At 30.0% G+C, this 72,089-nt stretch overlaps 4 protein-coding genes across 4 annotated transcripts; all 4 read right to left on the minus strand.

The window, feature by feature from the left end:
• Positions 1–9,600: 9,600 nt before the first annotated feature.
• Positions 9,601–12,259, minus strand: LOC130452295 (uncharacterized). The gene is made up of 3 exons (XM_056791530.1): positions 12,204–12,259; positions 10,426–10,647; positions 9,601–10,263 (listed from the first exon to the last, which is right to left on the minus strand). The coding sequence occupies exons 1-3, from the start codon at positions 12,226–12,228 to the stop codon at positions 10,115–10,117; spliced, it is 396 nt and encodes a 131-aa protein (XP_056647508.1). The 5' UTR covers positions 12,229–12,259; the 3' UTR covers positions 9,601–10,114.
• Positions 12,260–22,196: 9,937 nt separating this feature from the next.
• LOC130452294 (uncharacterized) lies at positions 22,197–23,920 on the minus strand. The gene is made up of 4 exons (XM_056791529.1): positions 23,022–23,920; positions 22,761–22,859; positions 22,497–22,607; positions 22,197–22,353 (listed from the first exon to the last, which is right to left on the minus strand). Exons 1-4 carry the CDS (start codon positions 23,125–23,127, stop codon positions 22,322–22,324), a joined length of 348 nt encoding a protein of 115 aa, XP_056647507.1. The 5' UTR covers positions 23,128–23,920; the 3' UTR covers positions 22,197–22,321.
• A 12,145-nt stretch (positions 23,921–36,065) lies between these two features.
• On the minus strand, positions 36,066–38,236 carry LOC130452296 (uncharacterized). Its single transcript, XM_056791531.1, has 3 exons — positions 38,181–38,236; positions 36,403–36,624; positions 36,066–36,240 (listed from the first exon to the last, which is right to left on the minus strand). The coding sequence occupies exons 1-3, from the start codon at positions 38,203–38,205 to the stop codon at positions 36,092–36,094; spliced, it is 396 nt and encodes a 131-aa protein (XP_056647509.1). The 5' UTR covers positions 38,206–38,236; the 3' UTR covers positions 36,066–36,091.
• Positions 38,237–48,169: 9,933 nt separating this feature from the next.
• On the minus strand, positions 48,170–51,196 carry LOC130452297 (uncharacterized). Its single transcript, XM_056791534.1, has 4 exons — positions 48,995–51,196; positions 48,734–48,832; positions 48,470–48,580; positions 48,170–48,326 (listed from the first exon to the last, which is right to left on the minus strand). The coding sequence occupies exons 1-4, from the start codon at positions 49,098–49,100 to the stop codon at positions 48,295–48,297; spliced, it is 348 nt and encodes a 115-aa protein (XP_056647512.1). The 5' UTR covers positions 49,101–51,196; the 3' UTR covers positions 48,170–48,294.
• Between the last annotated feature and the right edge of the window lie 20,893 nt (positions 51,197–72,089).

Here is a 72,089-nt window from a genome sequence, read left to right on the forward strand (position 1 = left end):
AATATATAATAATTTTAAATAAGTAACTGAATAATCTAGTTTACGTTTAGAATTAGGTTATTGTTTGTCGGCTGGATTTTGGACGGGTCACTAGTCACTCCCGTTTCACATAACAGCTGTGCACAAGGAAGGCAACTCAATACAATAATTTTTGTTTTGGTTTCATAATATTGTTGTTGTATACATGGACAAAAATTGTTACAATCAACAAATTCTTTTGATCCTTATTTACCATGCAAATCAAAGAAACATTTTTATTTAGAATTTCATGAAAACTGTTCAAATATTTTCAATTGTATGTATTTCTGTGATGTTATAGAATATACAGTGTTAGGAATATTTCTTGGTAACTTAGGATTTAACACACGGTCCATAAGCGACAATATGTTAGAAAGAAACAAATGTACATTCGGTGTATAGTCTAGTATCCTTATTTTAACTGTAATAATCTACGCTGACTTTAGATTGTCTATCTCACTATATCTCACATTGGTAATGCTGTGTAACCTTTGCATTTTCCGTTGAGAGTGGGACGATTATTGTTTTACGTTAAAATCAAATGACGAACGATTTTTGTTATCATAAAAAGGAATATTGTATGGGAACATACACTTTCAACATGTAGATTGAAAATGAAGAGGAAGGATAGATAAAAATAGAACAATTACGGCTCTAGACTAAATCGTTTTATTATATATTATAACATTTCACTTTCGGTACTTGAGATGGTCTTTGTGAGCCTTTAAGGGATATAGATAAAATTTGTACAATGATAGCACAATTAAAACCGAAATCATTTCATCAGTTACCTATAATGATAAAACCTATTCGAAAAATAAATATTTCCAATATACTAATTACCATCATTTTTAGAACACACCAAAGACCAGTATCACTATTTTACTCGTTTAAAGTATTTCTTTAGTTCTTAAATAAAGTAGTGTAATGATTATAGATTCCTTTCATGCATGATCGTGCAACGCCGCCTAATCGCCTAAAGGAACTGGCGTATATTTAACATACATATATATTGTTTTTTGTATAGACAGACCTTTTGATGTATGAAGACCGATAGAAAGATCATTTTATTTCGTAAAAGAATTTTTTTAATTGTCCTTTGCTTTTAAAAACGACAATGTATTGTGTTGATGATATTTTTAATAAATACCTACATTTTTATTTTTAATACCTACATTTTTGGTTGAAGTTCTCTTTTGTTGAGAAATGGTTAATACAAGTGTTACTCTCCACTTATCATAGTTGAATGATTAAACTACTTTTAAACCAAATGTATACTGGAATTGCCTGTTTTTCATCGTTCCAACCTAATGAAAACTATGCCCTTTTCCATACAAATGATAACAAATACATTATTCTGCTAAAATGTATCACAAAGATATTTTGGTGATATATTTCTAGAACATAAAGATATTTGTATTTTCAAATCGAACATGTTCTTGTACTTGTATGTTAATTCATACATCATACTTGAAGGTGTCAATTTAAAACACTTCAACTGATGTTTTGATAAATTAAAACTTCAATTATTCATGTGTAAGCAATTTTGTCAACTGTTAAACCTTACAAAAGTAGTCGACGAATTTGCAATAATTTACAGATTTAATTTCACATTTCGTTGTATTGTCTCTTCCGTTTCAATAATACCTATGCATAGGTCCTCTCGGTTTCGATGTGTCTATTAGCTTAATTATTATTTAGTTCGAGCATATTATTGAGTCTGTAATTTATTCATCCAGACTAAAATTTAGTATTACTAGTATTTTATGTTATTGCTCCCAATCTAGTAACTATATCATCAATGTTTGATAAAAAATTATGCAAATACCTCAATGACTTAACTATTTTCATACGAAATCGAATTATTTAGTACCAAAATTACTGTTTTCAGTATTAAAGTTAACGAAAAACTAGGCCGTTTTTCATACCATTTCGAAATTTTCTGTTCGATATAGGTAGTAGACACCTGATCTTGCTAATAATAAAAAAGAAATATACGGAAGAAGAGATGACAAATTATCAATCTTCTGTTTATTTCTTTCTAGGACAAAAATTCTTATTTGTATTCTTAAATCAAACAAGTTATTCTGTTAATTTGTTTCAACTGATATTGATATAGTTACTAGATTGGGAGCAATAACATAAAATACTAGTAATACTAAATTTTAGTCTGGATGAATAAATTACAGACTCAATAATATGCTCGAACTAAATAATAATTAAGCTAATAGACACATCGAAACCGAGAGGACCTATGCATAGGTATTATTGAAACGGAAGAGACAATACAACGAAATGTGAAATTAAATCTGTAAATTATTGCAAATTCGTCGACTACTTTTGTAAGGTTTAACAGTTGACAAATTTGCTTACACATGAATAATTGAAGTTTAAATTTATCAAAACATCAGTTGAAGTGTTTTAAATTGACACCTTCAAGTATGATGTATGAATTAACATACAAGTACAAGAACATGTTCGATTTGAAAATACAAATATCTTTATGTTCTAGAAATATATCACCAAAATATCTTTGTGATACATTTTAGCAGAATAATGTATTTGTTATCATTTGTATGGAAAAGGGCATAGTTTTCATTTGGTTGGAACGATGAAAAACAGGCAATTCCAGTATACATTTGGTTTAAAAGTAGTTTAATCATTCAACTATGATAAGTGGAGAGTAACACTTGTATTAACCATTTCTCAACAAAAGAGAACTTCAACCAAAAATGTAGGTATTAAAAATAAAAATGTAGGTATTTATTAAAAATATCATCAACACAATACATTGTCGTTTTTAAAAGCAAAGGACAATTAAAAAAATTCTTTTACGAAATAAAATGATCTTTCTATCGGTCTTCATACATCAAAAGGTCTGTCTATACAAAAAACAATATATATGTATGTTAAATATACGCCAGTTCCTTTAGGCGATTAGGCGGCGTTGCACGATCATGCATGAAAGGAATCTATAATCATTACACTACTTTATTTAAGAACTAAAGAAATACTTTAAACGAGTAAAATAGTGATACTGGTCTTTGGTGTGTTCTAAAAATGATGGTAATTAGTATATTGGAAATATTTATTTTTCGAATAGGTTTTATCATTATAGGTAACTGATGAAATGATTTCGGTTTTAATTGTGCTATCATTGTACAAATTTTATCTATATCCCTTAAAGGCTCACAAAGACCATCTCAAGTACCGAAAGTGAAATGTTATAATATATAATAAAACGATTTAGTCTAGAGCCGTAATTGTTCTATTTTTATCTATCCTTCCTCTTCATTTTCAATCTACATGTTGAAAGTGTATGTTCCCATACAATATTCCTTTTTATGATAACAAAAATCGTTCGTCATTTGATTTTAACGTAAAACAATAATCGTCCCACTCTCAACGGAAAATGCAAAGGTTACACAGCATTACCAATGTGAGATATAGTGAGATAGACAATCTAAAGTCAGCGTAGATTATTACAGTTAAAATAAGGATACTAGACTATACACCGAATGTACATTTGTTTCTTTCTAACATATTGTCGCTTATGGACCGTGTGTTAAATCCTAAGTTACCAAGAAATATTCCTAACACTGTATATTCTATAACATCACAGAAATACATACAATTGAAAATATTTGAACAGTTTTCATGAAATTCTAAATAAAAATGTTTCTTTGATTTGCATGGTAAATAAGGATCAAAAGAATTTGTTGATTGTAACAATTTTTGTCCATGTATACAACAACAATATTATGAAACCAAAACAAAAATTATTGTATTGAGTTGCCTTCCTTGTGCACAGCTGTTATGTGAAACGGGAGTGACTAGTGACCCGTCCAAAATCCAGCCGACAAACAATAACCTAATTCTAAACGTAAACTAGATTATTCAGTTACTTATTTAAAATTATTATATATTGGATGCATATTAAACGTTAGTCAAGTAATACCGAATGGGTTAATATTAATTAAGTTAAAATTATTTTCCTTCGTTAGACTGTTGGCGTTTGCCGTTAAGGTCGATGAAGTTTAAGCTTCTGGAAAACTTTCATTATGATTATCTGACTTTGAAGTAGACGGTTGGGGATCTGTTGGTATGTTTGGTCAATGGTTACTTATCTTAACTTCGGATCGGTGAGTGGACAAATTCAAATAAACTCACTCGTTGTTCTGTCAGATTATAAGTACTCCCGATGCAGTTCTGTGCCAAATTAATTTTCACAAAAAGAAATAATTCAAATTTTACTTTCATATAAACTAAAAGTAACAAAATAAATAAGGTACCTACCTTTTTCGACAAATATATGGACAATAATACCTCACATATCCTCCTTGGCGCATAATTACTATTATATGATTAATCTTATTCTGTCAAGTTACTAAACCTATTTTTATGATGGTACGTTGGGTTTATTGGTTATATTTTGAAAATTCTTAATAAAAATCGATCTCATACACCATGAGTACCAAAAATGTCTCGTCTGGTGCTTAAGGTAAATACTGAATAAATTCTCTGCTAAAAATATTGGACTTTTTTTGGACAATACCCAACAGTTCTCTTTTCAAGCAAACGGGTAACGACATAAACCTATAGAAGTCTTAATGAAATGATTTGAATGACGAGTATTAAACTCACAGCCTTCATACAGCTTTTCGTCACAAAATATACTATAAGTTTTCTCATTCATATTTGCACTACTTTTGGAGCAGCATTTCTTGAAATATAGGTGTTAGGAATATTTCATGGTGACATAGGATTCTACACACAGTCCATAAGCGACAATGTGTTAGAAAGAAACAAGTATAAATTCAGTGCATTACTCTTTTCCTAAAACATAATATCATAACAGAGCAAAGGTAGGTACAAATATCCAATTCTAACGTCTCTATTATCAATTTGCTAAAACTGAAAATTTTAATACGTAGCTATAAAGTACAATTTGGGGTTCAAATTTTTGGCCAAAGTTCAAGAACTGATGAGAGTGAACGGGTTTTGTTATTAGGCAAATAACAAAAATCGTCTGACTATCTTAGCCACTTTCCTAAATTTTAATAGAAAAATCATAATTGTCCAGATGATTGAGTCTCTATTAGAATAGTTGCTAACGCGAATCCTCCTTAGAGTTGCTGGATTTAATGCTAAATAAACAATGGTTCTGTTATTCGATTCAGTCCTCGAATTGCTATATGCTGTCCCCGAATTGCTCAGTGTGGTCCCCATTTTGCTCAATAGTGTCCTCAAACACCAAATTTGATAGTCCCCAAACTGCCCGAGTCCTCAAAACAACAGTTAGGCATATAAAAACTTTGGGGACAGTCCTCAAATGTCCTCAAACAATCACTTACAGAAATATTTTGTCCCCAAACTAACACTTTGGCATACATAAATATATATATATATATATATATATATATATATATATATATATATATATATATATATATATATATAATTGAAATCATTTCTAGTCATACGGTGTTTTTTTATAATTGGGTATTAAAATTATAAATCGATTCAAATATACCAAAAAAAAAATTGAAATTTAATAAAAATAGATTAGAACAAACAAAAGACATTCTCTACCTTGGTCTTCTTAGTTTTGAGGTTGTCGGAGTGCCATTTGAATCTCTACTTATTTTTTCTCTGTTACTTCGCTCAGTCAAAGAATTTGATCTGGAATATATATATATATATATATATATATATATATATATATATATTATGACAATAGAAAAACATACCTGTTTAGGAATGATTTACGTGAATTATATTTAGGGGAGCTATTGTTACTTTCAAAGTCTATCTTCCTCATTTGAAGTCGAATTTCAACATTTCTCATATATTTGAATGAGTTTGCATCTAACATGGTCAGATATCGTCGATTTACATTCATTGAAGCCCATTGAAGTCGATTCTCACTTTGTGTTGATTGAAAATTTTCAAGGTCTATCTTCCTCATTTGAAGTCGAATTTCAACATTTCTCATATATTTGAATGAGTTCGCATCTAACTTTATCAGATATCGTCGATTTACATTCATTGAAGCCCATTGAGGTCGATTGTCACTTTGTGTTGATTGAAAATTTTCAAAGTCTATCTTCCTCATTTGAAGTCGAATTTCAACATTTCTCATATATTTGAATGAGTTCGCATCTAACTTTATCAGATATCGTCGATTTACATTCATTGAAGCCCATTGAGGTCGATTGTCACTTTGTGTTGATTGAAAATTTTCAAAGTCTATCTTCCTCATTTGAAGTCGAATTTCAACATTTCTCATATATTTGAATGAGTTCGCATCTAACTTTATCAGATATCGTCGATTTACATTCATTGAAGCCCATTGAGGTCGATTGTCACTTTGTGTTGATTGAAAATTTTCAAAGTCTATCTTCCTCATTTGAAGTCGAATTTCAACATTTCTCATATATTTGAATGAGATTGCATCTAACTTTGTCAGATATCGTCGATTTACATTCACTGAAGCCCATTGAAGTCGATTCTCACTTTGGTTTAATTGAAAATTTTCAAAGACTATCTTCCTCATTTGAAGTCGAATTTCAACATATCTCATATATTTGAATGAGTTCGCATCTAACTTTATCAGATATCGTCGATTTACATTCATTGAAGCCCATTGAGGTCGATTCTCACTTTGTGTTGATTGAAAATTTTCAAAGTCTATCTTCCTCATTTGAAGTCGAATTTCAACATTTCTCATATATTTGAATGAGTTTGCATCTAACTTTGTCAGATATCGTCGATTTACATTCATTGAAGCCCATTGAAGTCGAATCTCACTTTGTGTTGATTGAAAATTTTCAAAGTCTATCTTCCTCATTTGAAGTCGAATTTCAACATTTCTCATATATATGAGAAATGTTGAAATGCGACTTCAAATTAGGAAGATAGACTTTGAAAATTTTCAATTATTACAAAGTGACAGTTGACCTCAATGGGCTTCAATGGATGTTATTCGATGATATCTGACAAAGTTAGATGCAAACTCACTCAAATATATGAGAAATGTTGAAATTCGACTTCAAATTAGGAAGATAGACTTTGAAAATTTTCAATTATTACAAAGTGACAGTTGACCTCAATGGGCTTCAATGGATGTTAATCGACGATATCTGACAAAGCTAGATGTAAACTCATACAAATATATAAGAAATGTTGGAATTCGACTTAAAATTAGGAAGATAGACTTTGAAAATTTTCAATTATCACAAAGTGGCAGTTGACCTCAACGAGCTTCAATGGATGTTATTCGATGATATCTGAAAAAGTTAGATGCAAATTCACTCAAATATATAAGAAATGTCGAAATTCGACTTAAAATTAGGAAGATAGACTTTGAAAATTTTCAATTATCACAAAGTGGCAGTTGACCTCAATGGGCTTCAATGGATGTTAATCGACGATATCTGACAAAGTTAGATGCGAACTCACTCAAATATATAAGAAATGTCGAAATTCGACTTCAAATTAGATACACTTTGAAAATTTTCAATTATCACAAAGTGACAATTGACCTCAATGGGCTTCAATGGATGTTATTCGACGATATCTGACAAAGCTAGATGTAAACTCACTCGAATATATGAGAAATGTTGAAATGCGACTTCAAATTAGGAAGATAGACTTTGAAAATTTTCAATTATTACAAAGTGACAGTTGACCTCAATGGGCTTCAATGGATGTTATTCGATGATATCTGACAAAGTTAGATGCAAACTCACTCGAATATATGAGAAATGTTGAAATGCGACTTCAAATTAGGAAGATAGACTATGAAAATTTTCAATTATTACAAAGTGACAGTTGACCTCAATGGGCTTCAATGGATGTTATTCGATGATATCTGAAAAAGTTAGATGCAAACTCACTCGAATATATGAGAAATGTTGAAATGCGACTTCAAATTAGGAAGATAGACTTTGAAAATTTTCAATTAACACAAAGTGACAGTTGACCTCAACGAGCTTCAATGGATGTTAATCGACGATATCTGACAAAGTTAGATGCAAACTCACTCAAATATATAAGAAATGTTGAAATTCGACTTCAAATTAGGAAGATAGACTTTGAAAATTTTCAATTATCACAAAGTTACAGTTGACCTCAATGGGCTTCAATGGATGTTATTCGACGATATCTGACAAAGCTAGATGTAAACTCATACAAATATATAAGAAATGTTGGAATTCGACTTAAAATTAGGAAGATAGACTTTGAAAATTTTCAATTATCACAAAGTGGCAGTTGACCTCAACGAGCTTCAATGGATGTTATTCGATGATATCTGAAAAAGTTAGATGCAAATTCACTCAAATATATAAGAAATGTTGGAATTCGACTTAAAATTAGGAAGATAGACTTTGAAAATTTTCAATTATCACAAAGTGACAATTGACCTCAATGGGCTTCAATGGATGTTAATCGACGATATCTGACAAAGTTAGAAGCGAACTCACTCAAATATATAAGAAATGTTGAAATTCGACTTCAAATTAGGAAGATAGACTTTGAAAATTTTCAATTAACACAAAGTGACAGTTGACCTCAACGACCTTCAATGGATGTTATTCGACGATATCTGACAAAGCTAGATGTAAACTCACTCGAATATATGAGAAATGTTGAAATGCGACTTCAAATTAGGAAGATAGACTTTGAAAATTTTCAATTATTACAAAGTGACATTTGACCTCAATGGGCTTCAATGGATGTTATTCGATGATATCTGACAAAGTTAGATGCAAACTCACTCGAATATATGAGAAATGTTGAAATGCGACTTCAAATTAGGAAGATAGACTTTGAAAATTTTCAATTATTACAAAGTGACAGTTGACCTCAATGGGCTTCAATGGATGTTATTCGATGATATCTGAAAAAGTTAGATGCAAATTCACTCAAATATATAAGAAATGTTGGAATTCGACTTAAAATTAGGAAGATAGACTTTGAAAATTTTCTTTATCCTTCCAAGAATTATATCTTCAAAAACCAACCACCCTTTTTTGTTTATTTAAGCAAACTTATATACCTCTTCTCGATGTTTCCTTTTATAATTCGTATTCTAAATGTAATATCCAAAATTTAGGACTTAATAAAGGCTTTATTTATTACTGGGTAGAAAATGAAACAGAAATTTTGAAACTTGAAATAAATTCTACACTGTATGAATTCTACGTTCTTTCTTTACTTAATAAACATTTTCATGTACCTACCTGTAATCACTAATGAAATTACTAATTCGAAAAACGAAGACGTAGAAAAATTGAAAATATATAATAAGTACCTATCTAGTGTCCTAAAAAGAAACTTTGTTAAGCTTTCTTAACCACTTTGTCAGATATCGTCGATTAACATCCATTGAAGCCCATTGAAGTCGATTGTCACTTTGTCTTGATTGAAAATTTTCAAAGTCTATCTTCCTCATTTGAAGTCGAATTTCAACATTTCTCATATATTTGAATGAGTTTGCATCTAACTTTGTCAGATATCGTCGATTTACATTCATTGAAGCCCATTGAAGTCGAATCTCACTTTGTGTTGATTGAAAATTTTCAAAGTCTATCTTCCTCATTTGAAGTCGAATTTCAACATTTCTCATATATTTGAATGAGTTTGCATCTAACTTTGTCAGATATCGTCGATTTACATTCATTGAAGCCCATTGAAGTCGATTCTCACTTTGTGTTGATTTGACATCTCATATTTTCTGAAAAATTGGTGTGAACTTTTTGAAACTCATTGTATATATAATTATTTAAAAAAAAATGAAAAATTAGTGGCCACCTGATAACTGAGGTATAAATTCATGATTTCTTTCACAAGCTAGAAACTAATGTGAAAATGACTTACGCTTATTTGTTTTTGTGACATTAACAGTCTCAGTATCTTCTGGTATGTAAGTTGGATCATGTAATGAATTATCTCTGTCCACACTAAGATCACATTCAGAAACTGCAATATCTATAAACAAGATAGGTAGATCACATTATCACTTATTATGTAGACCTACTTCCTTATTAGATTAATTAAAACTGACGGCAACAACTATAAGTTGAACATAGACTTACTTTTTTAAGAACAAATTCACGTCTATTGAGAAAGTACCATACTTACTTTGATTTATTTTTGTATCATCTGCCTCATATGTAGGATAACATCTAGAATTATCTTCATTACCACAGAGATTAGATGTAGAAATTGCAGTATTCATATCTAAAAAGGAATGGTGCAAATGAAACAGTTTATATACATAGATCAATGATCAATTATAGAGGATTTGAAACTAATTTAGTAACTATGTATAGATTTCCATCCAAAATTTTACAAAAACAGGAACTGTTTCAGATATTTTATAAATAATATAGTTCAACTTACCATTCAGACTTTCAATATCTTCACTCATTTGGATATCTCGTTTCTTTTTTTCCAATATATTTCTATTATTATTGAGAAAAACTATATGAGCTTCATAAAAGCCCATTTTTTTATATGGAGCCCACACCAAATCTCCTTCAATTGGAGTCAACTGCCTTGTAGGTACTATGTACAGAATTTTGTCCTCAATAAACCTCACTAGACAGTATTTCTTACTGTTGTCTATAAATAATTATCAACAGATAGTATTTACATTTTCAGCAGAAATTATCTGAACACCCGAAGGTCAGGTGTTTGACAAAGTCCATTTCAGAATAATCGCAATACGCATCTAAAAGATTGATAACTCGACAGAATATGAAAACCATTTCGTGAACTTTTTATTTCTATGATAATGAAATTTTCAATTTTCATTCCATTTCTCAAGAAGCTACAAGTACTAAATTATAGCTTATAGAAGCAGATTGCTCACTCAATATTGTATCTCTCATACACACTCCTGGGAAACAACCTTTGCTCAGAAAGTTTGTCAGTTATGACACACTGTTGTTGGATATCTTATTCTGATAAGTTTCCCAACAGACAAATCCTATCTTACTTCGCTACTGCATAAAATCGTAAATACATATGCATAACTAGATTCTAAAAATACATAAAAAATATTATTTAGCATCCTTTAAACGTTAAAAATAATAACATTGGGCAACATTGTAGGTTCGTTGTTCTTTCACATTTTTAAGCTTAAACTGAGATAAGATTCTTACCCTTTGTTGTTTTGCCAGTGTTTCCCCTATTTTAATTGGTTTTGAGTGTCATTATTCTAAACAGAGTATTATTTCATGTGAACTATAACTATTGATAAAGTAAAAACTGCACATTATTGTTGTGTGTGTCGTATTAATTCCACTTCCACGTACAACAAAAACCTTCAATTTTTAACAAAATTTCAACAAATAAATTGAATACACTCCAGAATAGACAAAATAATAAATATATTACTGATTATATTTCTAAAACGTTTATAACACAACTATTAAACAACTCATTATAATTACGTCATATTTTATTTTTCAAAGAAACCCGTCAGTACAAAGTACCTTATGTTCAGGATAACTAATCAAAAACCAAAAGAATAAATTGTAAAATGTACAGATGTTTCACAAAAATAAACAAACTTGATTCGAGTTCTTACAACACAATACTTTGTTTCACTGTGTTTGTCCTCTAACACCAATAATGAATTTAATCAACTTTTTCGTTCATAATATTAGTATCACTACACTAATGGTTAGTATTTATTATTTAGTTAAATCTATCATCGAACAGTTTATATTATTTAGTGTCGGGCATTGTATCAATTGGATACACCCCTGAGCGCGTGGAAAACAATTTCTTGTTGCGCCGTGGAAAATTTGAACCATGAACATCAAAAATGCCGACATCGAATGAGCCATCAACTGTTATTGTAAGCTTTATACTGTGCTTTTAGCTTTTACTTTATTTCACGTTTAAGAATGACAGAAATTCGTTACTGAACGCGGTATGCAACAGAAAAAAATTGTATGAGTAATACAATCTCTCTAATTTGATTTAGAAAAGATACAAAAAATGGAATGCACTATAATTATCCAATGATATATTAAAACTAAAATACAGCGCGATTATTCTGAAATGCCACGTGCAACACATCGGCACTTTGAAAAATGGCGACTTATATCCTAAATACACATTTTCAATTTGATTTCACATTTATCAGTAAAATTAGATATTATAATTACCTTTTACTTTACGAAATCGATTCATACTTTCTTTTGTCGATAAAGATTATTCACCGCCAAAATAACTAAAAAACGATATGAATTAAACTGTATCTATAAGCACTTAATGATATAGCTTTACTAATGGAGAATAGAAAATGGATCATTCCAAAAGAACAAAACCGACGAATTTAGAATGATTACTGGAAAATGAACAATGGAGTTTACCAATTGCATATATTAATATATATACCTAATTAGCCACATTTATTAAGCTGGTCTACTATAATCCCCGAACTCATAGCTTCTTTGCAAATTCTTTCAAATATCATATTTGAAACATAAGATACCACTAGATGGAACTTATCAAAGTACAAAATTTTTTGCTTGTTTTTTTAACTAACATGGATTCATATTTGAAATTCGTGAAAATAGGGTTTTATCTAGTCTTTATGTCGGGATATTCGTTCTTTATTGAAATTTTTCAATGTTTCAAATTGCAAAATAATAGCATCCAATGGGAATATTATAGGTACCTACCTAGATGGCTTCCAAACTACGCAGTTCTGTAGATTCAACGATAGAGTGCGCAGTATATATTTCAAATAATGCTGAAAAACTGTCAAATGTCAGGAATAATTTTAAGACTTGAAGTCACTGGGCCCAGTTCTTCGAATAACAAAACCCATAGAAGGAGAATTAAATACTTTATTTTGAAGCCAACATATCTATGTCTAGAGTACCTTTACAACTGTCTTTGAATCTAAATTGTATTATGTATTTCTGTTTCTATTTAGAAAAAATATAGGTATTTATGTTGATATTTTTACCACCTGCATATATCATAAATAATGGTAAAGATTAATACAATAAATTATAGTAAACGAGCTCCAGATATATAATTCGATTAAAACTATATAATACCTACCTATGTATTTAAAAAAATTAATTCGTTCATATGAGGTATGTATAGACATTCGATTTTAAACATCGTCGTATCTTCACTAATTCTTGTAATATTAAACCGTTCATTGTTAATCCTTTGAAGTGGCGTTCTAATCTGTTTTTAGGTGTTTTTGATGATTCGTCTCCTCTTACCAAAGTTAGTAAATTTGGACAAAATGATTTGTGTTCAGTAGACAACAAATTTGATTACTGGAAATTATTACCGAATATACAGGGCGAACCGAGGATCTACAGTGTTTTTTTAATGAAATGTCATGTATATTAGCATATTTTTTTTTCAAGCAGTTCAGTGACCTCCAATCACCCCTCCAATATTATTGACATTTCCTTAACCAAATTATGATTTTTTTTATGAAAATGAAAATCTTATTTGCAGATGCATACCGAAAAAACCACTGTCATCCTTCATCATAGTTACGGAACTCAAGAGAAAATAATTATGATACCATTTGATAGATAGATGGGCGATGTTTCTGGTCCATTTCCATGCCCTACAATTATACAGAGTAGCTGAAAATTATTTTTCTAATCCGAATTGTTTAAAATGAATTTTCTAGTTTGTTTTTTCAAGTGGAACAACTCGTATATTTTCGAGCGTCTGATGTAGAATATTTTTTGTACATCCACCCATATCGCTATTGTCTCTCAACAGGTCAAATTCTAGAAGCAATTAATAGTTTTGCTATTCATACATAGGTGCGCGTTCCATTAAATGCACTATTCGGACGTAGAATCGATAGTCGGCTATCTTTCCCTAGTTTTGGGTATCGCCATCTATGAATCGGGAATTCCGCTTCAAAACTTAACACGGGGTAGATTATCTAGTTACTACATATAATCAAGGATTTCATGCAGATCATAATTTGGTAAATACCTATTCCCAGAAATGACAAAAAAGCCCAACAAAATTAGCACTGAATTCTTGTTATTGTATATGCATGTTAAGCCGCGTTTACACCGGCGTTAATAACACGAGTTTTTAATAAAAAGTTATTAACTTAACTGAATCGCCAAAAAATTTCTATTAACAAAAGTTAATAACTCGTGTTTTTAACAGAAAATTGCTTGTTATTAACAAGATTTATGTTATCCATCAAGAGTCGGTAAAGATTAAAGGAAATGTGTTGTGTTTCAAACAAATGTTAATAACAGAAGTTAATAGCCTCTTTTAGCGTGTTAACTTTTGTTAATAACTGGTTCCTCTCTTCCCCGCAACCCCCTCGCCCGGCATGAGCGTTGATACTGGCGTAGTGACTTTTAACTTTTGTTGATAACAAAACTAGCAGCCAAAAGAAAATGTTATTAAGATATGTTAATGACTTTTCTTATTAACACCTGTTAATAACAAAAATGTTAAAAAACTCGTGTTATTAACTCCGGTGTAAACGCGGCTTAACAAGGAAATTTCTGTTAAAAACACGAGTTATTATTAACTTTTGTGAAGAGAATTTTTTGGCGATTCAGTTAAGTTAATAACTTTTTCTTAAAAACTCTTGTTATTAACTCCGGTGTAAACGCATCTTTAGTAACTGGCATTTTGTAATTAATTACTCGATTAATTTGGCAACAAGGTTCTGTTTTTATTCGATATCAGGTATTGTCGTTCTTGTTACAGATATAGTCACAGTTATAACAAAACAGTGATAGATTTCATAGGTTGTCATTTCTACTTCATGGTTATTTTAATCCTATCTATGAAATGATATATTATTATACCGAGTTATATTTTGACCACATAATAAATTTTGAACTAATTTATATAATGGAATGGGGTTTTACCAGTCTCTAATTTTTATTAATTTAGTTTTTTTCGGTATTCGTCTAATTATATTCACTTCCGGTTTAATCGGAAATGATATACCTTTCATACTTTTCAACAATCTGAAAATCCATTCTTTTCCATTTCCAAACTACTTAGTATATTTTTTGTACTGGGTGTGATGACTTTATTATAGTATTGTTTTTTCGAAACATGTAAGGATGCATGAAGTTACTATGGAGAATGAAGACAACTACTTGTGAACGCCGAAACAGATAATTAAGAAATAAAGAAATCGATTCACATTTACACTATCACTACACAGACATACACACTTCTCAATCTAACGCGCGTTTCCATGACTAAGTTCAACGACTTCAAACGCCCAAAAAGATACGCAAGTTTGAGTGTCTGTATAGTGGTATTGAAAAGTGTGTTCAGTATGAATTTCAGCAATGGTTCCAGTAATTCCATTTCGGATCTTTCGTAATTATTTAGTAATTATTATAAATATTAATCGTTTCAATTCTCAATAAGGTTATTTAATGGTTGAAAGTTATGTTGTCTATCATTTCTATAGTCAACTTGTGAATCGTTACATGTTCCCTAAAAACAATACTGATTTCAAGCATCAATATAACTATCACCCTGTACAATAACTATACTGATTAGAGTATTTTCGAAAGTGAAAAGAGTGAATTTCCAGATTGTAGAGAATTCTACAGTGTGTTCCATCTGAAATAAAAAGTTGTCTTATTTACGAAATGCACTATTAGAGAAAGATTGATAAAAACCCAATTCCATTATATAATGGGGCTTAAAAGTTATTCAAGTTTATAATGGGTCCAAATATAATGGTGAATCGTCCTGGAAATAGTTACTTTGCGGTACGATTTGTATGAGGTGGTATATTCAATGGTAATACAACTAGTGATTACATTTTTGGGATAAGCCTGTTGATTTATTTCAAGAAACTGAGTTGCTTGAAAAAACAACATGGATAGTGTACTATTTGTTACCCTTGTGAGAATGTGAGAATTTTATAGGATTGGGTTTTGTTTTTGTTTCTTAGCTCTTGCACACTTATAATAGAATCACCACCAGCTGTTATTAGTGTCACTTGTATTTTGATTTAAAAAAAAAACACAATTTTCATGAGTTGAATTCAAAATCTACTGGCCTGGGGTATTATTTATATACTAGGTATTACATCCAATTTTTTTTATTTAATAAGCACATTAATCTGCTTCGATCTATTTTCCGGCAACGCTATAACCGATTTTTTGAGGACATACCGAATATACCATTATATACCGCATAAATATTTGAAGTTTCAGTTTGGGGACAGTATAACTGGTTTGCTAAAACCGTATATACCATTGTATATCGTATATATATTTGATGTTTCAGTTTGAGGACAGTATAACTGGTTTTCTAATACACATAACTATTTCTTCGAGGACAGTATAAAGTATATAGTATATACATCGGATGTCCCTGTATAAACACTTGGGCATATATATATATATATATATATATATATATATATATATATATATATATATATATATATTAGTTTCAGTGCATCTTCGAGTTGCAAAGAAAAAATTGGGAGTACTCCCACCCCAATAAGAGTTCAAGAACAACATAAAATAATGAGAAGAAATAGTGTTACCGAAGGGATTACTAACATTCAAGTTCGTTCAAATTGTAGTAATTCTGCTGGAAAAGAATCGAGATTGATGTCGTCACTCCGTAATGTTAGAGAGAATTTATTAAAATCGCCTTATTATAATTCAAAGACTGGAATACTAGTCGATAACAATACTAAAATAGAATCAAAAGTTGAGAAAATAGTCACCATTAGAAAATCCCTTAACTCGTCGGTGAGTATTAATTAAATGTTACATAATAAAAAAATCAGCTTTTCAATTAATTTTGTGAAAAATTTGTTTCCCGTCTGTTTGCGTTCGACATGGAAATAGCTATTTTGTGACGATTTGCAAAGAATTACATAGAAAAAATTTGATGGTGGAAAATCTATCATCGAATTTCACAGATATTATATAAAATAAAGCAGATGGGTCAAATCTCGCAGGAATCAGCTACAGGCTATAATTATTCTAAACTCATAAAATCTTTTTTTTTTCACACTGAAAAAAATATGAAGAAGACCTATCCAGACTGAATTGTAGGATGATAAGAACCAATGCTTCAGGTGCTCAAGTGAAAAATACGCATTTGCAAATTAAATATTCGGTTTTTTTATGTTGAACCTTTTAAATTTTCCATTTTAATTATCCTTACTATCCTTACTTATGTTTTAATTTCGTACAATATTTTGAAATTTAGTTATTTTTAATGTTTAGGGAAAACCGAAGAAGTCCGAAAAAGAGAACATTGGTTAAGGAATTAATTTTGCAAAATAATAACATTGTGATACTGCAGGCAGAATTTTAATATGGTTGTGTAGTTTTCGATTTTAATTTTGTTTAGATAGTTTTATTTTTTTATTAATTGACATACAAATGCTTTTCTTTGAAAACATTACCATTTTGTTGAACTGCATTTGAGCATCTTCTTGTTTGACAAATCTGTAAAAAATGAAGGTAAAAAATGCCAATACTAATGAGAAAATATTAAAGCAATCAATAATAAAATTTAATATTAATTTCCATTAGTTACCTATGTTGAATCTGTTAATTAATAAATTTAGATAGCATTTGAAACAATATAATATATCTGATTTGGAAATTAAATATTACCTTATAAAACAAAAGATAGATACATACTCTTTATATCATTTCTAAAACGTTTATAACACAACTATTAAACAACTCATTATAATTACGTCATATTTTATTTTTCAAAGAAACCCGTCAGTACAAAGTACCTTATGTTCAGGATAACTAATCAAAAACCAAAAGAATAAATTGTAAAATGTACAGATGTTTCACAAAAATAAACAAACTTGATTCGAGTTCTTACAACACTGTGTTTGTCCTCTAACACCAATAATGAATTTAATCAACTTTTTCGTTCATAATATTAGTATCACTACACTAATGGTTAGTATAGAATGAATAATATCTAATATCTATAATATAGATAAAGAATAAAATTCTTTTTTGATGGAAGCGACTTTTTTGGGTATTTTTGGATCACAACGGGTATACCTTTAAACCTTAATGTCTTCTCAATTGGTCCATATTTATATTTTTAAAACACTTTTGATATTTTTCTTTTTATAATCTATAGAAACATTTCACTATCAACTATACTATTTACAACACTATTTGTTAATAATTTATTTATTTTCAGACTACATTCTAAACTATCGTTTCCATTTACTTGTTCTTCTTCACCGTTAACCGATCCATTTAAACGGCTGCTAGCTGATAATTTTGTTTTCTTTACCTTATTTTTTTTGGACTTGGTTCTGTAGTATCCTTATCCTGATTTAATTGTTCTTTTTCACCATCAACATCCATCATTTGATACTTTTTTTTTTATTTTTCATTCTCTCCTTGTTGATTACCTCTCTTACCATTTTTTTCTTTGTGTTTTTTGTTCCTCGTTTGTTTTCAAAATAGATGCCGAACTACTCACTTCATTATCGTGTTAATTCAAATTATTTTTACTAGTTGATAAGCATTTCTTTCTTCAGATTATTGTTTCCTCCATCGTTTAAATGTTGTTTGATATCCAACTTTCTACCCTTACCTTCTTTCTATTCGTTTAGTTTGACTGAAATTCTCCTGACTTTAATTTTATCATCAGTGTTATTAAATCAGCTATACTTTATATCATCATCATATGTTCAGAAAAACAATGGTTATTCTATAAGAAATTCTTATAGTGAAAGTAGATTGTTTAGAATTCAATATTTTTAATGGTTTACAATGGATTCTGGTGTGTTTATTTTAGAAATTTTTCATTTATATTATATTCTGTTATTGACCATTATTAGTCCCTTTTTTTGTTGAAAGTATCCTTGGGTTGATATTTATATTTGAAAAATAACACGTGCGGTGCAGTTTTGGAACTCTTTTTATCTGTTTGTAGAATAGTTTGTTTACATTATATCGAGGGTTTAATACCGATAACGAAAAATGATCGTGCAGCCCCTTCTTGGATGCCTTTGTCTTTGTTCCAAGAATTGTTTGTTTCTAATATATTTTTTTTGATATTTATGAGATTACATTCAACAGAATTGTTAGAGAGTTAAGGACCACCCTTCACTATGAGAAATTTTAAAATCGCATTATTCTACATAAATAATAGATAGTAATACCAAAATATTTATATATGTTGAGGATTTAATACCGATAACAAAAATTGACCGTGAAGCCCCTTTTTAGACGCCCTCATCTTTGTTGGAAGAATTTCTTATTTACTTCACATTTCGAATTTATTTTTGATATTCATGAGAAAAATAATGTTCAATAGAATATTTTCTTATATGGTTTATGTAATTTGGGGATGAGGACCACCCTACATTATGGGAAGTTTTAAAATCACAGAATTCTCGATATCAAGATAACAAAAAAGTTTTGATTTTGTCTTTATACATATGCAACTAATTTTTTGGAAACATCGTTTCAAATTCTACGATCCTTAATTAATATAAAAATTTTCATGTACCTGTAATCACCAATGAAAGTACTAATTCGAAAAACGAAGGTATGTCGTAAAACATTAAAAGTATATATTACCAAAAGGAAATTACTATTATTTGCTGCCCATAACCTCTACTTATATAGCCATTTAATAATATTAAGTTATTGTGAATTGTAATAATTAAATCTATGCCATGTTTTATTGTATGAAGTATATCTATTATCACTAATTATTCGAAACTTTCTTAGAAATATTATTAAAAATTTATATTGCTCTTTGAAAACACTATTTTATTCAATATGGAAATTATATAACAAAATATGTAATATTTAATTACTTATTATTTAATAAATCAAAACTTTTACATCTTCTCAGTTCATTGACCCCTTTCGAATTCCTTGGGAATGTCTAGACTTGTTTTTGACTTGCGCACTTTAAATGTGACGTCACAAGCTTTAAACAATGCATTTAATTATTTAGATAATGAAACTTTGACAGTATTACAAATTCGGGCAGACATATTTGATGCTAAATTTTCTATTCGTAAAATGTCGTGCAAATTTGTTTTCGATGGTGAAGTGAAAACTATTTTCTTATTGATATAGGTAAGATATTATTCTCTTTATGTAAAAATTAACGAGATTTGTCCAATTAAAGTTTCCAGGAAAATGAACGATTTCAGTGTATTACATTTTATGGAATGCTAATGTTATATTATTATTTTATTAATATTTTCAAAGTAATTAAAATTAAGCATATTCTTCAGAAAATTTGAAATTGTTTGAATCATTAATTTACTTATAAACATTAAACAAACGATAATCTAAAATATAGCATCAAATAGTTCGTTGACCCTTGTCTGTCTATACAGCATGTCGGCCAACTTTGTATGTCGACGCAATTATTGTTCACGTCAAATCTTTTCAACTGTAATGTGTTTTTTCATATAAAAATATATATAGATATTAATATTAAAATACCTTATTTCGATTGTAGTACAAAATAGTTATTATTAGATAAATAAAATACAGAGATACCGGATTTGTTCGATAACGACAAAAAAAACTTTCGATTTCTAGTTTTAAAAATGTGACTAATGTTGAAAATTTTTATTAGAAACATTGGAAATTCTCAGTATATCGATAGAAAATAGCTTTTATTTGAAAATTTTCATGAAACGGATTGAAAATAAACATTAAAAATTATTTGTTTTTCTTTGATGTTTGTGGACGTGCGTGTTAACAATAATCCGATAAAGAATTTTCCGTGTTTTAATGCAATATTGTGAAAATTATGTATAAACGGAAAATTCTTAACTACCAAGATGGTGATTTCCTCATTTGTGAACTGGTGAGTGATTTTTTGTCTTATTTATTTGATTTTAAATTTACTACCTAAAATATTTCTTGTCATTTGGTCTCAGATTATAGAGTGAAAACTATTTTCTTTTATATATCGGTTATATGCCGCCATTCTTTTGGAACTTTGAATTTTCAAGTGCATTAAACTGGGGATCTTTTAATAAAACAAACTTAATCTAATCGTTTTTCACATATTTTTTTTTGATTGATAGATACTCAATACATAATTAGCTAAAGGGTTGTTACTAAACTAATAATTGAGTTTTCTGTTTCATAGAAAACTTTCCAAGTGAAGGTTTCTAATATTTTTTTTGGTATTTGTTCCTCTTGTTCAATAATTGGTGGGTATAGGAAAGAGAAAATTATTTATTGTTTGAATTTAGTGCTTAGCTGCTTCAATATCTTTGTTTTTTCGAATAGAAAAAAATTTGAGCTAATGAAGTTGTCAAGAATGTTTTTCTGGTGACTGATTTGCATTTTGAAAACTGTTTAGTCAAAACTTTCAATATTCACTTTTCAATTATTTAATTTCTGGTGTGAGCTTCTCGGGGTACAATAATTCCTAGGTAGGTAGAAGATAGTCTTTAGGGTTGATATTTCAATATCTTTCGAGGGATTGTTATTCTATTTTTAAAATTTTATGTTTATTTTATTGTCCAAATGTAATAATTATGATTGATATTTTGATAAATTGTTGAACCTTCTCAGACCCTTTCTTTATCCTTCCAAGAATTTTATCTTCAAAAACCAACCACCCTTTTTTGTTTATTTAAGCAAACTTATATACCTCTTCTCGATGTTTTCTTTTATAATTCGTATTCTAAATGTAATATCCAAAATTTAGGACTTGATAAAGGCTTTATTTATTACTGGGTAGAAAATGAAACAGAAATTTTGAAACTTGAAATAAATTCTACACTGTATGAATTCTACGTTCTTTCTTTACTTAATAAACATTTTCATGTACCTACCTGTAATCACTAATGAAATTACTAATTCGAAAAACGAAGACGTAGAAAAATTGAAAATATATAATAAGTACCTATCTAGTGTCCTAAAAAGAAACTTTGTTAAGCTTTCTTAACCACTTTGTCAGATATCGTCGATTAACATCCATTGAAGCCCATTGAAGTCGATTGTCACTTTGTCTTGATTGAAAATTTTCAAAGTCTATCTTCCTCATTTGAAGTCGAATTTCAACATTTCTCATATATTTGAATGAGTTTGCATCTAACTTTGTCAGATATCGTCGATTTACATTCATTGAAGCCCATTGAAGTCGAATCTCACTTTGTGTTGATTGAAAATTTTCAAAGTCTATCTTCCTCATTTGAAGTCGAATTTCAACATTTCTCATATATTTGAATGAGTTTGCATCTAACTTTGTCAGATATCGTCGATTTACATTCATTGAAGCCCATTGAAGTCGATTCTCACTTTGTGTTGATTTGACATCTCATATTTTCTGAAAAATTGGTGTGAACTTTTTGAAACTCATTGTATATATAATTATTTAAAAAAAAATGAAAAATTAGTGGCCACCTGATAACTGAGGTATAAATTCATGATTTCTTTCACAAGCTAGAAACTAATGTGAAAATGACTTACGCTTATTTGTTTTTGTGACATTAACAGTCTCAGTATCTTCTGGTATGTAAGTTGGATCATGTAATGAATTATCTCTGTCCACACTAAGATCACATTCAGAAACTGCAATATCTATAAACAAGATAGGTAGATCACATTATCACTTATTATGTAGACCTACTTCCTTATTAGATTAATTAAAACTGACGGCAACAACTATAAGTTGAACATAGACTTACTTTTTTAAGAACAAATTCACGTCTATTGAGAAAGTACCATACTTACTTTGATTTATTTTTGTATCATCTGCCTCATATGTAGGATAACATCTAGAATTATCTTCATTACCACAGAGATTAGATGTAGAAATTGCAGTATTCATATCTAAAAAGGAATGGTGCAAATGAAACAGTTTATATACATAGATCAATGATCAATTATAGAGGATTTGAAACTAATTTAGTAACTATGTATAGATTTCCATCCAAAATTTTACAAAAACAGGAACTGTTTCAGATATTTTATAAATAATATAGTTCAACTTACCATTCAGACTTTCAATATCTTCACTCATTTGGATATCTCGTTTCTTTTTTTCCAATATATTTCTATTATTATTGAGAAAAACTATATGAGCTTCATAAAAGCCCATTTTTTTATATGGAGCCCACACCAAATCTCCTTCAATTGGAGTCAACTGCCTTGTAGGTACTATGTACAGAATTTTGTCCTCAATAAACCTCACTAGACAGTATTTCTTACTGTTGTCTATAAATAATTATCAACAGATAGTATTTACATTTTCAGCAGAAATTATCTGAACACCCGAAGGTCAGGTGTTTGACAAAGTCCATTTCAGAATAATCGCAATACGCATCTAAAAGATTGATAACTCGACAGAATATGAAAACCATTTCGTGAACTTTTTATTTCTATGATAATGAAATTTTCAATTTTCATTCCATTTCTCAAGAAGCTACAAGTACTAAATTATAGCTTATAGAAGCAGATTGCTCACTCAATATTGTATCTCTCATACACACTCCTGGGAAACAACCTTTGCTCAGAAAGTTTGTCAGTTATGACACACTGTTGTTGGATATCTTATTCTGATAAGTTTCCCAACAGACAAATCCTATCTTACTTCGCTACTGCATAAAATCGTAAATACATATGCATAACTAGATTCTAAAAATACATAAAAAATATTATTTAGCATCCTTTAAACGTTAAAAATAATAACATTGGGCAACATTGTAGGTTCGTTGTTCTTTCACATTTTTAAGCTTAAACTGAGATAAGATTCTTACCCTTTGTTGTTTTGCCAGTGTTTCCCCTATTTTAATTGGTTTTGAGTGTCATTATTCTAAACAGAGTATTATTTCATGTGAACTATAACTATTGATAAAGTAAAAACTGCACATTATTGTTGTGTGTGTCGTATTAATTCCATTTCCGCGTACAACAAAAACCTTCAATTTTTAACAAAATTTCAACAAATAAATTGAATACACTCCATAATAGACAAAATAATAAATATATTACTGATTATATTTCTAAAACGTTTATAACACAACTATTAAACAACTCATTATAATTACGTCATATTTTATTTTTCAAAGAAACCCGTCAGTACAAAGTACCTTATGTTCAGGATAACTAATCAAAAACCAAAAGAATAAATTGTAAAATGTACAGATGTTTCACAAAAATAAACAAACTTGATTCGAGTTCTTACAACACAATACTTTGTTTCACTGTGTTTGTCCTCAACACCAATAATGAATTTAATCAACTTTTTCGTTCATAATATTAGTATCACTACACTAATGGTTAGTATTTATTATTTAGTTAAATCTATCATCGAACAGTTTATATTATTTAATGTCGGGCATTGTATCAATTGGATACACCCCTGAGCGCGTGGAAAACAATTTCTTGTTACGCCGTGGAAAATTTGAACCATAAACATCAAAAATGCCGACATCGAATGAGCCATCAACTGTTATTGTAAGCTTTATACTGTGCTTTTAGCTTTTACTTTATTTCACGTTTAAGAATGACAGAAATTCGTTACTGAACGCGGTATGCAACAGTAAAAAATTGTATGAGTATTACAATCTCTCTAATTTGATTTAGAAAAGATACAAAAAATGGAATGCACTATAATTATCCAATGATATATTAAAACTAAAATCTTCGTAATCGGTAGAATTTTAAATATTTCTTGTTTTGTCATATTATAAAGAACTAATCGCATCGACTCAATTCCGAGTTGCATTTACCTCTAAAATTTGGCAAAAAATACTGTTTTCCAACGTGTTTCACACAATATTTTTTCTAATTTTTAATTGGATGTGATTATTTGAATTCAAATTCAAAGTACTTGAATCGTATAATACGCTTTTATCTGAGACATACCAAATAATATGAAGGGTTCTGGAGAAAAATTTATAACGAATTAGAATATGGTAAATTACCCCTGGGGGGGGCTGTTTAGAAGCAAAAGGTACTTATTAGGTATTGTGCAATGGGCATGTATAAATTTACAAAAGAACCTAGGTATGATGAAATGAGTAAAAACAGCAAAGGATAAATAGTTGGATTGAGCTTGTGCAAAACAAGTAAAAGAGAGAATGGTTGGAAAATTGATGTTATATGGGCAATCCAATTTGGTGGTCGATATCTCCGAATTTCACAGACCTAATTTTCATATAACAATGGTAGTAAATGAAGTAATTTTTTTCGCATTTACAGATATTTAGCGACGTAAACGTGACAATATCAGTTCAATTTGGTTAAAACGTGTTAAGCTTAAAACATATATTTAAAGAATATTGGTTCTCCAATCCTGCTATTTCTATTGAGTAAGATAAAGTATTTTTTGCATTGATTACTATCTTATGAAAATAAATTTTCGAAATATTTGGCTGGTTTGAAACTGGTTGTGAAATTTCATAATTTTGAATAAAGAATAAACTCTTAATTCTCTCTCTCTCCTGGGGAACAAATCCAATACGCAGAATATTTGTCATTTATTACTTACTGGCCGTTATAATAAGTTTACAAAACATCATGCGATCGTTGTATCAGTTGGCTCCACCTCCATCAATGTAATGTTGCGCAATGGAAAAATTGAAACAGAGATCAAAGGTGCCGACCACGAGTGAACAATTGCTGTAAACTGTGACTTAAATAAGTCATACGATTTAAGTTTATCTTTGCCAACACCAAAGTCCGTCAAAATTCAAGTTAACTAGTCCATCTAACTGCATGACATGAAAAATTACTAAAAACAAAGTTACAATGATTATTTTGTGAAACACTGTTCCTACTCTCACAATAACTCGTTTTGTAGCACGAGTACTACAAAAAGTAAAATTTTTTTATAATAATAAAATGACATTAGTATCATTACCTATTTTGTGTTCATTTCATCTTTGTACTGAAGTGATATGTGTAAGATGTATAAAGTTTGAATCTCAAATTTCAAGTCTTGGTTTGACTCATCGTAAAATTAACTATAAAATGTAAAATAAAAATACATACAATGACCAATTGTATGATACTAAAAATTTCTAAAAAAAATTTCAAAGAATTTCAATTGTATCATTGTAAATAATGATATACCTAATAAAGTCTCTTATAAACATGAACTACAAGAAGTAATTTCATAATAATGCACATATATACAAAATTTACTCTGTGATATCGGAAACAGTTACAAAAAATAACCATTTCAGCAACGTTTTTGGTAACTTTTTATACAGTTTAACTCATGGCTGACAGATTGAAATTTATAGCTAACATTGGATATTTGGTAGGTATTGGGGTAATCAACCCCTACACATAAGATTATGGAATTTAGAAGAGAAAGAAAAATCAGTTTCAACCTAAAATACACATACACCCAATAATAACAGAATGCACAAACTCATTTTAAATTTTTTTAAAATATTAGTAGTGTCAGGAATCAATTGAAGGCGCCTACGGGAATGAAATACTATAACAAATACAGGGTGCGGCAGCATAACTTCCTTTTTTCAAAAGTTAATAAAACTTATTGTATGAATCAGAAAATTTTTATTCGTTTTTTATAATACAGGCACATACATAAAGTTTTGTTTTACTGAGTTTTGAAGATCAAATCAGTTAGGTGACGTCCCCCATTCTCCATATACTGAGTAAACCGATTTCTGGCGTTTGTCATGACTCTTGCCAGCATAGCAGGCGTTATGTTGGCAATTTCTTCCTGGATGTTCGTCTTCAAATCTTGTAGGGTCCTTGGACGGTTCACATACACACGGGATTTCAAAAAACCCCATAGGAAATAATCACAAGGGGTCAAATCGGGAGAGCGGGCTGGCCACTCCAAATCGCCCCTAATTGAGATAAGGCGCTCTGGGAAGTGTTCCCTCAAAACAGCCATCGATGTTCTTGAAGTGTGTGCCGTTGCTCCGTCTTGTTGGAACCAAGTGTCCCCTAAGTCCAACTCATCTAGCCGTGGGAAAAAAAATTCCTGTAACATGTTTACATACCGGTGCGAATTCACTGTCACTGTGACTTCATTTTCCTCAAAGAACCAGGGACCAATAATTCCACGTGAGTAAATTGCACACCACACTGTGACTTTAGGTGAATGCAAAGGCCGTTGATGCAATTGTCGAGGATTGGTATCAGCCCAGTAGCGCATGTTTTGTTTGTTTACGGATCCACACAAATGAAAATGGGCTTCATCACTAAAAAAAAACAATAGCGTCCTCAGGAACGACTTCCAGAAAAACCTCACACGCGTTCCTCCGAGAATTGAAGTCACGTTCAGAAAGTTCCTGCACAATTGCCATCTTGTATGGATGAAAAATGAAGATCATCATGAAGTATTCTCCTCACAGAACGATCGGAAAGTCCAAGGGCAGACGCATGTTTGCGCGCAGAACGCCGTGGTGATCGCAACACTGAAGTTCTAACTAACTCAATGTTCTCCGGTGATCTAATGGGCCGAGGGACTCCAGTTCTTCGTCTTGTCACACTTGCAGTTTGTCTGAACGTAGTGACCCACGTAACAATTGATTTCCGGTCCGGGACAGGGGCCAAGGGGGCTAAATTAAAGCGATTCCGAAAGGCGCGCTGGGTTGCGATCACAGAACATCCGCTCGAAAAGTAAACCTCAACGGCAAACGCACGCTCCTCACTGTTCCAACGCATGATGGCGACTGAACTGTGCCGGGACAAAACTTTATTGTCCCCCCTCTCGAACGAGACCACTAGCACTCCGTTACGACATCTACCGACTAAATGGCGAACTTTTTAAAAAAGGATGTTATGCTGCCGCACCCTGTATTACGTTGAATTATGCTAAGCAAATACTATAACGTTATTTTTGACAAAACGACAGATGTTGCCACGCATCACAAATGTCTATTGACTCACAAGAAAGTTTGGTAGGATTCATTGACTGTCATGCTAGTAATTAAGGAAGTACGACGCATGAGACCTACTTTGGTAGTGAAGTACTGGATAATACTATAACAACATTATAGGGGCTGATACATGCAACTTATTGTTAGGTGAACAAAAGGGAGCTGTTACAGTACTGATGATTTTGTTCTTCATATGTAATTGTGTCTTTGGGGACAATTGAAGGTTTATACTTTATACCGTGTACACTTATACCGTATAAGTTTGTTTGAGGACCTAACATTTTTGATATGTAAATGTGTATTTGGGGTCACTGGAAAGGTATATACGGTATAAGTTTATACCGTATATGTTATACAGTTTAAACTTATACTGTCCCCGTATAACACTTATCCATATATATATATATATATATATATATATATATATATTAGTTTCAGTGCATCTTCGAGTTGCAAAGAAAAAATTGGGAGTACTCCCACCCCAATAAGAGTTCAAGAACAACATAAAATAATGAGAAGAAATAGTGTTACCGAAGGGATTACTAACATTCAAGTTCGTTCAAATTGTAGTAATTCTGCTGGAAAAGAATCGAGATTGATGTCGTCACTCCGTAATGTTAGAGAGAATTTATTAAAATCGCCTTATTATAATTCAAAGACTGGAATACTAGTCGATAACAATACTAAAATAGAATCAAAAGTTGAGAAAATAGTCACCATTAGAAAATCCCTTAACTCGTCGGTGAGTATTAATTAAATGTTACATAATAAAAAAATCAGCTTTTCAATTAATTTTGTGAAAAATTTGTTTCCCGTCTGTTTGCGTTCGACATGGAAATAGCTATTTTGTGACGATTTGCAAAGAATTACATAGAAAAAAATTGATGGTGGAAAATCTATCATCGAATTTCACAGATATTATATAAAATAAAGCAGATGGGTCAAATCTCGCAGGAATCAGCTACAGCTAATTATTCTAAACTCATAAAATCTTTTTCTTTCACACTGAAAAAAATATGAAGAAGACCTATCCAGACTGAATTGTAGGATGATAAGAACCAATGCTTCAGGTGCTCAAGTGAAAAATACGCATTTGCAAATTAAATATTCGGTTTTTTTTTATGTTGAGCCTTTTAAATTTTCCATTTTAATTATCCTTACTATCCTTACTTATGTTTTAATTTCGTACAATATTTTGAAATTTAGTTATTTTTAATGTTTAGGGAAAACCGAAGAAGTCCGAAAAAGAGAACATTGGTTAGGAATTAATTTTGCAAAATAATAACATTGTGATACTGCAGGCAGAATTTTAATATGGTTGTGTAGTTTTCGATTTTAATTTTGTTTAGATAGTTTTATTTTTTTATTAATTGACATATTTTTAATGTTTTTTGATATGCAATGAATAAAATTTTTTGAAAATAAATAGTTTTTTTTATATTTTCCTTATTTAGTCGTATTAAATTCGATCATTTTGTGTTTCAATTTATTTCTTTAATGACAAAAACAATTTTTTGTTGTTAGTGGTAATTGTTGTAGTTTTTTTCTTTGTAGGCTTCCAGTCTAATAAGTCGTTTGGAAAAAAAATTCTCATATCTGTTGACCAGATGTTTTATTGCTTGTTCTCGTTTTTATGGCTGTGGTAGGTAAAGATGTGGATTTTTCCAATAAGACCCTTTCAACATGTGCAAATAACACAATAATAAAGTAATAAATATTATGGGTTCCAATGGTTTTATAATTTGTACAGAGCTGGCCAAAAGAAAATAGTTTACTATCATATTTGGCATGATTGATTATGAAATTTTCAGAAAATGCTGATATTTTTACCGTCTCTCCAAAATAATATAATTTTCAACACATCTTAAAATTTGAATTCTTTTCTAATTTATAATTGTTTTCTTGTTATACACGAAGTTTGTTTAAACTTGGAAAAACTATATGATAATTAAGTCATGTAATGAAAATTATTAAGTATGACAATTTGGAGAAAATAGTTGATTATATTATTGCAGCTTTGCTTCAAAGTGGAAAGGTTTGTCTTGGTAATAAAAAAGACCATTTTCTTAATGATTATCTTTATTTTGTATTAGTTCTGAATAATTTTGACACTTGGGTATCATGTATTGTCCGTCCCATGGAGATTCCGAAAATCACAGTAGTTTTCGAATTTGAGGAATGGTTTTCGTGAAAATCCAATTTTCTCCTCTTGATTCACCCACCGCCATCTGCCCGATACAACACAAACTTTCTTCTCTGCTATACAGTGAGTAACTGTGAGGAAAGTGTGGTTCGGACATTATGGCACAGAGGATGCACGTGTTTTGTAGCGCCTGTCATATTCGCAATCCGTTATACGTCTCATAGATAAAATAAAAAAATGTTATTGAATTGAAACCACCATCTTTTACTCATTCTATGATTTTACGATTATGTCGCTGTCTACCGAGCGACGCCGGAAACTAATTATAGTCTTTCTCCTGTTTATATAACAACCAGTTCGAAGCATTGTGTATAATTGGTTGCCTCTCCTTAAGGGTGAGACTAAATCAATTATATACAAATTTGATATTTCTAAAAACAACTATCTAAACACATCAGATAAAGGAAAGTATCGAAAAAAATATGTGGTATCATGTATTTTCTCATAGAGATTTCGAAAATCACATTAGTTTTCGAATTTAAGCATCGGTTTTCGTGAAAATCCGATTTTTACGTTTTTTCTCCACTTTTCCCCCCCTAAATGATCTTTTTTCGAAAAAACTGATAGCTTTTCTGGGATCCTTATACCAAAATACCGCTCTGTGCAAATCACATTAGTTTTCGAATTTGAGCAATGGTTTTCGTGAAAATTCAATTTTCTTGTTTGATTTTTACTGAAAGTGTTTTTGTAACGCCTGTTATATCCGCAACCAGTTATATGACTCGCTTTTAATTCTCAATTCCCGATCACCAAGTTTCACATTTTCCATTTGGAAATCTGATTGTACAGCATCGGCATCTTTGAAATTGACATATCTAAATCCTTTTCCCATACTGGTACGAGGGTCTCTGACAATTCTAACAGCTGATTCTATCAAACCATAAGGTTCAAATAATTTCCATAACTGCTCTTCTTCAGCTCCTTAGGTCTCAAAGGAATAATAAATATAATTAATACTTATTGAATATTCAAAAATATGTATGTCATTAATAAAACTTACAGAAATCAAAATTTCCAACGAACACACAAATGCTTTTCTTTGAAAACATTACCATTTTGTTGAACTGCATTTGAGCATCTTCTTGTTTGACAAATCTGTAAAAAATGAAGGTAAAAAATGCCAATACTAATGAGAAAATATTAAAGCAATCAATAATAAAATTTAATATTAATTTCCATTAGTTACCTATGTTGAATCTGTTAATTAATAAATTTAGATAGCATTTGAAACAATATAATATATCTGATTTGGAAATTAAATATTACCTTATAAAACAAAAGATAGATACATACTCTTTATATCAGAATGAAATTCTTTTTTGATGGAAGCGACTTTTTTGGGTATTTTTGGATCACAACGGGTATACCTTTAAACCTTAATGTCTTCTCAATTGGTCCATATTTATATTTTTAAAACACTTTTGATATTTTTCTTTTTATAATCTATAGAAACATTTCACTATCAACTATACTATTTACAACACTATTTGTTAATAATTTCTTTATTTTCAGACTACATTCTAAACTATCGTTTCCATTTACTTGTTCTTCTTCACCGTTAACCGATCCATTTAAACGGCTGCTAGCTGATAATTTTGTTTTCTTTACCTTATTTTTTTTGGACTTGGTTCTGTAGTATCCTTATCCTGATTTAATTGTTCTTTTTCACCATCAACATCCATCATTTGATACTTTTTTTTTATTTTTCATTCTCTCCTTGTTGATTACCTCTCTTACCATTTTTTTCTTTGCGTTTTTTGTTCCTCTTTTGTTTTCAAAATAGATGCCGAACTACTCACTTCATTATCGTGTTAATTCAAATTATTTTTACTAGTTGATAAGCATTTCTTTCTTCAGATTAGTGTTTCCTCCATCGTTTAAATGTTGTTTGATATCCAACTTTCTACCCTTACCTTCTTTCTATTCGTTTAGTTTGACTGAAATTCTCCTGACTTTAATTTTATCATCAGTGTTATTAAATCAGCTATACTTCATATCATCATCATATGTTCAGAAAAACAATGGTTATTCTATAAGAAATTCTTATAGTGAAAGTAGATTGTTTAGAATTCAATATTTTTAATGGTTTACAATGGATTCTGGTGTGTTTATTTTAGAAATCTTTCATTTATATTATATTCTGTTATTGACCATTATCAGTCCCTTTTTTTGTTGAAAGTATCCTTGGGTTGATATTTATATTTGAAAAATAACACGTGCGGTGCAGTTTTGGAACTCTTTTTATCTGTTTGTAGAATAGTTTGTTTACATTATATCGAGGGTTTAATACCGATAACGAAAAATGATCGTGCAGCCCCTTCTTGGATGCCTTTGTCTTTGTTCCAAGAATTGTTTGTTTCTAATATATTTTTTTTGATATTTATGAGATTACATTCAACAGAATTGTTAGAGAGTTAAGGACCACCCTTCACTATGAGAAATTTTAAAATCGCATTATTCTACATAAATAATAGATAGTAATACCAAAATATTTATATATGTTGAGGATTTAATACCGATAACAAAAATTGACCGTGAAGCCCCTTTTTAAACGCCCTCATCTTTGTTGGAAGAATTTCTTATTTACTTCACATTTCGAATTTATTTTTGATATTCATGAGAAAAATAATGTTCAATAGAATATTTTCTTATATGGTTTATGTAATTTGGGGATGAGGACCACCCTACATTATGGGAAGTTTTAAAATGACAGAATTCTCGATATCAAGATAACAAAAAAGTTTTGATTTTGTCTTTATACATATGCAACTAATTTTTTGGAAACATCGTTTCAAATTCTACGATCCTTAATTAATATAAAAATTTTCATGTACCTGTAATCACCAATGAAAGTACTAATTCGAAAAACGAAGGTATGTCGTAAAACATTAAAAGTATATATTACCAAAAGGAAATTACTATTATTTGCTGCCCATAACCTCTACTTATATAGCCATTCAATAATATTAAGTTATTGTGAATTGTAATAATTAAATCTATGCCATGTTTTATTGTATGAAGTATATCTATTATCACTAATTATTCGAAACTTTCTTAGAAATATTATTAAAAATTTATATTGCTCTTTGAAAACACTATTTTATTCAATATGGAAATTATATAACAAAATATGTAATATTTAATTACTTATTATTTAATAAATCAAAACTTTTACATCTTCTCAGTTCATTGACCCCTTTCGAATTCCTTGGGAATGTCTAGACTTGTTTTTGACTTGCGCACTTTAAATGTGACGTCACAAGCTTTAAACAATGCATTTAATTATTTAGATAATGAAACTTTGACAGTATTACAAATTCGGGCAGACATATTTGATGCTAAATTTTCTATTCGTAAAATTTCGTGCAATTTTGTTTTCGATGGTGAAGTGAAAACTATTTTCTTATTGATATAGGTAAGATATTATTCTCTTTATGTAAAAATTAACGAGATTTGTCCAATTAAAGTTTCCATGAAAATGAACGATTTCAGTGTATTACATTTTATGGAATGCTAATGTTATATTATCATTTTATTAATATTTTCAAAGTAATTAAAATTAAGCATATTCTTCAGATAATTTGAAATTGTTTGAATCATTAATTTACTTATAAACATTAAACAAACGATAATCTAAAATATAGCATCAAATAGTTCGTTGACCCTTGTCTGTCTAGACAGCATGTCGGCCAACTTTGTATGTCGACGCAATTATTGTTCACGTCAAATCTTTTCAACTGTAATGTGTTTTTTCATATAAAAATATATATAGATATTAATATTAAAATACCTTATTTCGATTGTAGTACAAAATAGTTATTATTAGATAAATAAAATACAGAGATACCGGATTTGTTCGATAACGACAAAAAAAACTTTCGATTTCTAGTTTTAAAAATGTGACTAATGTTGAAAATTTTTATTAGAAACATTGGAAATTCTCAGTATATCGATAGAAAATAGCTTTTATTTGAAAATTTTCGTGAAACGGATTGAAAATAAACATTAAAAATTATTTGTTTTTCTTTGATGTTTGTGGACGTGCGTGTTAACAATAATCCGATAAAGAATTTTCCGTGTTTTAATGCAATATTGTGAAAATTATGGATAAACGGAAAATTCTTAACTACCAAGATGGTGATTTCCTCATTTGTGAACTGGTGAGTGATTTTTTGTCTTATTCATTTGATTTTAAATTTACTACCTAAAATATTTCTTGTCATTTGGTCTCAGATTATGGAGTGAAAACTATTTTCTTTTATATATCGGTTATATGCCGCCATTCTTTTGGAACTTTGAATTTTCAAGTGCATTAAACTGGGGATCTTTTAATAAAACAAACTTAATCTAATCGTTTTTCACATATTTTTTTTTGATTGATAGATACTCAATACATAATTAGCTAAAGGGTTGTTACTAAACTAATAATTGAGTTTTCTGTTTCATAGAAAACTTTCCAAGTGAAGGTTTCTAATATTTTTTTTGGTATTTGTTCGTCTTGTTCAATAATTGGTGGGTATAGGAAAGAGAAAATTATTTATTGTTTGAATTTAGTGCTTAGCTGCTTCAATATCTTTGTTTTTTCGAATAAAAAAAAATTTGAGCTAATGAAGTTGTCAAGAATGTTTTTCTGGTGACTGATTTGCATTTTGAAAACTGTTTAGTCAAAACTTTCAATATTCACTTTTCAATTATTTAATTTCTGGTGTGAGCTTCTCGGGGTACAATAATTCCTAGGTAGGTAGAAGATAGTCTTTAGGGTTGATATTTCAATATCTTTCGAGGGATTGTTATTCTATTTTTAAAATTTTATGTTTATTTTATTGTCCAAATGTAATAATTATGATTGATATTTTGATAAATTGTTGAACCTTCTCAGACCCTTTCTTTATCCTTCTAAGAATTTTATCTTCAAAAACCAACCACCCTTTTTTGTTTATTTAAGCAAACTTATATACCTCTTCTCGATGTTTTCTTTTATAATTCGTATTCTAAATGTAATATCCAAAATTTAGGACTTGATAAAGGCTTTATTTATTACTGGGTAGAAAATGAAACAGAAATTTTGAAACTTGAAATAAATTCTACACTGTATGAATTCTACGTTCTTTCTTTACTTAATAAACATTTTCATGTACCTACCTGTAATCACTAATGAAATTACTAATTCGAAAAACGAAGACGTAGAAAAATTGAAAATATATAATAAGTACCTATCTAGTGTCCTAAAAAGAAACTTTGTTAAGCTTTCTTAACCACTTTGTCAGATATCGTCGATTAACATCCATTGAAGCCCATTGAAGTCGATTGTCACTTTGTCTTGATTGAAAATTTTCAAAGTCTATCTTCCTCATTTGAAGTCGAATTTCAACATTTCTCATATATTTGAATGAGTTTGCATCTAACTTTGTCAGATATCGTCGATTTACATTCATTGAAGCCCATTGAAGTCGAATCTCACTTTGTGTTGATTGAAAATTTTCAAAGTCTATCTTCCTCATTTGAAGTCGAATTTCAACATTTCTCATATATTTGAATGAGTTTGCATCTAACTTTGTCAGATATCGTCGATTTACATTCATTGAAGCCCATTGAAGTCGATTCTCACTTTGTGTTGATTTGACATCTCATATTTTCTGAAAAATTGGTGTGAACTTTTTGAAACTCATTGTATATATAATTATTTAAAAAAAAATGAAAAATTAGTGGCCACCTGATAACTGAGGTATAAATTCATGATTTCTTTCACAAGCTAGAAACTAATGTGAAAATGACTTACGCTTATTTGTTTTTGTGACATTAACAGTCTCAGTATCTTCTGGTATGTAAGTTGGATCATGTAATGAATTATCTCTGTCCACACTAAGATCACATTCAGAAACTGCAATATCTATAAACAAGATGGGTAGATCACATTATCACTTATTATGTAGACCTACTTCCTTATTAGATTAATTAAAACTGACGGCAACAACTATAAGTTGAACATAGACTTACTTTTTTAAGAACAAATTCACGTCTATTGAGAAAGTACCATACTTACTTTGATTTATTTTTGTATCATCTGCCTCATATGTAGGATAACATCTAGAATTATCTTCATTACCACAGAGATTAGATGTAGAAATTGCAGTATTCATATCTAAAAAGGAATGGTGCAAATGAAACAGTTTATATACATAGATCAATGATCAATTATAGAGGATTTGAAACTAATTTAGTAACTATGTATAGATTTCCATCCAAAATTTTACAAAAACAGGAACTGTTTCAGATATTTTATAAATAATATAGTTCAACTTACCATTCAGACTTTCAATATCTTCACTCATTTGGATATCTCGTTTCTTTTTTTCCAATATATTTCTATTATTATTGAGAAAAACTATATGAGCTTCATAAAAGCCCATTTTTTTATATGGAGCCCACACCAAATCTCCTTCAATTGGAGTCAACTGCCTTGTAGGTACTATGTACAGAATTTTGTCCTCAATAAACCTCACTAGACAGTATTTCTTACTGTTGTCTATAAATAATTATCAACAGATAGTATTTACATTTTCAGCAGAAATTATCTGAACACCCGAAGGTCAGGTGTTTGACAAAGTCCATTTCAGAATAATCGCAATACGCATCTAAAAGATTGATAACTCGACAGAATATGAAAACCATTTCGTGAACTTTTTATTTCTATGATAATGAAATTTTCAATTTTCATTCCATTTCTCAAGAAGCTACAAGTACTAAATTATAGCTTATAGAAGCAGATTGCTCACTCAATATTGTATCTCTCATACACACTCCTGGGAAACAACCTTTGCTCAGAAAGTTTGTCAGTTATGACACACTGTTGTTGGATATCTTATTCTGATAAGTTTCCCAACAGACAAATCCTATCTTACTTCGCTACTGCATAAAATCGTAAATACATATGCATAACTAGATTCTAAAAATACATAAAAAATATTATTTAGCATCCTTTAAACGTTAAAAATAATAACATTGGGCAACATTGTAGGTTCGTTGTTCTTTCACATTTTTAAGCTTAAACTGAGATAAGATTCTTACCCTTTGTTGTTTTGCCAGTGTTTCCCCTATTTTAATTGGTTTTGAGTGTCATTATTCTAAACAGAGTATTATTTCATGTGAACTATAACTATTGATAAAGTAAAAACTGCACATTATTGTTGTGTGTGTCGTATTAATTCCACTTCCACGTACAACAAAAACCTTCAATTTTTAACAAAATTTCAACAAATAAATTGAATACACTCCAGAATAGACAAAATAATAAATATATTACTGATTATATTTCTAAAACGTTTATAACACAACTATTAAACAACTCATTATAATTACGTCATATTTTATTTTTCAAAGAAACCCGTCAGTACAAAGTACCTTATGTTCAGGATAACTAATCAAAAACCAAAAGAATAAATTGTAAAATGTACAGATGTTTCACAAAAATAAACAAACTTGATTCGAGTTCTTACAACACAATACTTTGTTTCACTGTGTTTGTCCTCTAACACCAATAATGAATTTAATCAACTTTTTCGTTCATAATATTAGTATCACTACACTAATGGTTAGTATTTATTATTTAGTTAAATCTATCATCGAACAGTTTATATTATTTAGTGTCGGGCATTGTATCAATTGGATACACCCCTGAGCGCGTGGAAAACAATTTCTTGTTGCGCCGTGGAAAATTTGAACCATGAACATCAAAAATGCCGACATCGAATGAGCCATCAACTGTTATTGTAAGCTTTATACTGTGCTTTTAGCTTTTACTTTATTTCACGTTTAAGAATGACAGAAATTCGTTACTGAACGCGGTATGCAACAGAAAAAAATTGTATGAGTAATACAATCTCTCTAATTTGATTTAGAAAAGATACAAAAAATGGAATGCACTATAATTATCCAATGATATATTAAAACTAAAATACAGCGCGATTATTCTGAAATGCCACGTGCAACACATCGGCACTTTGAAAAATGGCGACTTATATCCTAAATACACATTTTCAATTTGATTTCACATTTATCAGTAAAATTAGATATTATAATTACCTTTTACTTTACGAAATCGATTCATACTTTCTTTTGTCGATAAAGATTATTCACCGCCAAAATAACTAAAAAACGATATGAATTAAACTGTATCTATAAGCACTTAATGATATAGCTTTACTAATGGAGAATAGAAAATGGATCATTCCAAAAGAACAAAACCGACGAATTTAGAATGATTACTGGAAAATGAACAATGGAGTTTACCAATTGCATATATTAATATATATACCTAATTAGCCACATTTATTAAGCTGGTCTACTATAATCCCCGAACTCATAGCTTCTTTGCAAATTCTTTCAAATATCATATTTGAAACATAAGATACCACTAGATGGAACTTATCAAAGTACAAAATTTTTTGCTTGTTTTTTTAACTAACATGGATTCATATTTGAAATTCGTGAAAATAGGGTTTTATCTAGTCTTTATGTCGGGATATTCGTTCTTTATTGAAATTTTTCAATGTTTCAAATTGCAAAATAATAGCATCCAATGGGAATATTATAGGTACCTACCTAGATGGCTTCCAAACTACGCAGTTCTGTAGATTCAACGATAGAGTGCGCAGTATATATTTCAAATAATGCTGAAAAACTGTCAAATGTCAGGAATAATTTTAAGACTTGAAGTCACTGGGCCCAGTTCTTCGAATAACAAAACCCATAGAAGGAGAATTAAATACTTTATTTTGAAGCCAACATATCTATGTCTAGAGTACCTTTACAACTGTCTTTGAATCTAAATTGTATTATGTATTTCTGTTTCTATTTAGAAAAAATATAGGTATTTATGTTGATATTTTTACCACCTGCATATATCATAAATAATGGTAAAGATTAATACAATAAATTATAGTAAACGAGCTCCAGATATATAATTCGATTAAAACTATATAATACCTACCTATGTATTTAAAAAAATTAATTCGTTCATATGAGGTATGTATAGACATTCGATTTTAAACATCGTCGTATCTTCACTAATTCTTGTAATATTAAACCGTTCATTGTTAATCCTTTGAAGTGGCGTTCTAATCTGTTTTTAGGTGTTTTTGATGATTCGTCTCCTCTTACCAAAGTTAGTAAATTTGGACAAAATGATTTGTGTTCAGTAGACAACAAATTTGATTACTGGAAATTATTACCGAATATACAGGGCGAACCGAGGATCTACAGTGTTTTTTTAATGAAATGTCATGTATATTAGCATATTTTTTTTTCAAGCAGTTCAGTGACCTCCAATCACCCCTCCAATATTATTGACATTTCCTTAACCAAATTATGATTTTTTTTATGAAAATGAAAATCTTATTTGCAGATGCATACCGAAAAAACCACTGTCATCCTTCATCATAGTTACGGAACTCAAGAGAAAATAATTATGATACCATTTGATAGATAGATGGGCGATGTTTCTGGTCCATTTCCATGCCCTACAATTATACAGAGTAGCTGAAAATTATTTTTCTAATCCGAATTGTTTAAAATGAATTTTCTAGTTTGTTTTTTCAAGTGGAACAACTCGTATATTTTCGAGCGTCTGATGTAGAATATTTTTTGTACATCCACCCATATCGCTATTGTCTCTCAACAGGTCAAATTCTAGAAGCAATTAATAGTTTTGCTATTCATACATAGGTGCGCGTTCCATTAAATGCACTATTCGGACGTAGAATCGATAGTCGGCTATCTTTCCCTAGTTTTGGGTATCGCCATCTATGAATCGGGAATTCCGCTTCAAAACTTAACACGGGGTAGATTATCTAGTTACTACATATAATCAAGGATTTCATGCAGATCATAATTTGGTAAATACCTATTCCCAGAAATGACAAAAAAGCCCAACAAAATTAGCACTGAATTCTTGTTATTGTATATGCATGTTAAGCCGCGTTTACACCGGCGTTAATAACACGAGTTTTTAATAAAAAGTTATTAACTTAACTGAATCGCCAAAAAATTTCTATTAACAAAAGTTAATAACTCGTGTTTTTAACAGAAAATTGCTTGTTATTAACAAGATTTATGTTATCCATCAAGAGTCGGTAAAGATTAAAGGAAATGTGTTGTGTTTCAAACAAATGTTAATAACAGAAGTTAATAGCCTCTTTTAGCGTGTTAACTTTTGTTAATAACTGGTTCCTCTCTTCCCCGCAACCCCCTCGCCCGGCATGAGCGTTGATACTGGCGTAGTGACTTTTAACTTTGATAACAAAACTAGCAGCCAAAAGAAAATGTTATTAAGATATGTTAATGACTTTTCTTATTAACACCTGTTAATAACAAAAATGTTAAAAAACTCGTGTTATTAACTCCGGTGTAAACGCGGCTTAACAAGGAATTTTCTGTTAAAAACACGAGTTATTATTAACTTTTGTGAAGAGAATTTTTTGGCGATTCAGTTAAGTTAATAACTTTTTCTTAAAAACTCTTGTTATTAACTCCGGTGTAAACGCATCTTTAGTAACTGGCATTTTGTAATTAATTACTCGATTAATTTGGCAACAAGGTTCTGTTTTTATTCGATATCAGGTATTGTCGTTCTTGTTACAGATATAGTCACAGTTATAACAAAACAGTGATAGATTTCATAGGTTGTCATTTCTACTTCATGGTTATTTTAATCCTATCTATGAAATGATATATTATTATACCGAGTTATATTTTGACCACATAATAAATTTTGAACTAATTTATATAATGGAATGGGGTTTTACCAGTCTCTAATTTTTATTAATTTAGTTTTTTTCGGTATTCGTCTAATTATATTCACTTCCGGTTTAATCGGAAATGATATACCTTTCATACTTTTCAACAATCTGAAAATCCATTCTTTTCCATTTCCAAACTACTTAGTATATTTTTTGTACTGGGTGTGATGACTTTATTATAGTATTGTTTTTTCGAAACATGTAAGGATGCATGAAGTTACTATGGAGAATGAAGACAACTACTTGTGAACGCCGAAACAGATAATTAAGAAATAAAGAAATCGATTCACATTTACACTATCACTACACAGACATACACACTTCTCAATCTAACGCGCGTTTCCATGACTAAGTTCAACGACTTCAAACGCCCAAAAAGATACGCAAGTTTGAGTGTCTGTATAGTGGTATTGAAAAGTGTGTTCAGTATGAATTTCAGCAATGGTTCCAGTAATTCCATTTCGGATCTTTCGTAATTATTTAGTAATTATTATAAATATTAATCGTTTCAATTCTCAATAAGGTTATTTAATGGTTGAAAGTTATGTTGTCTATCATTTCTATAGTCAACTTGTGAATCGTTACATGTTCCCTAAAAACAATACTGATTTCAAGCATCAATATAACTATCACCCTGTACAATAACTATACTGATTAGAGTATTTTCGAAAGTGAAAAGAGTGAATTTCCAGATTGTAGAGAATTCTACAGTGTGTTCCATCTGAAATAAAAAGTTGTCTTATTTACGAAATGCACTATTAGAGAAAGATTGATAAAAACCCAATTCCATTATATAATGGGGCTTAAAAGTTATTCAAGTTTATAATGGGTCCAAATATAATGGTGAATCGTCCTGGAAATAGTTACTTTGCGGTACGATTTGTATGAGGTGGTATATTCAATGGTAATACAACTAGTGATTACATTTTTGGGATAAGCCTGTTGATTTATTTCAAGAAACTGAGTTGCTTGAAAAAACAACATGGATAGTGTACTATTTGTTACCCTTGTGAGAATGTGAGAATTTTATAGGATTGGGTTTTGTTTTTGTTTCTTAGCTCTTGCACACTTATAATAGAATCACCACCAGCTGTTATTAGTGTCACTTGTATTTTGATTTAAAAAAAAAACACAATTTTCATGAGTTGAATTCAAAATCTACTGGCCTGGGGTATTATTTATATACTAGGTATTACATCCAATTTTTTTTATTTAATAAGCACATTAATCTGCTTCGATCTATTTTCCGGCAACGCTATAACCGATTTTTTGAGGACATACCGAATATACCATTATATACCGCATAAATATTTGAAGTTTCAGTTTGGGGACAGTATAACTGGTTTGCTAAAACCGTATATACCATTGTATATCGTATATATATTTGATGTTTCAGTTTGAGGACAGTATAACTGGTTTTCTAATACACATAACTATTTCTTCGAGGACAGTATAAAGTATATAGTATATACATCGGATGTCCCTGTATAAACACTTGGGCATATATATATATATATATATATATATATATATATATATATATATATATATATATATATTAGTTTCAGTGCATCTTCGAGTTGCAAAGAAAAAATTGGGAGTACTCCCACCCCAATAAGAGTTCAAGAACAACATAAAATAATGAGAAGAAATAGTGTTACCGAAGGGATTACTAACATTCAAGTTCGTTCAAATTGTAGTAATTCTGCTGGAAAAGAATCGAGATTGATGTCGTCACTCCGTAATGTTAGAGAGAATTTATTAAAATCGCCTTATTATAATTCAAAGACTGGAATACTAGTCGATAACAATACTAAAATAGAATCAAAAGTTGAGAAAATAGTCACCATTAGAAAATCCCTTAACTCGTCGGTGAGTATTAATTAAATGTTACATAATAAAAAAATCAGCTTTTCAATTAATTTTGTGAAAAATTTGTTTCCCGTCTGTTTGCGTTCGACATGGAAATAGCTATTTTGTGACGATTTGCAAAGAATTACATAGAAAAAATTTGATGGTGGAAAATCTATCATCGAATTTCACAGATATTATATAAAATAAAGCAGATGGGTCAAATCTCGCAGGAATCAGCTACAGGCTATAATTATTCTAAACTCATAAAATCTTTTTTTTTTCACACTGAAAAAAATATGAAGAAGACCTATCCAGACTGAATTGTAGGATGATAAGAACCAATGCTTCAGGTGCTCAAGTGAAAAATACGCATTTGCAAATTAAATATTCGGTTTTTTTATGTTGAACCTTTTAAATTTTCCATTTTAATTATCCTTACTATCCTTACTTATGTTTTAATTTCGTACAATATTTTGAAATTTAGTTATTTTTAATGTTTAGGGAAAACCGAAGAAGTCCGAAAAAGAGAACATTGGTTAAGGAATTAATTTTGCAAAATAATAACATTGTGATACTGCAGGCAGAATTTTAATATGGTTGTGTAGTTTTCGATTTTAATTTTGTTTAGATAGTTTTATTTTTTTATTAATTGACATACAAATGCTTTTCTTTGAAAACATTACCATTTTGTTGAACTGCATTTGAGCATCTTCTTGTTTGACAAATCTGTAAAAAATGAAGGTAAAAAATGCCAATACTAATGAGAAAATATTAAAGCAATCAATAATAAAATTTAATATTAATTTCCATTAGTTACCTATGTTGAATCTGTTAATTAATAAATTTAGATAGCATTTGAAACAATATAATATATCTGATTTGGAAATTAAATATTACCTTATAAAACAAAAGATAGATACATACTCTTTATATCATTTCTAAAACGTTTATAACACAACTATTAAACAACTCATTATAATTACGTCATATTTTATTTTTCAAAGAAACCCGTCAGTACAAAGTACCTTATGTTCAGGATAACTAATCAAAAACCAAAAGAATAAATTGTAAAATGTACAGATGTTTCACAAAAATAAACAAACTTGATTCGAGTTCTTACAACACTGTGTTTGTCCTCTAACACCAATAATGAATTTAATCAACTTTTTCGTTCATAATATTAGTATCACTACACTAATGGTTAGTATAGAATGAATAATATCTAATATCTATAATATAGATAAAGAATAAAATTCTTTTTTGATGGAAGCGACTTTTTTGGGTATTTTTGGATCACAACGGGTATACCTTTAAACCTTAATGTCTTCTCAATTGGTCCATATTTATATTTTTAAAACACTTTTGATATTTTTCTTTTTATAATCTATAGAAACATTTCACTATCAACTATACTATTTACAACACTATTTGTTAATAATTTATTTATTTTCAGACTACATTCTAAACTATCGTTTCCATTTACTTGTTCTTCTTCACCGTTAACCGATCCATTTAAACGGCTGCTAGCTGATAATTTTGTTTTCTTTACCTTATTTTTTTTGGACTTGGTTCTGTAGTATCCTTATCCTGATTTAATTGTTCTTTTTCACCATCAACATCCATCATTTGATACTTTTTTTTTTATTTTTCATTCTCTCCTTGTTGATTACCTCTCTTACCATTTTTTTCTTTGTGTTTTTTGTTCCTCGTTTGTTTTCAAAATAGATGCCGAACTACTCACTTCATTATCGTGTTAATTCAAATTATTTTTACTAGTTGATAAGCATTTCTTTCTTCAGATTATTGTTTCCTCCATCGTTTAAATGTTGTTTGATATCCAACTTTCTACCCTTACCTTCTTTCTATTCGTTTAGTTTGACTGAAATTCTCCTGACTTTAATTTTATCATCAGTGTTATTAAATCAGCTATACTTTATATCATCATCATATGTTCAGAAAAACAATGGTTATTCTATAAGAAATTCTTATAGTGAAAGTAGATTGTTTAGAATTCAATATTTTTAATGGTTTACAATGGATTCTGGTGTGTTTATTTTAGAAATTTTTCATTTATATTATATTCTGTTATTGACCATTATTAGTCCCTTTTTTTGTTGAAAGTATCCTTGGGTTGATATTTATATTTGAAAAATAACACGTGCGGTGCAGTTTTGGAACTCTTTTTATCTGTTTGTAGAATAGTTTGTTTACATTATATCGAGGGTTTAATACCGATAACGAAAAATGATCGTGCAGCCCCTTCTTGGATGCCTTTGTCTTTGTTCCAAGAATTGTTTGTTTCTAATATATTTTTTTTGATATTTATGAGATTACATTCAACAGAATTGTTAGAGAGTTAAGGACCACCCTTCACTATGAGAAATTTTAAAATCGCATTATTCTACATAAATAATAGATAGTAATACCAAAATATTTATATATGTTGAGGATTTAATACCGATAACAAAAATTGACCGTGAAGCCCCTTTTTAGACGCCCTCATCTTTGTTGGAAGAATTTCTTATTTACTTCACATTTCGAATTTATTTTTGATATTCATGAGAAAAATAATGTTCAATAGAATATTTTCTTATATGGTTTATGTAATTTGGGGATGAGGACCACCCTACATTATGGGAAGTTTTAAAATCACAGAATTCTCGATATCAAGATAACAAAAAAGTTTTGATTTTGTCTTTATACATATGCAACTAATTTTTTGGAAACATCGTTTCAAATTCTACGATCCTTAATTAATATAAAAATTTTCATGTACCTGTAATCACCAATGAAAGTACTAATTCGAAAAACGAAGGTATGTCGTAAAACATTAAAAGTATATATTACCAAAAGGAAATTACTATTATTTGCTGCCCATAACCTCTACTTATATAGCCATTTAATAATATTAAGTTATTGTGAATTGTAATAATTAAATCTATGCCATGTTTTATTGTATGAAGTATATCTATTATCACTAATTATTCGAAACTTTCTTAGAAATATTATTAAAAATTTATATTGCTCTTTGAAAACACTATTTTATTCAATATGGAAATTATATAACAAAATATGTAATATTTAATTACTTATTATTTAATAAATCAAAACTTTTACATCTTCTCAGTTCATTGACCCCTTTCGAATTCCTTGGGAATGTCTAGACTTGTTTTTGACTTGCGCACTTTAAATGTGACGTCACAAGCTTTAAACAATGCATTTAATTATTTAGATAATGAAACTTTGACAGTATTACAAATTCGGGCAGACATATTTGATGCTAAATTTTCTATTCGTAAAATTTCGTGCAATTTTGTTTTCGATGGTGAAGTGAAAACTATTTTCTTATTGATATAGGTAAGATATTATTCTCTTTATGTAAAAATTAACGAGATTTGTCCAATTAAAGTTTCCATGAAAATGAACGATTTCAGTGTATTACATTTTATGGAATGCTAATGTTATATTATCATTTTATTAATATTTTCAAAGTAATTAAAATTAAGCATATTCTTCAGATAATTTGAAATTGTTTGAATCATTAATTTACTTATAAACATTAAACAAACGATAATCTAAAATATAGCATCAAATAGTTCGTTGACCCTTGTCTGTCTAGACAGCATGTCGGCCAACTTTGTATGTCGACGCAATTATTGTTCACGTCAAATCTTTTCAACTGTAATGTGTTTTTTCATATAAAAATATATATAGATATTAATATTAAAATACCTTATTTCGATTGTAGTACAAAATAGTTATTATTAGATAAATAAAATACAGAGATACCGGATTTGTTCGATAACGACAAAAAAAACTTTCGATTTCTAGTTTTAAAAATGTGACTAATGTTGAAAATTTTTATTAGAAACATTGGAAATTCTCAGTATATCGATAGAAAATAGCTTTTATTTGAAAATTTTCGTGAAACGGATTGAAAATAAACATTAAAAATTATTTGTTTTTCTTTGATGTTTGTGGACGTGCGTGTTAACAATAATCCGATAAAGAATTTTCCGTGTTTTAATGCAATATTGTGAAAATTATGTATAAACGGAAAATTCTTAACTACCAAGATGGTGATTTCCTCATTTGTGAACTGGTGAGTGATTTTTTGTCTTATTTATTTGATTTTAAATTTACTACCTAAAATATTTCTTGTCATTTGGTCTCAGATTATGGAGTGAAAACTATTTTCTTTTATATATCGGTTATATGCCGCCATTCTTTTGGAACTTTGAATTTTCAAGTGCATTAAACTGGGGATCTTTTAATAAAACAAACTTAATCTAATCGTTTTTCACATATTTTTTTTTGATTGATAGATACTCAATACATAATTAGCTAAAGGGTTGTTACTAAACTAATAATTGAGTTTTCTGTTTCATAGAAAACTTTCCAAGTGAAGGTTTCTAATATTTTTTTTGGTATTTGTTCCTCTTGTTCAATAATTGGTGGGTATAGGAAAGAGAAAATTATTTATTGTTTGAATTTAGTGCTTAGCTGCTTCAATATCTTTGTTTTTTCGAATAGAAAAAAATTTGAGCTAATGAAGTTGTCAAGAATGTTTTTCTGGTGACTGATTTGCATTTTGAAAACTGTTTAGTCAAAACTTTCAATATTCACTTTTCAATTATTTAATTTCTGGTGTGAGCTTCTCGGGGTACAATAATTCCTAGGTAGGTAGAAGATAGTCTTTAGGGTTGATATTTCAATATCTTTCGAGGGATTGTTATTCTATTTTTAAAATTTTATGTTTATTTTATTGTCCAAATGTAATAATTATGATTGATATTTTGATAAATTGTTGAACCTTCTCAGACCCTTTCTTTATCCTTCCAAGAATTTTATCTTCAAAAACCAACCACCCTTTTTTGTTTATTTAAGCAAACTTATATACCTCTTCTCGATGTTTCCTTTTATAATTCGTATTCTAAATGTAATATCCAAAATTTAGGACTTGATAAAGGCTTTATTTATTACTGGGTAGAAAATGAAACAGAAATTTTGAAACTTGAAATAAATTCTACACTGTATGAATTCTACGTTCTTTCTTTACTTAATAAACATTTTCATGTACCTACCTGTAATCACTAATGAAATTACTAATTCGAAAAACGAAGACGTAGAAAAATTGAAAATATATAATAAGTACCTATCTAGTGTCCTAAAAAGAAACTTTGTTAAGCTTTCTTAACCACTTTGTCAGATATCGTCGATTAACATCCATTGAAGCCCATTGAAGTCGATTGTCACTTTGTCTTGATTGAAAATTTTCAAAGTCTATCTTCCTCATTTGAAGTCGAATTTCAACATTTCTCATATATTTGAATGAGTTTGCATCTAACTTTGTCAGATATCGTCGATTTACATTCATTGAAGCCCATTGAAGTCGAATCTCACTTTGTGTTGATTGAAAATTTTCAAAGTCTATCTTCCTCATTTGAAGTCGAATTTCAACATTTCTCATATATTTGAATGAGTTTGCATCTAACTTTGTCAGATATCGTCGATTTACATTCATTGAAGCCCATTGAAGTCGATTCTCACTTTGTGTTGATTTGACATCTCATATTTTCTGAAAAATTGGTGTGAACTTTTTGAAACTCATTGTATATATAATTATTTAAAAAAAAATGAAAAATTAGTGGCCACCTGATAACTGAGGTATAAATTCATGATTTCTTTCACAAGCTAGAAACTAATGTGAAAATGACTTACGCTTATTTGTTTTTGTGACATTAACAGTCTCAGTATCTTCTGGTATGTAAGTTGGATCATGTAATGAATTATCTCTGTCCACACTAAGATCACATTCAGAAACTGCAATATCTATAAACAAGATAGGTAGATCACATTATCACTTATTATGTAGACCTACTTCCTTATTAGATTAATTAAAACTGACGGCAACAACTATAAGTTGAACATAGACTTACTTTTTTAAGAACAAATTCACGTCTATTGAGAAAGTACCATACTTACTTTGATTTATTTTTGTATCATCTGCCTCATATGTAGGATAACATCTAGAATTATCTTCATTACCACAGAGATTAGATGTAGAAATTGCAGTATTCATATCTAAAAAGGAATGGTGCAAATGAAACAGTTTATATACATAGATCAATGATCAATTATAGAGGATTTGAAACTAATTTAGTAACTATGTATAGATTTCCATCCAAAATTTTACAAAAACAGGAACTGTTTCAGATATTTTATAAATAATATAGTTCAACTTACCATTCAGACTTTCAATATCTTCACTCATTTGGATATCTCGTTTCTTTTTTTCCAATATATTTCTATTATTATTGAGAAAAACTATATGAGCTTCATAAAAGCCCATTTTTTTATATGGAGCCCACACCAAATCTCCTTCAATTGGAGTCAACTGCCTTGTAGGTACTATGTACAGAATTTTGTCCTCAATAAACCTCACTAGACAGTATTTCTTACTGTTGTCTATAAATAATTATCAACAGATAGTATTTACATTTTCAGCAGAAATTATCTGAACACCCGAAGGTCAGGTGTTTGACAAAGTCCATTTCAGAATAATCGCAATACGCATCTAAAAGATTGATAACTCGACAGAATATGAAAACCATTTCGTGAACTTTTTATTTCTATGATAATGAAATTTTCAATTTTCATTCCATTTCTCAAGAAGCTACAAGTACTAAATTATAGCTTATAGAAGCAGATTGCTCACTCAATATTGTATCTCTCATACACACTCCTGGGAAACAACCTTTGCTCAGAAAGTTTGTCAGTTATGACACACTGTTGTTGGATATCTTATTCTGATAAGTTTCCCAACAGACAAATCCTATCTTACTTCGCTACTGCATAAAATCGTAAATACATATGCATAACTAGATTCTAAAAATACATAAAAAATATTATTTAGCATCCTTTAAACGTTAAAAATAATAACATTGGGCAACATTGTAGGTTCGTTGTTCTTTCACATTTTTAAGCTTAAACTGAGATAAGATTCTTACCCTTTGTTGTTTTGCCAGTGTTTCCCCTATTTTAATTGGTTTTGAGTGTCATTATTCTAAACAGAGTATTATTTCATGTGAACTATAACTATTGATAAAGTAAAAACTGCACATTATTGTTGTGTGTGTCGTATTAATTCCACTTCCACGTACAACAAAAACCTTCAATTTTTAACAAAATTTCAACAAATAAATTGAATACACTCCAGAATAGACAAAATAATAAATATATTACTGATTATATTTCTAAAACGTTTATAACACAACTATTAAACAACTCATTATAATTACGTCATATTTTATTTTTCAAAGAAACCCGTCAGTACAAAGTACCTTATGTTCAGGATAACTAATCAAAAACCAAAAGAATAAATTGTAAAATGTACAGATGTTTCACAAAAATAAACAAACTTGATTCGAGTTCTTACAACACAATACTTTGTTTCACTGTGTTTGTCCTCTAACACCAATAATGAATTTAATCAACTTTTTCGTTCATAATATTAGTATCACTACACTAATGGTTAGTATTTATTATTTAGTTAAATCTATCATCGAACAGTTTATATTATTTAGTGTCGGGCATTGTATCAATTGGATACACCCCTGAGCGCGTGGAAAACAATTTCTTGTTGCGCCGTGGAAAATTTGAACCATGAACATCAAAAATGCCGACATCGAATGAGCCATCAACTGTTATTGTAAGCTTTATACTGTGCTTTTAGCTTTTACTTTATTTCACGTTTAAGAATGACAGAAATTCGTTACTGAACGCGGTATGCAACAGAAAAAAATTGTATGAGTAATACAATCTCTCTAATTTGATTTAGAAAAGATACAAAAAATGGAATGCACTATAATTATCCAATGATATATTAAAACTAAAATCTTCGTAATCGGTAGAATTTTAAATATTTCTTGTTTTGTCATATTATAAAGAACTAATCGCATCGACTCAATTCCGAGTTGCATTTACCTCTAAAATTTGGCAAAAAATACTGTTTTCCAACGTGTTTCACACAATATTTTTTCTAATTTTTAATTGGATGTGATTATTTGAATTCAAATTTAAAGTACTTGAATCGTATAATACGCTTTTATCTGAGACATACCAAATAATATGAAGGGTTCTGGAGAAAAATTTATAACGAATTAGAATATGGTAAATTACCCCTGGGGGGGGGCTGTTTAGAAGCAAAAGGTACTTATTAGGTATTGTGCAATGGGCATGTATAAATTTACAAAAGAACCTAGGTATGATGAAATGAGTAAAAACAGCAAAGGATAAATAGTTGGATTGAGCTTGTGCAAAACAAGTAAAAGAGAGAATGGTTGGAAAATTGATGTTATATGGGCAATCCAATTTGGTGGTCGATATCTCCGAATTTCACAGACCTAATTTTCATATAACAATGGTAGTAAATGAAGTAATTTTTTTCGCATTTACAGATATTTAGCGACGTAAACGTGACAATATCAGTTCAATTTGGTTAAAACGTGTTAAGCTTAAAACATATATTTAAAGAATATTGGTTCTCCAATCCTGCTATTTCTATTGAGTAAGATAAAGTATTTTTTGCATTGATTACTATCTTATGAAAATAAATTTTCGAAATATTTGGCTGGTTTGAAACTGGTTGTGAAATTTCATAATTTTGAATAAGGAATAAACTCTTAATTCTCTCTCTCTCCTGGGGAACAAATCCAATACGCAGAATATTTGTCATTTATTACTTACTGGCCGTTATAATAAGTTTACAAAACATCATGCGATCGTTGTATCAGTTGGCTCCACCTCCATCAATGTAATGTTGCGCAATGGAAAAATTGAAACAGAGATCAAAGGTGCCGACCACGAGTGAACAATTGCTGTAAACTGTGACTTAAATAAGTCATACGATTTAAGTTTATCTTTGCCAACACCAAAGTCCGTCAAAATTCAAGTTAACTAGTCCATCTAACTGCATGACATGAAAAATTACTAAAAACAAAGTTACAATGATTATTTTGTGAAACACTGTTCCTACTCTCACAATAACTCGTTTTGTAGCACGAGTACTACAAAAAGTAAAATTTTTTTATAATAATAAAATGACATTAGTATCATTACCTATTTTGTGTTCATTTCATCTTTGTACTGAAGTGATATGTGTAAGATGTATAAAGTTTGAATCTCAAATTTCAAGTCTTGGTTTGACTCATCGTAAAATTAACTATAAAATGTAAAATAAAAATACATACAATGACCAATTGTATGATACTAAAAATTTCTAAAAAAAATTTCAAAGAATGTCAATTGTATCATTGTAAATAATGATATACCTAATAAAGTCTCTTATAAACATGAACTACAAGAAGTAATTTCATAATAATGCACATATATACAAAATTTACTCTGTGATATCGGAAACAGATACACAAAATAACCATTTCAGCAATGTTTTTGGTAACTTTTTATACAGTTTAACTCATGGCTGACAGATTGAAATTTATAGCTAACATTGGATATTTGGTAGGTATTGGGGTAATCAACCCCCTACACATAAGATTATGGAATTTAGAAGAGAAAGAAAAATCAGTTTCAACCTAAAATACACATACACCCAATAATAACAGAATGCACAAACTCATTTTAAATTTTTTTAAAATATTAGTAGTGTCAGGAATCAATTGAAGGCGCCTACGGGAATGAAATACTATAACAAATATTACGTTGAATTATGCTAAGCAAATACTATAACGTTATTTTTGACAAAACGACAGATGTTGCCACGCATCACAAATGTCTATTGACTCACAAGAAAGTTTGGTAGGATTCATTGACTGTCATGCTAGTAATTAAGGAAGTACGACGCATGAGACCTACTTTGGTGGTGAAGTACTGGATAATACTATAACAACATTATAGGGGCTGATACATGCAACTTATTGTTAGGTGAACAAAAGGGAGCTGTTACAGTACTGATGATTTTGTTCTTCATATGTAATTGTGTCTTTGGGGACAATTGAAGGTTTATACTTTATACCGTGTACACTTATACCGTATAAGTTTGTTTGAGGACCTAACATTTTTGATATGTAAATGTGTATTTGGGGTCACTGGAAAGGTATATACGGTATAAGTTTATACCGTATATGTTATACAGTTTAAACTTATACTGTCCCCGTATAACACTTATCCATATATATATATATATATATATATATATATATATATATATATATATATATATATTAGTTTCAGTGCATCTTCGAGTTGCAAAGAAAAAATTGGGAGTACTCCCACCCCAATAAGAGTTCAAGAACAACATAAAATAATGAGAAGAAATAGTGTTACCGAAGGGATTACTAACATTCAAGTTCGTTCAAATTGTAGTAATTCTGCTGGAAAAGAATCGAGATTGATGTCGTCACTCCGTAATGTTAGAGAGAATTTATTAAAATCGCCTTATTATAATTCAAAGACTGGAATACTAGTCGATAACAATACTAAAATAGAATCAAAAGTTGAGAAAATAGTCACCATTAGAAAATCCCTTAACTCGTCGGTGAGTATTAATTAAATGTTACATAATAAAAAAATCAGCTTTTCAATTAATTTTGTGAAAAATTTGTTTCCCGTCTGTTTGCGTTCGACATGGAAATAGCTATTTTGTGACGATTTGCAAAGAATTACATAGAAAAAAATTGATGGTGGAAAATCTATCATCAAATTTCACAGATATTATATAAAATAAAGCAGATGGGTCAAATCTCGCAGGAATCAGCTACAGCTAATTATTCTAAACTCATAAAATCTTTTTTTTTTCACACTGAAAAAAAATATGAAGAAGACCTATCCAGACTGAATTGTAGGATGATAAGAACCAATGCTTCAGGTGCTCAAGTGAAAAATACGCATTTGCAAATTAAATATTCGGTTTTTTTTTATGTTGAGCCTTTTAAATTTTCCATTTTAATTATCCCTACTATCCTTACTTATGTTTTAATTTCGTACAATATTTTGAAATTTAGTTATTTTTAATGTTTAGGGAAAACCGAAGAAGTCCGAAAAAGAGAACATTGGTTAAGGAATTAATTTTGCAAAATAATAACATTGTGATACTGCAGGCAGAATTTTAATATGGTTGTGTAGTTTTCGATTTTAATTTTGTTTAGATAGTTTTATTTTTTTATTAATTGACATACAAATGCTTTTCTTTGAAAACATTACCATTTTGTTGAACTGCATTTGAGCATCTTCTTGTTTGACAAATCTGTAAAAAATGAAGGTAAAAAATGCCAATACTAATGAGAAAATATTAAAGCAATCAACAATAAAATTTAATATTAATTTCCATTAGTTACCTATGTTGAATCTGTTAATTAATAAATTTAGATAGCATTTGAAACAATATAATATATCTGATTTGGAAATTAAATATTACCTTATAAAACAAAAGATAGATACATACTCTTTATATCAGAATGAAATTCTTTTTTGATGGAAGCGACTTTTTTGGGTATTTTTGGATCACAACGGGTATACTTAATGTCTTCTCAATTGGTCCATATTTATATTTTTAAAACACTTTTGATATTTTTCTTTTTATAATCTATAGAAACATTTCACTATCAACTATACTATTTACAACACTATTTGTTAATAATTTCTTTATTTTCAGACTACATTCTATAAGAATCGATTTGAGGTCAACTGTCACTTTGTAATAATTGTAATTGTAATAATTGAAAATTTTCAAAGTCTATCTTCCTAATTTGAAGTCGAATTTCAACATTTCTCATATATTTGAGTGAGTTTGCATCTAACTTTGTCAGATATCATCGAATAACATCCATCCATTGAAGCCCTTTGAGGTCAACTGTCACTTTGTAATAATTGAAAATTTTCAAAGTCTATCTTCCTGATTTGAAGTCGAATTTCAACATTTTTCATATATTTGAGTTAGTTTGCATCTAACTTTGTCAGATATCATCGAATAACATCCATTGAAGCCCATTGAGGTCAACTGTCACTTTGTAATAATTGAAAATTTTCAAAGTCTATCTTCCTAATTTGAAGTCGCATTCCAACATTTCTCATATATTCGAGTGAGTTTGCATCTAACTTTGTCAGATATCATCGAATAACATCCATTGAAGCCCATTGAGGTCAACTGTCACTTTGTAATAATTGAAAATTTTCAAAGTATATCTTCCTAATTTGGAGTCGAATTTCAACATTTCTCATATATTTGAGTGAGTTTGCATCTAACTTTCTCAGATATCATCGAATAACATCGATTGAAGCCCTTTGAGGTCAACTGTCACTTTGTAATAATTGAAAAATTTCAAAGTCTATCTTCCTAATTTGAAGTCGCATTTCAACATTTCTCATATATTTGAGTGAGTTTGCATCTAACTTTGTCAGATATCATCGATTAACATAGATTGAAGCCCATTGAGGTCAAATGTCACTTTGTAATAATTGAAAATTTTCAAAGTCTATCTTCCTAATTTGAAGTCGAATTTCAACATTTTTCATATATTTGAGTGAGTTTGCATCTAACTTTGTCAGATATCATCGAATAACATCGATTGAAGCCCATTGAGGTCAACTGTCACTTCGTAATAATTGAAAATTTTCAAAGTCTATCTTCCTAATTTGAAGTCGCATTTCAACATTTCTCATATATTCCAGTGAGTTTGCATCCAACTTTGTCAGATATCATCGAATAACATCCATTGAAGCCCATTGAGGTCAAATGTCACTTTGTAATAATTGAAAATTTTCAAAGTCTATCTTCCTAATTTGAAGTCGAATTGCAACATTTCTCATATATTTGAGTGAGTTTGCATCTAACTTTCTCAGATATCATCGAATAACATCGATTGAAGCCCTTTGAGGTCAACTGTCAATTTGTAATAATTGAAAAATTTCAAAGTCTATCTTCCTAATTTGAAGTCGCATTTCAACATTTCTCATATATTTGAGTGAGTTTGCATCTAACTTTGTCAGATATCATCGAATAACATAGATTGAAGCCCATTGAGGTCAACTGTCACTTTGTAATAATTGAAAATTTTCAAAGTCTATCTTCCTAATTTGAAGTCGAATTTCAACATTTTTCATATATTTGAGTGAGTTTGCATCTAACTTTGTCAGATATCATCGAATAACATCGATTGAAGCCCATTGAGGTCAACTGTCACTTTGTAATAATTGAAAATTTTCAAAGTCTATCTTCCTAATTTGAAGTCGAATTTCAACATTTCTCATATATTTGAGTGAGTTTGAATCTAACTTTGTCAGATATCATCGAATAACATCGATTGAAGCCCTTTGAGGTCAACTGTCACTTTGTAATAATTGAAAATTTTCAAAGTCTATCTTCCTAATTTGAAGTCGCATTTCAACATTTCTCATATATTCCAGTGAGTTTGCATCTAACTTTGTCAGATATCATCGAATAACATCCATTGAAGCCCATTGAGGTCAACTGTCACTTTGTAATAATTGAAAATTTTCAGTCTATTATTATAAAGAACTAATCGCATCGACTCAATTCCGAGTTGCATTTACCTCTAAAATTTGGCAAAAAATACTGTTTTCCAACGTGTTTCACACAATATTTTTTCTAATTTTTAATTGGATGTGATTATTTGAATTCAAATTTAAAGTACTTGAATCGTATAATACGCTTTTATCTGAGACATACCAAATAATATGAAGGGTTCTGGAGAAAAATTTATAACGAATTAGAATATGGTAAATTACCCCTGGGGGGGGGGCTGTTTAGAAGCAAAAGGTACTTATTAGGTATTGTGCAATGGGCATGTATAAATTTACAAAAGAACCTAGGTATGATGAAATGAGTAAAAACAGCAAAGGATAAATAGTTGGATTGAGCTTGTGCAAAACAAGTAAAAGAGAGAATGGTTGGAAAATTGATGTTATATGGGCAATCCAATTTGGTGGTCGATATCTCCGAATTTCACAGACCTAATTTTCATATAACAATGGTAGTAAATGAAGTAATTTTTTTCGCATTTACAGATATTTAGCGACGTAAACGTGACAATATCAGTTCAATTTGGTTAAAACGTGTTAAGCTTAAAACATATATTTAAAGAATATTGGTTCTCCAATCCTGCTATTTCTATTGAGTAAGATAAAGTATTTTTTGCATTGATTACTATCTTATGAAAATAAATTTTCGAAATATTTGGCTGGTTTGAAACTGGTTGTGAAATTTCATAATTTTGAATAAGGAATAAACTCTTAATTCTCTCTCTCTCCTGGGGAACAAATCCAATACGCAGAATATTTGTCATTTATTACTTACTGGCCGTTATAATAAGTTTACAAAACATCATGCGATCGTTGTATCAGTTGGCTCCACCTCCATCAATGTAATGTTGCGCAATGGAAAAATTGAAACAGAGATCAAAGGTGCCGACCACGAGTGAACAATTGCTGTAAACTGTGACTTAAATAAGTCATACGATTTAAGTTTATCTTTGCCAACACCAAAGTCCGTCAAAATTCAAGTTAACTAGTCCATCTAACTGCATGACATGAAAAATTACTAAAAACAAAGTTACAATGATTATTTTGTGAAACACTGTTCCTACTCTCACAATAACTCGTTTTGTAGCACGAGTACTACAAAAAGTAAAATTTTTTTATAATAATAAAATGACATTAGTATCATTACCTATTTTGTGTTCATTTCATCTTTGTACTGAAGTGATATGTGTAAGATGTATAAAGTTTGAATCTCAAATTTCAAGTCTTGGTTTGACTCATCGTAAAATTAACTATAAAATGTAAAATAAAAATACATACAATGACCAATTGTATGATACTAAAAATTTCTAAAAAAAATTTCAAAGAATGTCAATTGTATCATTGTAAATAATGATATACCTAATAAAGTCTCTTATAAACATGAACTACAAGAAGTAATTTCATAATAATGCACATATATACAAAATTTACTCTGTGATATCGGAAACAGATACACAAAATAACCATTTCAGCAATGTTTTTGGTAACTTTTTATACAGTTTAACTCATGGCTGACAGATTGAAATTTATAGCTAACATTGGATATTTGGTAGGTATTGGGGTAATCAACCCCCTACACATAAGATTATGGAATTTAGAAGAGAAAGAAAAATCAGTTTCAACCTAAAATACACATACACCCAATAATAACAGAATGCACAAACTCATTTTAAATTTTTTTAAAATATTAGTAGTGTCAGGAATCAATTGAAGGCGCCTACGGGAATGAAATACTATAACAAATATTACGTTGAATTATGCTAAGCAAATACTATAACGTTATTTTTGACAAAACGACAGATGTTGCCACGCATCACAAATGTCTATTGACTCACAAGAAAGTTTGGTAGGATTCATTGACTGTCATGCTAGTAATTAAGGAAGTACGACGCATGAGACCTACTTTGGTGGTGAAGTACTGGATAATACTATAACAACATTATAGGGGCTGATACATGCAACTTATTGTTAGGTGAACAAAAGGGAGCTGTTACAGTACTGATGATTTTGTTCTTCATATGTAATTGTGTCTTTGGGGACAATTGAAGGTTTATACTTTATACCGTGTACACTTATACCGTATAAGTTTGTTTGAGGACCTAACATTTTTGATATGTAAATGTGTATTTGGGGTCACTGGAAAGGTATATACGGTATAAGTTTATACCGTATATGTTATACAGTTTAAACTTATACTGTCCCCGTATAACACTTATCCATATATATATATATATATATATATATATATATATATATATATATATATATATATATATATATATATTAGTTTCAGTGCATCTTCGAGTTGCAAAGAAAAAATTGGGAGTACTCCCACCCCAATAAGAGTTCAAGAACAACATAAAATAATGAGAAGAAATAGTGTTACCGAAGGGATTACTAACATTCAAGTTCGTTCAAATTGTAGTAATTCTGCTGGAAAAGAATCGAGATTGATGTCGTCACTCCGTAATGTTAGAGAGAATTTATTAAAATCGCCTTATTATAATTCAAAGACTGGAATACTAGTCGATAACAATACTAAAATAGAATCAAAAGTTGAGAAAATAGTCACCATTAGAAAATCCCTTAACTCGTCGGTGAGTATTAATTAAATGTTACATAATAAAAAAATCAGCTTTTCAATTAATTTTGTGAAAAATTGTCAGATATCATCGAATAACATAGATTGAAGCCCATTGAGGTCAACTGTCACTTTGTAATAATTGAAAATTTTCAAAGTCTATCTTCCTAATTTGAAGTCGAATTTCAACATTTTTCATATATTTGAGTGAGTTTGCATCTAACTTTGTCAGATATCATCGAATAACATCGATTGAAGCCCATTGAGGTCAACTGTCACTTTGTAATAATTGAAAATTTTCAAAGTCTATCTTCCTAATTTGAAGTCGAATTTCAACATTTCTCATATATTTGAGTGAGTTTGAATCTAACTTTGTCAGATATCATCGAATAACATCGATTGAAGCCCTTTGAGGTCAACTGTCACTTTGTAATAATTGAAAATTTTCAAAGTCTATCTTCCTAATTTGAAGTCGCATTTCAACATTTCTCATATATTCCAGTGAGTTTGCATCTAACTTTGTCAGATATCATCGAATAACATCCATTGAAGCCCATTGAGGTCAACTGTCACTTTGTAATAATTGAAAATTTTCAGTCTATCTTCCTAATTTGAAGTCGCATTTCAATATTTCTCATATATTCCAGTGAGTTTGCATCTAACTTTGTCAGATATCATCGAATAACATCCATTGAAGCCCATTGAGGTCAAATGTCACTTTGTAATAATTGAAAATTTTCAAAGTCTATCTTCCTAATTTGAAGTCGAATTGCAACATTTCTCATATATTTGAGTGAGTTTGCATCTAACTTTCTCAGATATCATCGAATAACATCGATTGAAGCCCTTTGAGGTCAACTGTCACTTTGTAATAATTGAAAAATTTCAAAGTCTATCTTCCTAATTTGAAGTCGCATTTCAACATTTCTCATATATTTGAGTGAGTTTGCATCTAACTTTGTAAGATATCATCGAATAACATAGATTGAAGCCCATTGAGGTCAACTGTCACTTTGTAATAATTGAAAATTTTCAAAGTCTATCTTCCTAATTTGAAGTCGAATTTCAACATTTTTCATATATTTGAGTGAGTTTGCATCTAACTTTGTCAGATATCATCGAATAACATCGATTGAAGCCCATTGAGGTCAACTGTCACTTTGTAATAATTGAAAATTTTCAAAGTCTATCTTCCTAATTTAAAGTCGCATTTCAACATTTCTCATATATTCCAGTGAGTTTGCATCTAACTTTGTCAGATATCATCGAATAACATCCATTGAAGCCCATTGAGGTCAACTGTCACTTTGTAATAATTGAAAATTTTCAAAGTCTATCTTCCTAATTTGAAGTCGAATTTCAACATTTCTCATATATTTGAGTGAGTTTGAATCTAACTTTGTCAGATATCATCGAATAACATCGATTGAAGCCCTTTGAGGTCAACTGTCACTTTGTAATAATTGAAAATTTTCAAAGTCTATCTTCCTAATTTGAAGTCGAATTTCAACATTTCTCATATATTTGAGTGAGTTTGCATCTAACTTTGTCAGATATCATCGAATAACATCCATTGAAGCCCTTTGAGGTCAACTGTCACTTTGTAATAATTGAAAATTTTCAAAGTCTATCTTCCTGATTTGAAGTCGAATTTCAACATTTTTCATATATTTGAGTTAGTTTGCATCTAACTTTGTCAGATATCATCGAATAACATCCATTGAAGCCCATTGAGGTCAACTGTCACTTTGTAATAATTGAAAATTTTCAAAGTCTATCTTCCTCATTTGAAGTCGTATTTCAACATTTCTCATATATTTGAATGAGTTTGCATCTAGCTTTGTCAGATATCGTCGATTTACATTCATTGAAGCCCATTGATGTCGATTCTCACTTTGTGTTGATTGAAAATTTTCAAAGTCTATCTTCCTCATTTGATGTCGAATTTCAACATGTCTCATATATTTGAATGAGTTTGCATCTAGCTTTGTCAGATATCGTCGATTTACATTCATTGAAGCCCATTGATGTCGATTCTCACTTTGTGTTGATTGAAAATTTTCAAAGTCTATCTTCCTCATTTGATGTCGAATTTCAACATGTCTCATATATTTGAATGAGTTTGCATCTAGCTTTGTCAGATATCGTCGATTTACATTCATTGAAGCCCATTGATGTCGATTCTCACTTTGTGTTGATTGAAAATTTTCAAAGTCTATCTTCCTCATTTGATGTCGAATTTCAACATGTCTCATATATTTGAATGAGTTTGCATCTAGCTTTGTCAGATATCGTTGATTTACATTCATTGAAGCCCATTGATGTCGATTCTCACTTTGTGTTGATTGAAAATTTTCAAAGTCTATCTTCCTCATTTGAAGTCGAATTTCAACATTTCTCATATAATTGAATGAGTTTGCATATAACTTTGTCAGATATTGTCGATTTTCATTCATTGAAGCTCATTGAAGTCGATTCTCACTTTGTGTTGATTGAAAATTTTCAAACTCTATCTTCCTCATTTGAAGTCGAATTTCAACATTTCTCATATATTTGAATGAGTTTGCATCTAACTTTGTCAGATATCGTCGATTTACATTCATTGAAGCCCATTGAAGTCGATTCTCACTTTGTGTTGATTGAAAATTTTCAAAGTCTATCTTCCTCATTTGAAGTCGAATTTTAACATTTCTCATATATTTGAATGAGTTTGCATCTAACTTTGTCAGATATCGTCGATTTACATTCATTGAAGCCCATTGAAGTCGATTCTCACTTTGTGTTGATTGAAAATTTTCAAAGTCTATCTTCCTCATTTGAAGTCGAATTTCAACATTTCTCATATATTTGAATGAGTTTGCATCTAACTTTGTCAGATATCGTCGATTTACATTCATTGAAGCCCATTGATGTCGATTCTCACTTTGTGTTGATTGAAAATTTTCAAACTCTATCTTCCTCATTTGAAGTCGAATTTCAACATTTCTCATATATTTGAATGAGTTTGCATCTAACTTTGTCAGATATCGTCGATTTACATTCATTGAAGCCCATTGAAGTCGATTCTCACTTTGTGTTGATTGAAAATTTTCAAAGTCTATCTTCCTCATTTGAAGTCGAATTTTAACATTTCTCATATAATTGAATGAGTTTGCATATATCTTTGTCAGATATTGTCGATTTTCATTCATTGAAGCTCATTGAAGTCGATTCTCACTTTGTGTTGATTGAAAATTTTCAAAGTCTATCTTCCTCATTCGAAGTCGAATTTCAACATTTCTCATATATTTGAATGAGTTTGCATCTAACTTTGTTAGATATCGTCGATTTACATTCATTGAAGCAGATTAAAGTCGATTCTCACTTTGTGTTGATTGAAAATTTTCAAAGTCTATCTTCCTCATTTGAAGTCGAATTTCAACATTTCTCATATAATTGAATGAGTTTGCATCTAACTTTGTCAGATATCGTCGATTTACATTCATTGAAGCCCATTGAAGTCGATTCTAACTTTGTGTTGATTGAAAATTTTCAAAGTCTATCTTCCTCATTTGAAGTCGAATTTCAACATTTCTCATATATTTGAATGAGTTTGCATCTAGCTTTGTCAGATATCGTCGATTTACATTCATTGAAGCCCATTGAAGTCGATTCTCACTTTGTGTTGATTGAAAATTTTCAAAGTCTATCTTCCTCATTTGAAGTCGAATTTCAACATTTCTCATATAATTGAATGAGTTTGCATATAACTTTGTCAGATATCGTCGATTTACATTCATTGAAGCCCATTGAAGTCGATTCTCACTTTGTGTTGATTGAAAATTTTCAAAGTCTATCTTCCTCATGTGAAGTCGAATTTCAACATTTCTCATATATTTGAATGAGTTTGCATCTAGCTTTGTCAGATATCGTCGATTTACATTCATTGAAGGCCATTGAGGTCGATTGTCACTTTGTGTTGATTGAAAATTTTCAAAGTCTATCTTCCTCATTTGAAGTCGAATTTCAACATTTCTCATATATTTGAATGAGTTTGCATCTAAGTTTGTCAGATATCGTCGATTTACATTCATTGAAGCCCATTGAAGTCGATTCTAACTTTGTGTTGATTGAAAATTTTCAAAGTCTATCTTCCTCATTTGAAGTCGTATTTCAACATTTCTCATATATTTGAATGAGTTTGCATCTAGCTTTGTCAGATATCGTCGATTTACATTCATTGAAGCCCATTGATGTCGATTCTCACTTTGTGTTGATTGAAAATTTTCAAAGTCTATCTTCCTCATTTGATGTCGAATTTCAACATGTCTCATATATTTGAATGAGTTTGCATCTAGCTTTGTCAGATATCGTCAATTTACATTCATTGAAGCCCATTGATGTCGATTCTCACTTTGTGTTGATTGAAAATTTTCAAAGTCTATCTTCCTCATTTGATGTCGAATTTCAACATGTCTCATATATTTGAATGAGTTTGCATCTAGCTTTGTCAGATATCGTCGATTTACATTCATTGAAGCCCATTGATGTCGATTCTCACTTTGTGTTGATTGAAAATTTTCAAAGTCTATCTTCCTCATTTGATGTCGAATTTCAACATGTCTCATATATTTGAATGAGTTTGCATCTAGCTTTGTCAGATATCGTTGATTTACATTCATTGAAGCCCATTGATGTCGATTCTCACTTTGTGTTGATTGAAAATTTTCAAAGTCTATCTTCCTCATTTGAAGTCGAATTTCAACATTTCTCATATAATTGAATGAGTTTGCATATAACTTTGTCAGATATTGTCGATTTTCATTCATTGAATCTCATTGAAGTCGATTCTCACTTTGTGTTGATTGAAAATTTTCAAAGTCTATCTTCCTCATTCGAAGTCGAATTTCAACATTTCTCATATATTTGAATGAGTTTGCATATATCTTTGTCAGATATTGTCGATTTTCATTCATTGAAGCAGATTAAAGTCGATTCTCACTTTGTGTTGATTGAAAATTTTCAAAGTCTATCTTCCTCATTTGAAGTCGAATTTCAACATTTCTCATATAATTGAATGAGTTTGCATATAACTTGTAAGATATCGTCGATTTACATTCATTGAAGGCCATTGAGGTCGATTGTCACTTTGTGTTGATTGAAAATTTTCAAAGTCTATCGTCCTCATTTGAAGTCGAATTTTAACATTTCTCATATATTTGAATGAGTTTGCATCTAACTTTGTCAGATATCGTCGATTTACATTCATTGAAGCCCATTGATGTCGATTCTCACTTTGTGTTGATTGAAAATTTTCAAAGTCTATCTTCCTCATTTGAAGTCGAATTTTAACATTTCTCATATATTTGAATGAGTTTGCATCTAACTTTGTCAGATATCGTCGATTTACATTCATTGAAGCCCATTGAAGTCGATTCTCACTTTGTGTTGATTGAAAATTTTCAAAGTCTATCTTCCTCATTCGAAGTCGAATTTCAACATTTCTCATATATTTGAATGAGTTTGCATCTAACTTTGTCAGATATCGTCGATTACATTCATTGAAGCCCATTGAAGTCGATTCTCACTTTGTGTTGATTGAAAATTTTCAAAGTCTATCTTCCTCATTTGAAGTCGAATTTCAACATTTCTCAAATATTTGAATGAGTTTGCATCTAACTTTGTCAGATATCGTCGATTTACATTCATTGAAGCCCATTGAAGTCGATTCTCACTTTGTGTTGATTGAAAATTTTCAAAGTCTATCTTCCTCATTCGAAGTCGAATTTCAACATTTCTCATATATTTGAATGAGTTTGCATCTAACTTTGTCAGATATCGTCGATTACATTCATTGAAGCCCATTGAAGTCGATTCTAACTTTGTGTTGATTGAAAATTTTCAAAGTCTATCTTCCTCATTTGAAGTCGTATTTCAACATTTCTCATATATGTGAATGAGTTTGCATCTAGCTTTGTCAGATATCGTCGATTTACATTCATTGAAGCCCATTGAAGTCGATTCTCACTTTGTGTTGATTGAAAATTTTCAAAGTCTATCTTCCTCATTTGATGTCGAATTTCAACATGTCTCATATATTTGAATGAGTTTGCATCTAGCTTTGTCAGATATCGTCGATTTACATTCATTGAAGCCCATTGATGTCGATTCTCACTTTGTGTTGATAGAAAATTTTCAAAGTCTATCTTCCTCATTTGATGTCGAATTTCAACATGTCTCATATATTTGAATGAGTTTGCATCTAGCTTTGTCAGATATCGTCGATTTACATTCATTGAAGCCCATTGATGTCGATTCTCACTTTGTGTTGATAGAAAATTTTCAAAGTCTATCTTCCTCATTTGATGTCGAATTTCAACATGTCTCATATATTTGAATGAGTTTGCATCTAGCTTTGTCAGATATCGTCGATTTACATTCATTGGAGCCCATTGATGTCGATTCTCACTTTGTGTTGATTGAAAATTTTCAAAGTCTATCTTCCTCATTTGAAGTCGAATTTCAACATTTCTCATATAATTGAATGAGTTTGCATATAACTTTGTCAGATATTGTCGATTTACATTCATTGAAGCCCATTGAAGTCGATTCTCACTTTGTGTTGATTGAAAATTTTCAAAGTCTATCTTCCTCATTTGAAGTCGAATTTCAACATTTCTCATATATTTGAATGAGTTTGCATCTAGCTTTGTCAGATATCGTCGATTTACATTCATTGAAGCCCATTGATGTCGATTCTCACTTTGTGTTGATTGAAAATTTTCAAAGTCTATCTTCCACATTTGAAGTCGAATTTCAACATTTCTCATATAATTGAATGAGTTTGCATCTAGCTTTGTCAGATATCGTCGATTTTCATTCATTGAAGCTCATTGAAGTCGATTCTCACTTTGTGTTGATTGAAAATTTTCAAATTCTATCTTCCTCATTCGAAGTCGAATTTCAACATTTCTCATATATTTGAATGAGTTTGCATCTAACTTTGTCAGATATCGTCGATTTACATTCATTGAAGGCCATTGAGGTCGATTGTCACTTTGTGTTGATTGAAAATTTTCAAAGTCTATCTTCCTCATTTGAAGTCGAATTTCAACATTTCTCATATATTTGAATGAGTTTGCATCTAACTTTGTCAGATATCGTCGATTTACATTCATTGAAGCCCATTGAAGTCGATTCTCACTTTGTGTTGATTGAAAATTTTCAAAGTCTATCTTCCTCATTTGAAGTCGAATTTCAACATTTCTCATATAATTGAATGAGTTTGCATATAACTTTGTCAGATATTGTCGATTTACATTCATTGAAGCCCATTGAAGTCGATTCTCACTTTGTGTTGATTGAAAATTTTCAAAGTCTATCTTCCTCATTTGAAGTCGAATTTCAACATTTCTCATATATTTGAATGAGTTTGCATCTAACTTTATCAGATATCGTCGATTTACATTCATTGAAGCCCATTGAAGTCGATTCTCACTTTGTGTTGATTGAAAATTTTCAAAGTCTATCTTCCTCATTTGAAGTCGAATTTCAACATTTCTCATATATTTGAATGAGTTTGCATCTAACTTTGTCAGATATCGTCGATTTATATTCATTGAAGCCCATTGATATCGATTCTCACTTTGTGTTGATTGAAAATTTTCAAAGTCTATCTTCCTCATTTGAAGTCGAATTTCAACATTTCTCATATATTTGAATGAGTTTGCATCTAACTTTGTCAGATATCGTCGATTTACATTCATTGAAGCCCATTGAAGTCGATTCTCACTTTGTGTTGATTGAAAATTTTCAAAGTCTATCTTCCTCATTTGAAGTCGAATTTTAACATTTCTCATATATTTGAATGAGTTTGCATCTAACTTTGTCAGATATCGTCGATTTACATTCATTGAAGCCCATTGAAGTCGATTCTCACTTTGTGTTGATTGAAAATTTTCAAAGTCTATCTTCCTCATTCGAAGTCGAATTTCAACATTTCTCATATATTTGAATGAGTTTGCATCTAACTTTGTCAGATATCGTCGATTACATTCATTGAAGCCCATTGAAGTCGATTCTCACTTTGTGTTGATTGAAAATTTTCAAAGTCTATCTTCCTCATTTGAAGTCGTATTTCAACATTTCTCATATATGTGAATGAGTTTGCATCTAGCTTTGTCAGATATCGTCGATTTACATTCATTGAAGCCCATTGAAGTCGATTCTCACTTTGTGTTGATTGAAAATTTTCAAAGTCTATCTTCCTCATTTGATGTCGAATTTCAACATGTCTCATATATTTGAATGAGTTTGCATCTAGCTTTGTCAGATATCGTCGATTTACATTCATTGAAGCCCATTGATGTCGATTCTCACTTTGTGTTGATAGAAAATTTTCAAAGTCTATCTTCCTCATTTGAAGTCGAATTTCAACATGTCTCATATATTTGAATGAGTTTGCATCTAGCTTTGTCAGATATCGTCGATTTACATTCATTGGAGCCCATTGATGTCGATTCTCACTTTGTGTTGATTGAAAATTTTCAAAGTCTATCTTCCTCATTTGAAGTCGAATTTCAACATTTCTCATATAATTGAATGAGTTTGCATATAACTTTGTCAGATATTGTCGATTTACATTCATTGAAGCCCATTGAAGTCGATTCTCACTTTGTGTTGATTGAAAATTTTCAAAGTCTATCTTCCTCATTTGAAGTCGAATTTCAACATTTCTCATATATTTGAATGAGTTTGCATCTAGCTTTGTCAGATATCGTCGATTTACATTCATTGAAGCCCATTGATGTCGATTCTCACTTTGTGTTGATTGAAAATTTTCAAAGTCTATCTTCCACATTTGAAGTCGAATTTCAACATTTCTCATATAATTGAATGAGTTTGCATCTAGCTTTGTCAGATATCGTCGATTTTCATTCATTGAAGCTCATTGAAGTCGATTCTCACTTTGTGTTGATTGAAAATTTTCAAAGTCTATCTTCCTCATTCGAAGTCGAATTTCAACATTTCTCATATATTTGAATGAGTTTGCATCTAACTTTGTAAGATATCGTCGATTTACATTCATTGAAGGCCATTGAGGTCGATTGTCACTTTGTGTTGATAGAAAATTTTCAAAGTCTATCTTCCTCATTTGAAGTCGAATTTCAACATGTCTCATATATTTGAATGAGTTTGCATCTAGCTTTGTCAGATATCGTCGATTTACATTCATTGGAGCCCATTGATGTCGATTCTCACTTTGTGTTGATTGAAAATTTTCAAAGTCTATCTTCCTCATTTGAAGTCGAATTTCAACATTTCTCATATAATTGAATGAGTTTGCATATAACTTTGTCAGATATTGTCGATTTACATTCATTGAAGCCCATTGAAGTCGATTCTCACTTTGTGTTGATTGAAAATTTTCAAAGTCTATCTTCCTCATTTGATGTCGAATTTCAACATGTCTCATATATTTGAATGAGTTTGCATCTAGCTTTGTCAGATATCGTCGATTTACATTCATTGAAGCCCATTGATGTCGATTCTCACTTTGTGTTGATAGAAAATTTTCAAAGTCTATCTTCCTCATTTGAAGTCGAATTTCAACATGTCTCATATATTTGAATGAGTTTGCATCTAGCTTTGTCAGATATCGTCGATTTACATTCATTGGAGCCCATTGATGTCGATTCTCACTTTGTGTTGATTGAAAATTTTCAAAGTCTATCTTCCTCATTTGAAGTCGAATTTCAACATTTCTCATATAATTGAATGAGTTTGCATATAACTTTGTCAGATATTGTCGATTTACATTCATTGAAGCCCATTGAAGTCGATTCTCACTTTGTGTTGATTGAAAATTTTCAAAGTCTATCTTCCTCATTTGAAGTCGAATTTCAACATTTCTCATATATTTGAATGAGTTTGCATCTAGCTTTGTCAGATATCGTCGATTTACATTCATTGAAGCCCATTGATGTCGATTCTCACTTTGTGTTGATTGAAAATTTTCAAAGTCTATCTTCCACATTTGAAGTCGAATTTCAACATTTCTCATATAATTGAATGAGTTTGCATCTAGCTTTGTCAGATATCGTCGATTTTCATTCATTGAAGCTCATTGAAGTCGATTCTCACTTTGTGTTGATTGAAAATTTTCAAAGTCTATCTTCCTCATTCGAAGTCGAATTTCAACATTTCTCATATATTTGAATGAGTTTGCATCTAACTTTGTAAGATATCGTCGATTTACATTCATTGAAGGCCATTGAGGTCGATTGTCACTTTGTGTTGATTGAAAATTTTCAAAGTCTATCTTCCTCATTTGAAGTCGAATTTCAACATTTCTCATATATTTGAATGAGTTTGCATCTAACTTTGTCAGATATCGTCGATTTACATTCATTGAAGCCCATTGAAGTCGATTCTCACTTTGTGTTGATTGAAAATTTTCAAAGTCTATCTTCCTCATTTGAAGTCGAATTTCAACATTTCTCATATAATTGAATGAGTTTGCATATAACTTTGTCAGATATTGTCGATTTACATTCATTGAAGCCCATTGAAGTCGATTCTCACTTTGAGTTGATTGAAAATTTTCAAAGTCTATCTTCCTCATTTGAAGTCGAATTTCAACATTTCTCATATATTTGAATGAGTTTGCATCTAACTTTGTCAGATATCGTCGATTTACATTCATTGAAGCCCATTGAAGTCGATTCTCACTTTGTGTTGATTGAAAATTTTCAAAGTCTATCTTCCTCATTTGAAGTCGAATTTCAACATTTCTCATATATTTGAATGAGTTTGCATCTAACTTTGTCAGATATCGTCGATTTATATTCATTGAAGCCCATTGATATCGATTCTCACTTTGTGTTGATTGAAAATTTTCAAAGTCTATCTTCCTCATTTGAAGTCGAATTTCAACATTTCTCATATATTTGAATGAGTTTGCATCTAACTTTGTCAGATATCGTCGATTTACATTCATTGAAGCCCATTGAAGTCGATTCTCACTTTGTGTTGATTGAAAATTTTCAAAGTCTATCTTCCTCATTTGAAGTCGAATTTTAACATTTCTCATATATTTGAATGAGTTTGCATCTAACTTTGTCAGATATCGTCGATTTACATTCATTGAAGCCCATTGAAGTCGATTCTCACTTTGTGTTGATTGAAAATTTTCAAAGTCTATCTTCCTCATTCGAAGTCGAATTTCAACATTTCTCATATATTTGAATGAGTTTGCATCTAACTTTGTCAGATATCGTCGATTACATTCATTGAAGCCCATTGAAGTCGATTCTCACTTTGTGTTGATTGAAAATTTTCAAAGTCTATCTTCCTCATTTGAAGTCGTATTTCAACATTTCTCATATATGTGAATGAGTTTGCATCTAGCTTTGTCAGATATCGTCGATTTACATTCATTGAAGCCCATTGAAGTCGATTCTCACTTTGTGTTGATTGAAAATTTTCAAAGTCTATCTTCCTCATTTGATGTCGAATTTCAACATGTCTCATATATTTGAATGAGTTTGCATCTAGCTTTGTCAGATATCGTCGATTTACATTCATTGAAGCCCATTGATGTCGATTCTCACTTTGTGTTGATAGAAAATTTTCAAAGTCTATCTTCCTCATTTGAAGTCGAATTTCAACATGTCTCATATATTTGAATGAGTTTGCATCTAGCTTTGTCAGATATCGTCGATTTACATTCATTGGAGCCCATTGATGTCGATTCTCACTTTGTGTTGATTGAAAATTTTCAAAGTCTATCTTCCTCATTTGAAGTCGAATTTCAACATTTCTCATATAATTGAATGAGTTTGCATATAACTTTGTCAGATATTGTCGATTTACATTCATTGAAGCCCATTGAAGTCGATTCTCACTTTGTGTTGATTGAAAATTTTCAAAGTCTATCTTCCTCATTTGAAGTCGAATTTCAACATTTCTCATATATTTGAATGAGTTTGCATCTAGCTTTGTCAGATATCGTCGATTTACATTCATTGAAGCCCATTGATGTCGATTCTCACTTTGTGTTGATTGAAAATTTTCAAAGTCTATCTTCCACATTTGAAGTCGAATTTCAACATTTCTCATATAATTGAATGAGTTTGCATCTAGCTTTGTCAGATATCGTCGATTTTCATTCATTGAAGCTCATTGAAGTCGATTCTCACTTTGTGTTGATTGAAAATTTTCAAAGTCTATCTTCCTCATTCGAAGTCGAATTTCAACATTTCTCATATATTTGAATGAGTTTGCATCTAACTTTGTAAGATATCGTCGATTTACATTCATTGAAGGCCATTGAGGTCGATTGTCACTTTGTGTTGATTGAAAATTTTCAAAGTCTATCTTCCTCATTTGAAGTCGAATTTCAACATTTCTCATATATTTGAATGAGTTTGCATCTAACTTTGTCAGATATCGTCGATTTACATTCATTGAAGCCCATTGAAGTCGATTCTCACTTTGTGTTGATTGAAAATTTTCAAAGTCTATCTTCCTCATTTGAAGTCGAATTTCAACATTTCTCATATAATTGAATGAGTTTGCATATAACTTTGTCAGATATTGTCGATTTACATTCATTGAAGCCCATTGAAGTCGATTCTCACTTTGAGTTGATTGAAAATTTTCAAAGTCTATCTTCCTCATTTGAAGTCGAATTTCAACATTTCTCATATATTTGAATGAGTTTGCATCTAACTTTGTCAGATATCGTCGATTTACATTCATTGAAGCCCATTGAAGTCGATTCTCACTTTGTGTTGATTGAAAATTTTCAAAGTCTATCTTCCTCATTTGAAGTCGAATTTCAACATTTCTCATATATTTGAATGAGTTTGCATCTAACTTTGTCAGATATCGTCGATTTACATTCATTGAAGCCCATTGATATCGATTCTCACTTTGTGTTGATTGAAAATTTTCAAAGTCTATCTTCCTCATTTGAAGTCGAATTTCAACATTTCTCATATATTTGAATGAGTTTGCATCTAACTTTGTCAGATATCGTCGATTTACATTCATTGAAGCCCATTGAAGTCGATTCTCACTTTGTGTTGATTGAAAATTTTCAAAGTCTATCTTCCTCATTTGAAGTCGAATTTTAACATTTCTCATATATTTGAATGAGTTTGCATCTAACTTTGTCAGATATCGTCGATTTACATTCATTGAAGCCCATTGAAGTCG

The sequence above is a fragment of the Diorhabda sublineata genome, unplaced genomic scaffold (assembly GCF_026230105.1).
Source record: "Diorhabda sublineata isolate icDioSubl1.1 unplaced genomic scaffold, icDioSubl1.1 Dsub_61, whole genome shotgun sequence".
In the NCBI taxonomy this organism is placed as follows: domain Eukaryota; kingdom Metazoa; phylum Arthropoda; class Insecta; order Coleoptera; family Chrysomelidae; genus Diorhabda; species Diorhabda sublineata.

Bases quoted from the DNA above. Each gene is read 5' to 3' on its own strand.
- LOC130452294 (XM_056791529.1), bottom strand. From the start codon at position 23,127: ATGGGCTTTTATGAAGCTCATATAGTTTTTCTCAATAATAATAGAAAT. The intron at 22,860-23,021 runs GTAAGTTGAACT...ATTCCTTTTTAG, and splicing joins AGATATTGAAAGTCTGAATG to ATATGAATACTGCAATTTCT. The intron at 22,608-22,760 runs GTAAGTATGGTA...TCTTGTTTATAG, and splicing joins TGATACAAAAATAAATCAAA to ATATTGCAGTTTCTGAATGT.
- LOC130452296 (XM_056791531.1), bottom strand. From the start codon at position 38,205: ATGAATCGATTTCGTAAAGTAAAAG. The intron at 36,625-38,180 runs GTAATTATAATA...AATTATTTATAG, and splicing joins TCGATTTCGTAAAGTAAAAG to ACAACAGTAAGAAATACTGT. The intron at 36,241-36,402 runs GTAAGTTGAACT...ATTCCTTTTTAG, and splicing joins AGATATTGAAAGTCTGAATG to ATATGAATACTGCAATTTCT.
- LOC130452295 (XM_056791530.1), bottom strand. From the start codon at position 12,228: ATGAATCGATTTCGTAAAGTAAAAG. The intron at 10,648-12,203 runs GTAATTATAATA...AATTATTTATAG, and splicing joins TCGATTTCGTAAAGTAAAAG to ACAACAGTAAGAAATACTGT. The intron at 10,264-10,425 runs GTAAGTTGAACT...ATTCCTTTTTAG, and splicing joins AGATATTGAAAGTCTGAATG to ATATGAATACTGCAATTTCT.
- LOC130452297 (XM_056791534.1), bottom strand. From the start codon at position 49,100: ATGGGCTTTTATGAAGCTCATATAGTTTTTCTCAATAATAATAGAAAT. The intron at 48,833-48,994 runs GTAAGTTGAACT...ATTCCTTTTTAG, and splicing joins AGATATTGAAAGTCTGAATG to ATATGAATACTGCAATTTCT. The intron at 48,327-48,469 runs GTAAGTCATTTT...CCAATTTTTCAG, and splicing joins TGTCACAAAAACAAATAAGC to AAAATATGAGATGTCAAATC.